Source organism: Paroedura picta, chromosome 7 (genome assembly GCF_049243985.1).
Source record: "Paroedura picta isolate Pp20150507F chromosome 7, Ppicta_v3.0, whole genome shotgun sequence".
Taxonomy (NCBI): domain Eukaryota; kingdom Metazoa; phylum Chordata; class Lepidosauria; order Squamata; family Gekkonidae; genus Paroedura; species Paroedura picta.
The window spans coordinates 108,771,710-108,843,798 of NC_135375.1; positions in this window are offsets into that span (position 1 = coordinate 108,771,710).

A 72,089-nucleotide genomic window follows, 5' to 3' on the forward strand; every position below is an offset into this window, starting at 1 on the left:
TTGTAAAAACAGGTAAATCAATAGGGATTTTCGTACGGATAAGTGCCCAGTGAACGGTTCGTTTAGCTTTATATATTGTTCCGGTTGGGCGTTGTATTGGTTCTTCGGAAGTGTTAGACCTGTAAGAGAAAAATTTAAATGGTTGGGAAAGGCCATGGGATGTAGAAATATTTTTTTCACATTTTATTTCCTTGTAAAAACAAGTAAATCAATAGGGATTTTCGTACGGATAAGTGCCCAGTGAACGGTTCGTTTAGCTTTATATATTGTGCCGGTTGGGCATTGTATTGGTTTTTCGGAAGTGTTAGACCTGTAAGAGAAAAATTTAAATGGTTGGGAAAGGCCATGGGATGTAGAAATATTTTTTTCACATTTTACTTCCTTGTAAAAAAAGGTAAATCATCAGGGATTTTCGTACGGATAAGTACCCAGTGAACGGTTCGTTTAGCTTTATATATTGTTCCGGGTGGGAGTTGTATTGGTTTTTCGGAAGTGTTAGACCTGTAAAATTAAAATTTAAATGGTTGGGAAAGGCCATGGGATGTAGAAATATTTTTTTCACATTTTACTTCCTTGTAAAAAAAGGTAAAATAATAGGGATTTTCGTAGGGATAAGTACCCAGTTAACGGTTCGTTTAGCTTTATATATTGTTCCGGGTGGGCGTTGTATTGGTTTTTCGGAAGTGTTAGACCTGTAAGAGAAAAATTTAAATGGTTGGGAAAGGCCATGGGATGTAGAAATATTTTTTTCACATTTTATTTCCTTGTAAAAATAAGTAAATCAATACGGATTTTCGTACGGATAAGTGCCCAGTGAACGGTTCGTTTAGCTTTATATATTGTTCCGGTTGGGCGTTGTATTGGTTTTTCGGAAGTGTTAGACCTCTAAGAGAAAAATTTAAATGGTTGGGAAAGGCCATGGGATGTAGAAATATTTTTTTCACATTTTATTTCCTTGTAAAAACAGGTAAATCAATAGCGATTTTTGTACGCATAAGTACCCAGTGAACGGTTCGTTTAGCGTTATATATTGTTCTGGGTGGCCGTTGTATTGGTTTTTCGGAAGTGTTAGACCTGTAAGAGAAAAATTTAAATGGTTGGGAAAGGCCATGGGATGTAGAAATATTTTTTTCACATTTTATTTCCTTGTAAAAACAGGTAAATCAATAGGGATTTTCGTACGGATAAGTGCCCAGTGAACTGTTCGTTTAGCTTTATATATTGTTCCGGTTGGGCGTTGTATTGGTTCTTCGGAAGTGTTAGACCTGTAAGAGAAAAATTTAAATGGTTGGGAAAGGCCATGGGATGTAGAAATATTTTTTTCACATTTTATTTCCTTGTAAAAACAAGTAAACCAATAGGGATTTTCGTATGGATAAGTGCCCAGTGAACGGTTCGTTTAGCTTTATATATTGTTCCGGTTGGGCGTTGCATTGGTTTTTCAGAAGTGTTAGACCTGTAAGAGAAAAATTTAAATGGTTGGGAAAGGCCATGGGATGTACAAATATTTTTTTCACATTTTACTTCCTTGTAAAAAAAGGTAAATCAATAGGAATTTTCGTACGGATAAGTACCCAGTGAACGGTTCGTTTAGCTTTATATATTGTTCCGGGTGGGCGTTGTATTGGATTTTCGGAAGTGTTAGACCTGTAAGAGAAAAATTTAAATGGTTGGGAAAGGCCATGGGATGTTGAAATATTTTTTTCACATTTTACTTCTTTGTAAAAAAAGGTAAAACAATAGGGATTTTCGTACGGATAAGTACCCAGTGAACGGTTCGTTCAGCTTTATATATTGTTCCGGGTGGGCGTTGTATTGGTTTTTCGGAAGTGTTAGACCTGTAAGAGAAAAATTTAAATGGTTGGGAAAGGCCATGGGATGTAGAAATATTTTTTTCACATTTTACTTCCTTGTAAAAACAGTTAAATCAATAGGGATTTTCGTACGGATAAGTACCCAGTGAACGGTTCGTTTAGCTTTATATATTGTTCCGGGTGGGCGTTGTATTGGTTTTTCGCTAGTGTTAGACCTGTAAGAGAAAAATTTAAAGGGTTGGGATAGGCCATGGGATGTAGAAATATTTTTTTCACATTTTATTTCCTTGTAAAAAAAGGTAAATCAATTGGGATTTTCGTACGCATAAGTACCCAGTGAACAGTTCGTTTAGCTTTATATATTGTTCCGGTTGGGCGTTGTATTGGTTTTTCGGAAGTGTTAGACCTGTAAGAGAAAAATTTAAATGGTTGGGAAAGGCCATGGGATGTAGAAATATTTTTTTCACATTTTACTTCCTTGTAAAAAAAGGTAAATCAATAGGGATTTTCGTACGGATAAGTACCCAGTGAACGGTTCGTTTAGCTTTATATATTGTTCCGGGTGGGCGTTGTATTGGTTTTTCGGAAGTGTTAGACCTGTAAGAGAAAAATTTAAATGGTTGGGAAAGGCCATGGGATGTAGAAATATTTTTTTCACATTTTACTTCCTTGTAAAAAAAGGTAAATCATCAGGGATTTTCGTACGGATAAGTACCCAGTGAACGGTTCGTTTAGCTTTATATATTGTTCCGGGTGGGAGTTGTATTGGTTTTTCGGAAGTGTTAGACCTGTAGGAGAAAAATTTAAATGGTTGGGAAAGGCCATGGGATGTAGAAATATTTTTTTCACATTTTACTTCCTTGTAAAAAAAGGTAAAATAATAGGGATTTTCGTAGGGATAAGTACCCAGTTAACGGTTCGTTTAGCTTTATATATTGTTCCGGGTGGGCGTTGTATTGGTTTTTCGGAAGTGATAGACCTGTAAGAGAAAAATTTAAATGGTTGGGAAAGGCCATGGGATGTAGAAATATTTTCTTCACATTTTATTTCCTTGTAAAAATAAGTAAATCAATACGGATTTTCTTACGGATAAGTGCCCAGTGAACGGTTCGTTTAGCTTTATATATTGTTCCGGTTGGGCGTTGTATTGGTTTTTCGGAAGTGTTAGACCTCTAAGAGAAAAATTTAAATGGTTGGGAAAGGCCATGGGATGTAGAAATATTTTTTTCACATTTTATTTCCTTGTAAAAACAGGTAAATCAATAGCGATTTTTGTACGCATAAGTACCCAGTGAACGGTTCGTTTAGCGTTATATATTGTTCTGGGTGGCCGTTGTATTGGTTTTTCGGAAGTGTTAGACCTGTAAGAGAAAAATTTAAATGGTTGGGAAAGGCCATGGGATGTAGAAATATTTTTTTCACATTTTATTTCCTTGTAAAAACAGGTAAATCAATAGGGATTTTCGTACGGATAAGTGCCCAGTGAACTTTTCGTTTAGCTTTATATATTGTTCCGGTTGGGCGTTGTATTGGTTCTTCGGAAGTGTTAGACCTGTAAGAGAAAAATTTAAATGGTTGGGAAAGGCCATGGGATGTAGAAATATTTATTTCACATTTTATTTCCTTGTAAAAACAAGTAAACCAATAGGGATTTTCGTATGGATAAGTGCCCAGTGAACGGTTCGTTTAGCTTTATATATTGTTCCGGTTGGGCGTTGTATTGGTTTTTCAGAAGTGTTAGACCTGTAAGAGAAAAATTTAAATGGTTGGGAAAGGCCATGGGATGTAGAAATATTTTTTTCACATTTTACTTCCTTGTAAAAAAAGGTAAAACAATAGGGATTTTCGTACGGATAAGTACCCAGTGAACGGTTCGTTTAGCTTTATATATTGTTCCGGGTGGGCGTTGTATTGGTTTTTCGGAAGTGTTAGACCTGTAAGAGAAAAATTTAAATGGTTGGGAAAGGCCATGGGATGTAGAAATATTTTTTTCACATTTTACTTCCTTGTAAAAAAAGGTAAATCAATAGGGATTTTCGTAGGGATAAGTACCCAGTTAACGGTTCGTTTAGCTTTATATATTGTTCCGGGTGGGCGTTGTATTGGTTTTTCGGAAGTGTTAGACCTGTAAGAGAAAAATTTAAATGGTTGGGAAAGGCCATGGGATGTAGAAATATTTTTTTCACATTTTATTTCCTTGTAAAAACAGGTAAATCAATAGGGATTTTCGTACGGATAAGTGCCCAGTGAACAGTTCGTTTAGCTTTATATATTGTTCCGGTTGGGCGTTGTATTGGTTTTTCGGAAGTGTTAGACCTGTAAGAGAAAAATTTAAATGGTTGGGAAAGGCCATGGGATGTAGAAATATTTTTTTCACATTTTATTTCCTTGTAAAAACAGGTAAATCAATAGGGATTTTCGTACGGATAAGTGCCCAGTGAACTGTTCGTTTAGCTTTATATATTGTTCCGGTTGGGCGTTGTATTGGTTCTTCGGAAGTGTTAGACCTGTAAGAGAAAAATTTAAATGGTTGGGAAAGGCCATGGGATGTAGAAATATTTTTTTTCACATTTTATTTCCTTGTAAAAACAAGTAAATCAATAGGGATTTTCGTACGGATAAGTGCCCAGTGAACGGTTCGTTTAGCTTTATATATTGTGCCGGTTGGGCGTTGTATTGGTTTTTCAGAAGTGTTAGACCTGTAAGAGAAAAATTTAAATGGTTGAGAAAGGGCATGGGATGTAGAAATATTTTTTTCACATTTTACTTCCTTGTAAAAACAGGTAAATCAACAGGGATTTTCGTACGGATAAGTACCCAGTGAACGGTTCGTTTAGCTTTATATATTGTTCCGGGTGGGCGTTGTATTGGTTTTTCGGAAGTGTTAGACCTGTAAGAGAAAAATTTAAATGGTTGGGAAAGGCCATGGGATGTAGAAATATTTTTTTCACATTTTACTTCCTTGTAAAAAAAGGTAAAATAATAGGGATTTTCGTACGGATAAGTACCCAGTGAACGGTTCGTTTAGCTTTATATATTGTTCCGGGTGGGCGTTGTATTGGTTTTTCGGAAGTGTTAGACCTGTAAGAGAAAAATTTAAATGGTTGGGAAAGGCCATGGGATGTAGAAATATTTTTTTCACATTTTATTTCCTTGTAAAAAAAGGTAAATCAACAGGGATTTTCGTACGGATAAGTACCCAGTGAACGGTTCGTTTAGCTTTATATATTGTTCCGGGTGGGCGTTGTATTGGTTTTTCGGAAGTGTTAGACCTCTAAGAGAAAAATTTAAATGGTTGGGAAAGGCCATGGGATGTAGAAATATTTTTTTCACATTTTACTTCCTTGTAAAAAAAGGTAAAACAATAGGGATTTTCGTAGGGATAAGTACCCAGTTAACGGTTCGTTTAGCTTTATATATTGTTCCGGGTGGGCGTTGTATTGGTTTTTCGGAAGTGTTAGACCTGTAAGAGAAAAATTTAAATGGTTGGGAAAGGCCATGGGATGTAGAAATATTTTTTTCACATTTTATTTCCTTGTAAAAACAGGTAAATCAATAGGGATTTTCGTACGGATAAGTGCCCAGTGAACGGTTCGTTTAGCTTTATATATTGTTCCGGTTGGGCGTTGTATTGGTTCTTCGGAAGTGTTAGACCTGTAAGAGAAAAATTTAAATGGTTGGGAAAGGCCATGGGATGTAGAAATATTTTTTTCACATTTTATTTCCTTGTAAAAACAAGTAAATCAATAGGGATTTTCGTACGGATAAGTGCCCAGTGAACGGTTCGTTTAGCTTTATATATTGTGCCGGTTGGGCATTGTATTGGTTTTTCGGAAGTGTTAGACCTGTAAGAGAAAAATTTAAATGGTTGGGAAAGGCCATGGGATGTAGAAATATTTTTTTCACATTTTACTTCCTTGTAAAAAAAGGTAAATCATCAGGGATTTTCGTACGGATAAGTACCCAGTGAACGGTTCGTTTAGCTTTATATATTGTTCCGGGTGGGAGTTGTATTGGTTTTTCGGAAGTGTTAGACCTGTAAAAGAAAAATTTAAATGGTTGGGAAAGGCCATGGGATGTAGAAATATTTTTTTCACATTTTACTTCCTTGTAAAAAAAGGTAAAATAATAGGGATTTTCGTAGCGATAAGTACCCAGTTAACGGTTCGTTTAGCTTTATATATTGTTCCGGGTGGGCGTTGTATTGGTTTTTCGGAAGTGTTAGACCTGTAAGAGAAAAATTTAAATGGTTGGGAAAGGCCATGGGATGTAGAAATATTTTTTTCACATTTTATTTCCTTGTAAAAATAAGTAAATCAATACGGATTTTCGTACGGATAAGTGCCCAGTGAACGGTTCGTTTAGCTTTATATATTGTTCCGGTTGGGCGTTGTATTGGTTTTTCGGAAGTGTTAGACCTCTAAGAGAAAAATTTAAATGGTTGGGAAAGGCCATGGGATGTAGAAATATTTTTTTCACATTTTATTTCCTTGTAAAAACAGGTAAATCAATAGCGATTTTTGTACGCATAAGTACCCAGTGAACGGTTCGTTTAGCGTTATATATTGTTCTGGGTGGCCGTTGTATTGGTTTTTCGGAAGTGTTAGACCTGTAAGAGAAAAATTTAAATGGTTGGGAAAGGCCATGGGATGTAGAAATATTTTTTTCACATTTTATTTCCTTGTAAAAACAGGTAAATCAATAGGGATTTTCGTACGGATAAGTGCCCAGTGAACTGTTCGTTTAGCTTTATATATTGTTCCGGTTGGGCGTTGTATTGGTTCTTCGGAAGTGTTAGACCTGTAAGAGAAAAATTTAAATGGTTGGGAAAGGCCATGGGATGTAGAAATATTTTTTTCACATTTTATTTCCTTGTAAAAACAAGTAAACCAATAGGGATTTTCGTATGGATAAGTGCCCAGTGAACGGTTCGTTTAGCTTTATATATTGTTCCGGTTGGGCGTTGTATTGGTTTTTCAGAAGTGTTAGACCTGTAAGAGAAAAATTTAAATGGTTGGGAAAGGCCATGGGATGTAGAAATATTTTTTCACATTTTACTTCCTTGTAAAAAAAGGTAAATCAATAGGAATTTTCGTACGGATAAGTACCCAGTGAACGGTTCGTTTAGCTTTATATATTGTTCCGGGTGGGCGTTGTATTGGTTTTTCGGAAGTGTTAGACCTGTAAGAGAAAAATTTAAATGGTTGGGAAAGGCCATGGGATGTAGAAATATTTTTTTCACATTTTACTTCCTTGTAAAAACAGTTAAATCAATAGGGATTTTCGTACGGATAAGTACCCAGTGAACGGTTCGTTTAGCTTTATATATTGTTCCGGGTGGGCGTTGTATTGGTTTTTCGCTAGTGTTAGACCTGTAAGAGAAAAATTTAAAGGGTTGGGATAGGCCATGGGATGTAGAAATATTTTTTTCACATTTTATTTCCTTGTAAAAAAAGGTAAATCAATTGCGATTTTCGTACGCATAAGTACCCAGTGAACAGTTCGTTTAGCTTTATATATTGTTCCGGTTGGGCGTTGTATTGGTTTTTCGGAAGTGTTAGACCTGTAAGAGAAAAATTTAAATGGTTGGGAAAGGCCATGGGATGTAGAAATATTTTTTTCACATTTTACTTCCTTGTAAAAAAAGGTAAATCAATAGGGATTTTCGTACGGATAAGTACCCAGTGAACGGTTCGTTTAGCTTTATATATTGTTCCGGGTGGGCGTTGTATTGGTTTTTCGGAAGTGTTAGACCTGTAAGAGAAAAATTTAAATGGTTGGGAAAGGCCATGGGATGTAGAAATATTTTTTTCACATTTTACTTCCTTGTAAAAAAAGGTAAATCATCAGGGATTTTCGTACGGATAAGTACCCAGTGAACGGTTCGTTTAGCTTTATATATTGTTCCGGGTGGGAGTTGTATTGGTTTTTCGGAAGTGTTAGACCTGTAAGAGAAAAATTTAAATGGTTGGGAAAGGCCATGGGATGTAGAAATATTTTTTTCACATTTTACTTCCTTGTAAAAAAAGGTAAAATAATAGGGATTTTCGTAGGGATAAGTACCCAGTTAACGGTTCGTTTAGCTTTATATATTGTTCCGGGTGGGCGTTGTATTGGTTTTTCGGAAGTGATAGACCTGTAAGAGAAAAATTTAAATGGTTGGGAAAGGCCATGGGATGTAGAAATATTTTCTTCACATTTTATTTCCTTGTAAAAATAAGTAAATCAATACGGATTTTCGTACGGATAAGTGCCCAGTGAACGGTTCGTTTAGCTTTATATATTGTTCCGGTTGGGCGTTGTATTGGTTTTTCGGAAGTGTTAGACCTCTAAGAGAAAAATTTAAATGGTTGGGAAAGGCCATGGGATGTAGAAATATTTTTTTCACATTTTATTTCCTTGTAAAAACAGGTAAATCAATAGCGATTTTTGTACGCATAAGTACCCAGTGAACGGTTCGTTTAGCGTTATATATTGTTCTGGGTGGCCGTTGTATTGGTTTTTCGGAAGTGTTAGACCTGTAAGAGAAAAATTTAAATGGTTGGGAAAGGCCATGGGATGTAGAAATATTTTTTTCACATTTTATTTCCTTGTAAAAACAGGTAAATCAATAGGGATTTTCGTACGGATAAGTGCCCAGTGAACTGTTCGTTTAGCTTTATATATTGTTCCGGTTGGGCGTTGTATTGGTTCTTCGGAAGTGTTAGACCTGTAAGAGAAAAATTTAAATGGTTGGGAAAGGCCATGGGATGTAGAAATATTTATTTCACATTTTATTTCCTTGTAAAAACAAGTAAACCAATAGGGATTTTCGTATGGATAAGTGCCCAGTGAACGGTTCGTTTAGCTTTATATATTGTTCCGGTTGGGCGTTGTATTGGTTTTTCAGAAGTGTTAGACCTGTAAGAGAAAAATTTAAATGGTTGGGAAAGGCCATGGGATGTAGAAATATTTTTTTCACATTTTACTTCCTTGTAAAAAAAGGTAAAACAATAGGGATTTTCGTACGGATAAGTACCCAGTGAACGGTTCGTTTAGCTTTATATATTGTTCCGGGTGGGCGTTGTATTGGTTTTTCGGAAGTGTTAGACCTGTAAGAGAAAAATTTAAATGGTTGGGAAAGGCCATGGGATGTAGAAATATTTTTTTCACATTTTACTTCCTTGTAAAAAAAGGTAAATCAATAGGGATTTTCGTAGGGATAAGTACCCAGTTAACGGTTCGTTTAGCTTTATATATTGTTCCGGGTGGGCGTTGTATTGGTTTTTCGGAAGTGTTAGACCTGTAAGAGAAAAATTTAAATGGTTGGGAAAGGCCATGGGATGTAGAAATATTTTTTTCACATTTTATTTCCTTGTAAAAACAGGTAAATCAATAGGGATTTTCGTACGGATAAGTGCCCAGTGAACAGTTCGTTTAGCTTTATATATTGTTCCGGTTGGGCGTTGTATTGGTTTTTCGGAAGTGTTAGACCTGTAAGAGAAAAATTTAAATGGTTGGGAAAGGCCATGGGATGTAGAAATATTTTTTTCACATTTTATTTCCTTGTAAAAACAGGTAAATCAATAGGGATTTTCGTACGGATAAGTGCCCAGTGAACTGTTCGTTTAGCTTTATATATTGTTCCGGTTGGGCGTTGTATTGGTTCTTCGGAAGTGTTAGACCTGTAAGAGAAAAATTTAAATGGTTGGGAAAGGCCATGGGATGTAGAAATATTTTTTTTCACATTTTATTTCCTTGTAAAAACAAGTAAATCAATAGGGATTTTCGTACGGATAAGTGCCCAGTGAACGGTTCGTTTAGCTTTATATATTGTGCCGGTTGGGCGTTGTATTGGTTTTTCAGAAGTGTTAGACCTGTAAGAGAAAAATTTAAATGGTTGAGAAAGGGCATGGGATGTAGAAATATTTTTTTCACATTTTGCTTCCTTGTAAAAACAGGTAAATCAACAGGGATTTTCGTACGGATAAGTACCCAGTGAACGGTTCGTTTAGCTTTATATATTGTTCCGGGTGGGCGTTGTATTGGTTTTTCGGAAGTGTTAGACCTGTAAGAGAAAAATTTAAATGGTTGGGAAAGGCCATGGGATGTAGAAATATTTTTTTCACATTTTACTTCCTTGTAAAAAAAGGTAAAATAATAGGGATTTTCGTAGGGATAAGTACCCAGTTAACGGTTCGTTTAGCTTTATATATTGTTCTGGGTGGGCGTTGTATTGGTTTTTCGGAAGTGTTAGACCTGTAAGAGAAAAATTTAAATGGTTGGGAAAGGCCATGGGATGTAGAAATATTTTTTTCACATTTTATTTCCTTGTAAAAAAAGGTAAATCAACAGGGATTTTCGTACGGATAAGTACCCAGTGAACGGTTCGTTTAGCTTTATATATTGTTCCGGGTGGGCGTTGTATTGGTTTTTCGGAAGTGTTAGACCTCTAAGAGAAAAATTTAAATGGTTGGGAAAGGCCATGGGATGTAGAAATATTTTTTTCACATTTTACTTCCTTGTAAAAAAAGGTAAAACAATAGGGATTTTCGTAGGGATAAGTACCCAGTTAACGGTTCGTTTAGCTTTATATATTGTTCCGGGTGGGCGTTGTATTGGTTTTTCGGAAGTGTTAGACCTGTAAGAGAAAAATTTAAATGGTTGGGAAAGGCCATGGGATGTAGAAATATTTTTTTCACATTTTATTTCCTTGTAAAAACAGGTAAATCAATAGGGATTTTCGTACGGATAAGTGCCCAGTGAACTGTTCGTTTAGCTTTATATATTGTTCCGGTTGGGCGTTGTATTGGTTCTTCGGAAGTGTTAGACCTGTAAGAGAAAAATTTAAATGTTTGGGAAAGGCCATGGGATGTAGAAATATTTTTTTCACATTTTATTTCCTTGTAAAAACAAGTAAACCAATAGGGATTTTCGTATGGATAAGTGCCCAGTGAACGGTTCGTTTAGCTTTATATATTGTTCCGGTTGGGCGTTGTATTGGTTTTTCAGAAGTGTTAGACCTGTAAGAGAAAAATTTAAATGGTTGGGAAAGGCCATGGGATGTAGAAATATTTTTTTCACATTTTACTTCCTTGTAAAAAAAGGTAAATCAATAGGAATTTTCGTACGGATAAGTACCCAGTGAACAGTTCGTTTAGCTTTATATATTGTTCCGGGTGGGCGTTGTATTGGTTTTTCGGAAGTGTTAGACCTGTAAGAAAAAAATTTAAATGGTTGGGAAAGGCCATGGGATGTAGAAATATTTTTTTCACATTTTACTTCTTTGTAAAAAAAGGTAAAACAATAGGGATTTTCGTACGGATAAGTACCCAGTGAACGGTTCGTTTAGCTTTATATATTGTTCCGGGTGGGCGTTGTATTGGTTTTTCGGAAGTGTTAGACCTGTAAGAGAAGAATTTAAATGGTTGGGAAAGGCCATGGGATGTAGAAATATTTTTTTCACATTTTACTTCCTTGTAAAAACAGTTAAATCAATAGGGATTTTCGTACGGATAAGTACCCAGTGAACGGTTCGTTTAGCTTTATATATTGTTCCGGGTGGGCGTTGTATTGGTTTTTCGCTAGTGTTAGACCTGTAAGAGAAAAATTTAAAGGGTTGGGATAGGCCATGGGATGTAGAAATATTTTTTTCACATTTTATTTCCTTGTAAAAACAGGTAAATCAATAGGGATTTTCGTACGGAAAAGTACCCAGTGAACAGTTCGTTTAGCTTTATATATTGTTCCGGTTGGGCGTTGTATTGGTTTTTCGGAAGTGTTAGACCTGTAAGAGAAAAATTTAAATGGTTGGGAAAGGCCATGGGATGTAGAAATATTTTTTTCACATTTTATTTCCTTGTAAAAACAGGTAAATCAATAGGGATTTTCGTACGGATAAGTGCCCAGTGAACTGTTCGTTTAGCTTTATATATTGTTCCGGTTGGGCGTTGTATTGGTTCTTCGGAAGTGTTAGACCTGTAAGAGAAAAATTTAAATGGTTGGGAAAGGCCATGGGATGTAGAAATATTTTTTTCACATTTTACTTCCTTGTAAAAAAAGGTAAATCATCAGGGATTTTCGTACGGATAAGTACCCAGTGAACGGTTCGTTTAGCTTTATATATTGTTCCGGGTGGGAGTTGTATTGGTTTTTCGGAAGTGTTAGACCTGTAAGAGAAAAATTTAAATGGTTGGGAAAGGCCATGGGATGTAGAAATATTTTTTTCACATTTTACTTCCTTGTAAAAAAAGGTAAAATAATAGGGATTTTCGTAGGGATAAGTACCCAGTTAACGGTTCGTTTAGCTTTATATATTGTTCCGGGTGGGCGTTGTATTGGTTTTTCGGAAGTGATAGACCTGTAAGAGAAAAATTTAAATGGTTGGGAAAGGCCATGGGATGTAGAAATATTTTCTTCACATTTTATTTCCTTGTAAAAATAAGTAAATCAATACGGATTTTCGTACGGATAAGTGCCCAGTGAACGGTTCGTTTAGCTTTATATATTGTTCCGGTTGGGCGTTGTATTGGTTTTTCGGAAGTGTTAGACCTCTAAGAGAAAAATTTAAATGGTTGGGAAAGGCCATGGGATGTAGAAATATTTTTTTCACATTTTATTTCCTTGTAAAAACAGGTAAATCAATAGCGATTTTTGTACGCATAAGTACCCAGTGAACGGTTCGTTTAGCGTTATATATTGTTCTGGGTGGCCGTTGTATTGGTTTTTCGGAAGTGTTAGACCTGTAAGAGAAAAATTTAAATGGTTGGGAAAGGCCATGGGATGTAGAAATATTTTTTTCACATTTTATTTCCTTGTAAAAACAGGTAAATCAATAGGGATTTTCGTACGGATAAGTGCCCAGTGAACTGTTCGTTTAGCTTTATATATTGTTCCGGTTGGGCGTTGTATTGGTTCTTCGGAAGTGTTAGACCTGTAAGAGAAAAATTTAAATGGTTGGGAAAGGCCATGGGATGTAGAAATATTTATTTCACATTTTATTTCCTTGTAAAAACAAGTAAACCAATAGGGATTTTCGTATGGATAAGTGCCCAGTGAACGGTTCGTTTAGCTTTATATATTGTTCCGGTTGGGCGTTGTATTGGTTTTTCAGAAGTGTTAGACCTGTAAGAGAAAAATTTAAATGGTTGGGAAAGGCCATGGGATGTAGAAATATTTTTTTCACATTTTACTTCCTTGTAAAAAAAGGTAAAACAATAGGGATTTTCGTACGGATAAGTACCCAGTGAACGGTTCGTTTAGCTTTATATATTGTTCCGGGTGGGCGTTGTATTGGTTTTTCGGAAGTGTTAGACCTGTAAGAGAAAAATTTAAATGGTTGGGAAAGGCCATGGGATGTAGAAATATTTTTTTCACATTTTACTTCCTTGTAAAAAAAGGTAAATCAATAGGGATTTTCGTAGGGATAAGTACCCAGTTAACGGTTCGTTTAGCTTTATATATTGTTCCGGGTGGGCGTTGTATTGGTTTTTCGGAAGTGTTAGACCTGTAAGAGAAAAATTTAAATGGTTGGGAAAGGCCATGGGATGTAGAAATATTTTTTTCACATTTTATTTCCTTGTAAAAACAGGTAAATCAATAGGGATTTTCGTACGGATAAGTGCCCAGTGAACAGTTCGTTTAGCTTTATATATTGTTCCGGTTGGGCGTTGTATTGGTTTTTCGGAAGTGTTAGACCTGTAAGAGAAAAATTTAAATGGTTGGGAAAGGCCATGGGATGTAGAAATATTTTTTTCACATTTTATTTCCTTGTAAAAACAGGTAAATCAATAGGGATTTTCGTACGGATAAGTGCCCAGTGAACTGTTCGTTTAGCTTTATATATTGTTCCGGTTGGGCGTTGTATTGGTTCTTCGGAAGTGTTAGACCTGTAAGAGAAAAATTTAAATGGTTGGGAAAGGCCATGGGATGTAGAAATATTTTTTTTCACATTTTATTTCCTTGTAAAAACAAGTAAATCAATAGGGATTTTCGTACGGATAAGTGCCCAGTGAACGGTTCGTTTAGCTTTATATATTGTGCCGGTTGGGCGTTGTATTGGTTTTTCAGAAGTGTTAGACCTGTAAGAGAAAAATTTAAATGGTTGAGAAAGGGCATGGGATGTAGAAATATTTTTTTCACATTTTGCTTCCTTGTAAAAACAGGTAAATCAACAGGGATTTTCGTACGGATAAGTACCCAGTGAACGGTTCGTTTAGCTTTATATATTGTTCCGGGTGGGCGTTGTATTGGTTTTTCGGAAGTGTTAGACCTGTAAGAGAAAAATTTAAATGGTTGGGAAAGGCCATGGGATGTAGAAATATTTTTTTCACATTTTACTTCCTTGTAAAAAAAGGTAAAATAATAGGGATTTTCGTAGGGATAAGTACCCAGTTAACGGTTCGTTTAGCTTTATATATTGTTCCGGGTGGGCGTTGTATTGGTTTTTCGGAAGTGTTAGACCTGTAAGAGAAAAATTTAAATGGTTGGGAAAGGCCATGGGATGTAGAAATATTTTTTTCACATTTTATTTCCTTGTAAAAAAAGGTAAATCAACAGGGATTTTCGTACGGATAAGTACCCAGTGAACGGTTCGTTTAGCTTTATATATTGTTCCGGGTGGGCGTTGTATTGGTTTTTCGGAAGTGTTAGACCTCTAAGAGAAAAATTTAAATGGTTGGGAAAGGCCATGGGATGTAGAAATATTTTTTTCACATTTTACTTCCTTGTAAAAAAAGGTAAAACAATAGGGATTTTCGTAGGGATAAGTACCCAGTTAACGGTTCGTTTAGCTTTATATATTGTTCCGGGTGGGCGTTGTATTGGTTTTTCGGAAGTGTTAGACCTGTAAGAGAAAAATTTAAATGGTTGGGAAAGGCCATGGGATGTAGAAATATTTTTTTCACATTTTATTTCCTTGTAAAAACAGGTAAATCAATAGGGATTTTCGTACGGATAAGTGCCCAGTGAACTGTTCGTTTAGCTTTATATATTGTTCCGGTTGGGCGTTGTATTGGTTCTTCGGAAGTGTTAGACCTGTAAGAGAAAAATTTAAATGTTTGGGAAAGGCCATGGGATGTAGAAATATTTTTTTCACATTTTATTTCCTTGTAAAAACAAGTAAACCAATAGGGATTTTCGTATGGATAAGTGCCCAGTGAACGGTTCGTTTAGCTTTATATATTGTTCCGGTTGGGCGTTGTATTGGTTTTTCAGAAGTGTTAGACCTGTAAGAGAAAAATTTAAATGGTTGGGAAAGGCCATGGGATGTAGAAATATTTTTTTCACATTTTACTTCCTTGTAAAAAAAGGTAAATCAATAGGAATTTTCGTACGGATAAGTACCCAGTGAACGGTTCGTTTAGCTTTATATATTGTTCCGGGTGGGCGTTGTATTGGTTTTTCGGAAGTGTTAGACCTGTAAGAAAAAAATTTAAATGGTTGGGAAAGGCCATGGGATGTAGAAATATTTTTTTCACATTTTACTTCTTTGTAAAAAAAGGTAAAACAATAGGGATTTTCGTACGGATAAGTACCCAGTGAACGGTTCGTTTAGCTTTATATATTGTTCCGGGTGGGCGTTGTATTGGTTTTTCGGAAGTGTTAGACCTGTAAGAGAAAAATTTAAATGGTTGGGAAAGGCCATGGGATGTAGAAATATTTTTTTCACATTTTACTTCCTTGTAAAAACAGTTAAATCAATAGGGATTTTCGTACGGATAAGTACCCAGTGAACGGTTCGTTTAGCTTTATATATTGTTCCGGGTGGGCGTTGTATTGGTTTTTCGCTAGTGTTAGACCTGTAAGAGAAAAATTTAAAGGGTTGGGATAGGCCATGGGATGTAGAAATATTTTTTTCACATTTTATTTCCTTGTAAAAACAGGTAAATCAATAGGGATTTTCGTACGGAAAAGTACCCAGTGAACAGTTCGTTTAGCTTTATATATTGTTCCGGTTGGGCGTTGTATTGGTTTTTCGGAAGTGTTAGACCTGTAAGAGAAAAATTTAAATGGTTGGGAAAGGCCATGGGATGTAGAAATATTTTTTTCACATTTTATTTCCTTGTAAAAACAGGTAAATCAATAGGGATTTTCGTACGGATAAGTGCCCAGTGAACTGTTCGTTTAGCTTTATATATTGTTCCGGTTGGGCGTTGTATTGGTTCTTCGGAAGTGTTAGACCTGTAAGAGAAAAATTTAAATGTTTGGGAAAGGCCATGGGATGTAGAAATATTTTTTTCACATTTTATTTCCTTGTAAAAACAAGTAAACCAATAGGGATTTTCGTATGGATAAGTGCCCAGTGAACGGTTCGTTTAGCTTTATATATTGTTCCGGTTGGGCGTTGTATTGGTTTTTCAGAAGTGTTAGACCTGTAAGAGAAAAATTTAAATGGTTGGGAAAGGCCATGGGATGTAGAAATATTTTTTTCACATTTTACTTCCTTGTAAAAAAAGGTAAATCAATAGGAATTTTCGTACGGATAAGTACCCAGTGAACGGTTCGTTTAGCTTTATATATTGTTCCGGGTGGGCGTTGTATTGGTTTTTCGGAAGTGTTAGACCTGTAAGAAAAAAATTTAAATGGTTGGGAAAGGCCATGGGATGTAGAAATATTTTTTTCACATTTTACTTCTTTGTAAAAAAAGGTAAAACAATAGGGATTTTCGTACGGATAAGTACCCAGTGAACGGTTCGTTTAGCTTTATATATTGTTCCGGGTGGGCGTTGTATTGGTTTTTCGGAAGTGTTAGACCTGTAAGAGAAAAATTTAAATGGTTGGGAAAGGCCATGGGATGTAGAAATATTTTTTTCACATTTTACTTCCTTGTAAAAACAGTTAAATCAATAGGGATTTTCGTACGGATAAGTACCCAGTGAACGGTTCGTTTAGCTTTATATATTGTTCCGGGTGGGCGTTGTATTGGTTTTTCGCTAGTGTTAGACCTGTAAGAGAAAAATTTAAAGGGTTGGGATAGGCCATGGGATGTAGAAATATTTTTTTCACATTTTATTTCCTTGTAAAAAAAGGTAAATCAATTGCGATTTTCGTACGCATAAGTACCCAGTGAACAGTTCGTTTAGCTTTATATATTGTTCCGGTTGGGCGTTGTATTGGTTTTTCGGAAGTGTTAGACCTGTAAGAGAAAAATTTAAATGGTTGGGAAAGGCCATGGGATGTAGAAATATTTTTTTCACATTTTACTTCCTTGTAAAAAAAGGTAAATCAATAGGGATTTTCGTACGGATAAGTACCCAGTGAACGGTTCGTTTAGCTTTATATATTGTTCCGGGTGGGCGTTGTATTGGTTTATCGGAAGTGTTAGACCTGTAAGAGAAAAATTTAAATGGTTGGGAAAGGCCATGGGATGTAGAAATATTTTTTTCACATTTTACTTCCTTGTAAAAAAAGGTAAATCAATAGGGATTTTCGTACGGATCAGTACCCTGTGAATGGTTCGTTTAGCTTTATATATTGTTCCGGTTGGGCGTTGTATTGGTTTTTCGGAAGTGTTAGACCTGTAAGAGAAAAATTTAAATGGTTGGGAAAGGCCATGGGATGTAGAAATATTTTTTTCACATTTTATTTCCTTGTAAAAACAGGTAAATCAATAGGGATTTTCGTACGGATAAGTGCCCAGTGAACAGTTCGTTTAGCTTTATATATTGTTCCGGTTGGGCGTTGTATTGGTTCTTCGGAAGTGTTAGACCTGTAAGAGAAAAATTTAAATGGTTGGGAAAGGCCATGGGATGTAGAAATATTTTTTTTCACATTTTATTTCCTTGTAAAAACAAGTAAATCAATAGGGATTTTCGTACGGATAAGTGCCCAGTGAACGGTTCGTTTAGCTTTATATATTGTGCCGGTTGGGCGTTGTATTGGTTTTTCAGAAGTGTTAGACCTGTAAGAGAAAAATTTAAATGGTTGAGAAAGGGCATGGGATGTAGAAATATTTTTTTCACATTTTACTTCCTTGTAAAAAAAGGTAAATCAACAGGGATTTTCGTACGGATAAGTACCCAGTGAACGGTTCGTTTAGCTTTATATATTGTTCCGGGTGGGCGTTGTATTGGTTTTTCGGAAGTGTTAGACCTGTAAGAGAAAAATTTAAATGGTTGGGAAAGGCCATGGGATGTAGAAATATTTTTTTCACATTTTACTTCCTTGTAAAAAAAGGTAAAATAATAGGGATTTTCGTAGGGATAAGTACCCAGTTAACGGTTCGTTTAGCTTTATATATTGTTCCGGGTGGGCGTTGTATTGGTTTTTCGGAAGTGTTAGACCTGTAAGAGAAAAATTTAAATGGTTGGGAAAGGCCATGGGATGTAGAAATATTTTTTTCACATTTTATTTCCTTGTAAAAAAAGGTAAATCAACAGGGATTTTCGTACGGATAAGTACCCAGTGAACGGTTCGTTTAGCTTTATATATTGTTCCGGGTGGGCGTTGTATTGGTTTTTCGGAAGTGTTAGACCTCTAAGAGAAAAATTTAAATGGTTGGGAAAGGCCATGGGATGTAGAAATATTTTTTTCACATTTTACTTCCTTGTAAAAAAAGGTAAAACAATAGGGATTTTCGTAGGGATAAGTACCCAGTTAACGGTTCGTTTAGCTTTATATATTGTTCCGGGTGGGCGTTGTATTGGTTTTTCGGAAGTGTTAGACCTGTAAGAGAAAAATTTAAATGGTTGGGAAAGGCCATGGGATGTAGAAATATTTTTTTCACATTTTACTTCCTTGTAAAAACAGGTAAATCAATAGGGATTTTCGTTACGGATAAGTACCCAGTGAACGGTTCGTTTAGCTTTATATATTGTTCCGGGTGGGCGTTGTATTGGTTTTTCGGAAGTGTTAGACCTGTAAGAGAAAAATTTAAATGGTTGGGATAGGCCATGGGATGTAGAAATATTTTTTTCACATTTTATTTCCTTGTAAAAACAGGTAAATCAATAGCGATTTTCGTACGCATAAGTACCCAGTGAACAGTTCGTTTAGCTTTATATATTGTTCCGGTTGGGCGTTGTATTGGTTTTTCGGAAGTGTTAGACCTGTAAGAGAAAAATTTAAATGGTTGGGAAAGGCCATGGGATGTAGAAATATTTTTTTCACATTTTATTTCCTTGTAAAAACAAGTAAATCAATAGGGATTTTCGTACGGATAAGTACCCAGTGAACGGTTCGTTTAGCTTTATATATTGTTCCGGGTGGGCGTTGTATTGGTTTTTCGGAAGTGTTAGACCTGTAAGATAAAAATTTAAATGGTTGGGAAAGGCCATGGGATGTAGAAATATTTTTTTCACATTTTACTTCCTTGTAAAAAAAGGTAAAACAATAGGGATTTTCGTAGGGATAAGTACCCAGTTAACGGTTCGTTTAGCTTTATATATTGTTCCGGGTGGGCGTTGTATTGGTTTTTCGGAAGTGTTAGACCTGTAAGAGAAAAATTTAAATGGTTGGGAAAGGCCATGGGATGTAGAAATATTTTTTTCACATTTTACTTCCTTGTAAAAATAGGTAAATCAATAGGGATTTTCGTACGGATAAGTACCCAGTGAACGGTTCGTTTAGCTTTATATATTGTTCCGGGTGGGCGTTGTATTGGTTTTTCGGAAGTGTTAGACCTGTAAGAGAAAAATTTAAATGGTTGGGAAAGGCCATGGGATGTAGAAATATTTTTTTCACATTTTACATCCTTGTAAAAACAGGTAAATCAATAGGGATTTTCGTACGGATAAGTACCCAGTGAACGGTTCGTTTAGCTTTATATATTGTTCCGAGTGGGCGTTGAATTGGTTTTTCGGAAGTGTTAGACCTGTAAGAGAAAAATTTAAATGGTTGGGAAAGGCCATGGGATGTAGAAATATTTTTTTCACATTTTACTTCCTTGTAAAAACAGGTAAATCAATAGGGATTTTCGTACGGATAAGTACCCAGTGAACGGTTCGTTTAGCTTTATATATTGTTCCGGGTGGGAGTTGTATTGGTTTTTCGGAAGTGTTAGACTTGTAAGCGAAAGATTTAAATGGTTGGGATAGGCCATGGGATGTAGAAATATTTTTTTCACATTTTATTTCCTTGTAAAAACAGGTAAATCAATAGCTATTTTCGTACGCATAAGTACCCAGTGAACAGTTCGTTTAGCTTTATATATTGTTCCGGTTGGGCGTTGTATTGGTTTTTCGGAAGTGTTAGACCTGTAAGAGAAAAATTTAAATGGTTGGGAAAGGCCATGGGATGTAGAAATATTTTTTTCACATTTTATTTCCTTGTAAAAACAGGTAAATCAATAGGGATTTTCGTACGGATAAGTGCCCAGTGAACTGTTCGTTTAGCTTTATATATTGTTCCGGTTGGGCGTTGTATTGGTTCTTCGGAAGTGTTAGACCTGTAAGAGAAAAATTTAAATGGTTGGGAAAGGCCATGGGATGTAGAAATATTTTTTTCACATTTTATTTCCTTGTAAAAACAAGTAAATCAATAGGGATTTTCGTACGGATAAGTACCCAGTGAACGGTTCGTTTAGCTTTATATATTGTTCCGGGTGGGCGTTGTATTGGTTTTTCGGAAGTGTTAGACCTGTAAGAGAAAAATTTAAATGGTTGGGAAAGGCCATGGGATGTAGAAATATTTTTTTCACATTTTACTTCCTTGTAAAAAAAGGTAAAATAATAGGGATTTTCGTAGGGATATGTACCCAGTTAACGGTTCGTTTAGCTTTATATATTGTTCCGGGTGGGCGTTGTATTGGTTTTTCGGAAGTGTTAGACCTGTAAGAGAAAAATTTAAATGGTTGGGAAAGGCCATGGGATGTAGAAATATTTTTTTCACATTTTATTTCCTTGTAAAAATGAGTAAATCAATAGGGATTTTCGTACGGTAAGTGCCCAGTGAACGGTTCGTTTAGCTTTATATATTGTTCCGGTTGGGCGTTGTATTGGTTTTTCGGAAGTGTTAGACCTCTAAGAGAAAAATTTAAATGGTTGGGAAAGGCCATGGGATGTAGAAATATTTTTTTCACATTTTATTTCCTTGTAAAAACAGGTAAATCAATAGCGATTTTTGTACGCATAAGTACCCAGTGAACGGTTCGTTTAGCGTTATATATTGTTCTGGGTGGCCGTTGTATTGGTTTTTCGGAAGTGTTAGACCTGTAAGAGAAAAATTTAAATGGTTGGGAAAGGCCATGGGATGTAGAAATATTTTTTTCACATTTTATTTCCTTGTAAAAACAGGTAAATCAATAGGGATTTTCGTACGGATAAGTGCCCAGTGAACTGTTCGTTTAGCTTTATATATTGTTCCGGTTGGGCGTTGTATTGGTTCTTCGGAAGTGTTAGACCTATAAGAGAAAAATTTAAATGGTTGGGAAAGGCCATGGGATGTAGAAATATTTTTTTCACATTTTATTTCCTTGTAAAAACAAGTAAATCAATAGGGATTTTCGTACGGATAAGTGCCCAGTGAACGGTTCGTTTAGCTTTATATATTGTGCCGGTTGGGCGTTGTATTGGTTTTTCAGAAGTGTTAGACCTGTAAGAGAAAAATTTAAATGGTTGAGAAAGGCCATGGGATGTAGAAATATTTTTTTCACATTTTACTTCCTTGTAAAAAAAGGTAAATCAACAGGGATTTTCGTACGGATAAGTACCCAGTGAACGGTTCGTTTAGCTTTATATATTGTTCCGGGTGGGCGTTGTATTGGTTTTTCGGAAGTGTTAGACCTGTAAGAGAAAAATTTAAATGGTTGGGAAAGGCCATGGGATGTAGAAATATTTTTTTCACATTTTACTTCCTTGTAAAAAAAGGTAAAATAATAGGGATTTTCGTAGGGATAAGTACCCAGTTAACGGTTCGTTTAGCTTTATATATTGTTCCGGGTGGGCGTTGTATTGGTTTTTCGGAAGTGTTAGACCTGTAAGAGAAAAATTTAAATGGTTGGGAAAGGCCATGGGATGTAGAAATATTTTTTTCACATTTTATTTCCTTGTAAAAATAAGTAAATCAATAGGGATTTTCGTACGGATAAGTGCCCAGTGAACGGTTCGTTTAGCTTTATATATTGTTCCGGTTGGGCGTTGTATTGGTTTTTCGGAAGTGTTAGACCTCTAAGAGAAAAATTTAAATGGTTGGGAAAGGCCATGGGATGTAGAAATATTTTTTTCACATTTTATTTCCTTGTAAAAACAGGTAAATCAATAGCGATTTTTGTACGCATAAGTACCCAGTGAACGGTTCGTTTAGCGTTATATATTGTTCTGGGTGGCCGTTGTATTGGTTTTTCGGAAGTGTTAGACCTGTAAGAGAAAAATTTAAATGGTTGGGAAAGGCCATGGGATGTAGAAATATTTTTTCACATTTTATTTCCTTGTAAAAACAGGTAAATCAATAGGGATTTTCGTACGGATAAGTGCCCAGTGAACTGTTCGTTTAGCTTTATATATTGTTCCGGTTGGGCGTTGTATTGGTTCTTCGGAAGTGTTAGACCTGTAAGAGAAAAATTTAAATGGTTGGGAAAGGCCATGGGATGTAGAAATATTTTTTTCACATTTTATTTCCTTGTAAAAACAAGTAAATCAATAGGGATTTTCGTACGGATAAGTGCCCAGTGAACGGTTCGTTTAGCTTTATATATTGTTCCGGTTGGGCGTTGTATTGGTTTTTCGGAAGTGTTAGACCTGTAAGAGAAAAATTTAAATGGTTGGGAAAGGCCATGGGATGTAGAAATATTTTTTTCACATTTTACTTCCTTGTAAAAAAGGTAAATCAACAGGGATTTTCGTACGGATAAGTACCCAGTGAACGGTTCGTTTAGCTTTATATATTGTTCCGGGTGGGCGTTGTATTGGTTTTTCGGAAGTGTTAGACCTGTAAGAGAAAAATTTAAATGGTTGGGAAAGGCCATGGGATGTAGAAATATTTTTTTCACATTTTACTTCCTTGTAAAAAAAGGTAAAACAATAGGGATTTTCGTAGGGATAAGTACCCAGTTAACGGTACGTTTAGCTTTATATATTGTTCCGGTTGGGCGTTGTATTGGTTTTTCGGAAGTGTTAGACCTCTAAGAGAAAAATTTAAATGGTTGGGAAAGGCCATGGGATGTAGAAATATTTTTTTCACATTTTATTTCCATGTAAAAACAGGTAAATCAATAGCGATTCTTGTACGCATAAGTACCCAGTGAACGGTTCGTTTAGCGTTATATATTGTTCTGGGTGGCCGTTGTATTGGTTTTTCGGAAGTGTTAGACCTGTAAGAGAAAAATTTAAATGGTTGGGAAAGGCCATGGGATGTAGAAATATTTTTTTCACATTTTATTTCCTTGTAAAAACAGGTAAATCAATAGGGATTTTCGTACGGATAAGTGCCCAGTGAACTGTTCGTTTAGCTTTATATATTGTTCCGGTTGGGCGTTGTATTGGTTCTTCGGAAGTGTTAGACCTGTAAGAGAAAAATTTAAATGGTTGGGAAAGGCCATGGGATGTAGAAATATTTTTTTCACATTTTATTTCCTTGTAAAAACAAGTAAATCAATAGGGATTTTCGTACGGATAAGTGCCCAGTGAACGGTTCGTTTAGCTTTATATATTGTTCCGGTTGGGCGTTGTATTGGTTTTTCGGAAGTGTTAGACCTGTAAGAGAAAAATTTAAATGGTTGGGAAAGGCCATGGGATGTAGAAATATTTTTTTCACATTTTACTTCCTTGTAAAAAAGGTAAATCAACAGGGATTTTCGTACGGATAAGTACCCAGTGAACGGTTCGTTTAGCTTTATATATTGTTCCGGGTGGGCGTTGTATTGGTTTTTCGGAAGTGTTAGACCTGTAAGAGAAAAATTTAAATGGTTGGGAAAGGCCATGGGATGTAGAAATATTTTTTTCACATTTTACTTCCTTGTAAAAAAAGGTAAAACAATAGGGATTTTCGTAGGGATAAGTACCCAGTAAACGGTACGTTTAGCTTTATATATTGTTCCGGGTGGGCGTTGTATTGGTTTTTCGGAAGTGTTAGACCTGTAAGAGAAAAATTTAAATGGTTGGGAAAGGCCATGGGATGTAGAAATATTTTTTTCACATTTTACTTCCTTGTAAAAACAGGTAAATCAATAGGGATTTTCGTACGGATAAGTACCCAGTGAACGGTTCGTTTAGCTTTATATATTGTTCCGGGTGGGCGTTGTATTGGTTTTTCGGAAGTGTTAGACCTGTAAGAGAAAAATTTACATGGTTGGGAAAGGCCATGGGATGTAGAAATATTTTTTTCACATTTTATTTCCTTGTAAAAACAAGTAAATCAATAGGGATTTTCGTACGGATAAGTGCCCAGTGAACGGTTCGTTTAGCTTTATATATTGTTCCGGTTGGGCGTTGTATTGGTTTTTCGGAAGTGTTAGACCTCTAAGAGAAAAATTTAAATGGTTGGGAAAGGCCATGGGATGTAGAAATATTTTTTTCACATTTTATTTCCTTGTAAAAACAGGTAAATCAATAGGGATTTTTGTACGCATAAGTGCCCAGTGAACGGTTCATTTAGCTTTATATATTGTTCTGGGTGGCCGTTGTATTGGTTTTTCGGAAGTGTTAGACCTGTAAGAGAAAAATTTAAATGGTTGGGAAAGGCCATGGGATGTAGAAATATTTTTTTCACATTTTATTTCCTTGTAAAAACAGGTAAATCTATAGGGATTTTCGTACGGATAAGTGCCCAGAGAACGGTTCGTTTAGCTTTATATATTGTTCCGGTTGGGCGTTGTATTGGTTTTTCGGAAGTGTTAGACCTGTAAGAGAAAAATTTAAATGGTTGGGAAAGGCCATGGGATGTAGAAATATTTTTTTCACATTTTACTTCCTTGTAAAAACAGGTAAATCAATAGGGATTTTCGTACGGATAAGTACCCAGTGAACGGTTCGTTTAGCTTTATATATTGTTCCGGGTGGGAGTTGTATTGGTTTTTCGGAAGTGTTAGACCTGTAAGAGAAAAATTTAAATGGTTGGGATAGGCCACGGGATGTAGAAATATTTTTTTCACATTTTATTTCCTTGTAAAAACAGGTAAATCAATAGCGATTTTCATACGCATAAGTACCCAGTGAACAGTTCGTTTAGCTTTATATATTGTTCCGGTTGGGCGTTGTATTGGTTTTTCGGAAGTGTTAGACCTGTAAGAGAAAAATTTAAATGGTTGGGAAAGGCCATGGGATGTAGAAATATTTTTTTCACATTTTACTTCCTTGTAAAAAAAGGTAAATCAATAGGGATTTTCGTACGGATAAGTGCCCAGTGAACGGTTCGTTTAGCTTTATATATTGTTCCGGTTGGGCGTTGTATTGGTTTTTCGGAAGTGTTAGACCTCTAAGAGAAAAATTTAAATGGTTGGGAAAGGCCATGGGATGTAGAAATATTTTTTTCACATTTTATTTCCTTGTAAAAACAGGTAAATCAATAGCGATTTTTGTACGCATAAGTACCCAGTGAACGGTTCGTTTAGCGTTATATATTGTTCTGGGTGGCCGTTGTATTGGTTTTTCGGAAGTGTTAGACCTGTAAGAGAAAAATTTAAATGGTTGGGAAAGGCCATGGGATGTAGAAATATTTTTTTCACATTTTATTTCCTTGTAAAAACAGGTAAATCAATAGGGATTTTCGTACGGATAAGTGCCCAGTGAACTGTTCGTTTAGCTTTATATATTGTTCCGGTTGGGCGTTGTATTGGTTCTTCGGAAGTGTTAGACCTGTAAGAGAAAAATTTAAATGGTTGGGAAAGGCCATGGGATGTAGAAATATTTTTTTCACATTTTATTTCCTTGTAAAAACAAGTAAATCAATAGGGATTTTCGTACGGATAAGTGCCCAGTGAACGGTTCGTTTAGCTTTATATATTGTTCCGGTTGGGCGTTGTATTGGTTTTTCGGAAGTGTTAGACCTGTAAGAGAAAAATTTAAATGGTTGGGAAAGGCCATGGGATGTAGAAATATTTTTTTCACATTTTACTTCCTTGTAAAAAAGGTAAATCAACAGGGATTTTCGTACGGATAAGTACCCAGTGAACGGTTCGTTTAGCTTTATATATTGTTCCGGGTGGGCGTTGTATTGGTTTTTCGGAAGTGTTAGACCTGTAAGAGAAAAATTTAAATGGTTGGGAAAGGCCATGGGATGTAGAAATATTTTTTTCACATTTTACTTCCTTGTAAAAAAAGGTAAAACAATAGGGATTTTCGTAGGGATAAGTACCCAGTTAACGGTACGTTTAGCTTTATATATTGTTCCGGTTGGGCGTTGTATTGGTTTTTCGGAAGTGTTAGACCTCTAAGAGAAAAATTTACATGGTTGGGAAAGGCCATGGGATGTAGAAATATTTTTTTCACATTTTATTTCCTTGTAAAAACAGGTAAATCAATAGCGATTTTTGTACGCATAAGTACCCAGTGAACGGTTCGTTTAGCGTTATATATTGTTCTGGGTGGCCGTTGTATTGGTTTTTCGGAAGTGTTAGACCTGTAAGAGAAAAATTTAAATGGTTGGGAAAGGCCATGGGATGTAGAAATATTTTTTTCACATTTTATTTCCTTGTAAAAACAGGTAAATCAATAGGGATTTTCGTACGGATAAGTGCCCAGTGAACTGTTCGTTTAGCTTTATATATTGTTCCGGTTGGGCGTTGTATTGGTTCTTCGGAAGTGTTAGACCTGTAAGAGAAAAATTTAAATGGTTGGGAAAGGCCATGGGATGTAGAAATATTTTTTTCACATTTTATTTCCTTGTAAAAACAAGTAAATCAATAGGGATTTTCGTACGGATAAGTGCCCAGTGAACGGTTCGTTTAGCTTTATATATTGTTCCGGTTGGGCGTTGTATTGGTTCTTCGGAAGTGTTAGACCTGTAAGAGAAAAATTTAAATGGTTGGGAAAGGCCATGGGATGTAGAAATATTTTTTTCACATTTTATTTCCTTGTAAAAACAAGTAAATCAATAGGGATTTTCGTACGGATAAGTGCCCAGTGAACGGTTCGTTTAGCTTTATATATTGTTCCGGTTGGGCGTTGTATTGGTTTTTCGGAAGTGTTAGACCTGTAAGAGAAAAATTTAAATGGTTGGGAAAGGCCATGGGATGTAGAAATATTTTTTTCACATTTTACTTCCTTGTAAAAAAGGTAAATCAACAGGGATTTTCGTACGGATAAGTACCCAGTGAACGGTTCGTTTAGCTTTATATATTGTTCCGGGTGGGCGTTGTATTGGTTTTTCGGAAGTGTTAGACCTGTAAGAGAAAAATTTAAATGGTTGGGAAAGGCCATGGGATGTAGAAATATTTTTTTCACATTTTACTTCCTTGTAAAAAAAGGTAAAACAATAGGGATTTTCGTAGGGATAAGTACCCAGTTAACGGTACGTTTAGCTTTATATATTGTTCCGGTTGGGCGTTGTATTGGTTTTTCGGAAGTGTTAGACCTCTAAGAGAAAAATTTACATGGTTGGGAAAGGCCATGGGATGTAGAAATATTTTTTTCACATTTTATTTCCTTGTAAAAACAGGTAAATCAATAGCGATTTTTGTACGCATAAGTACCCAGTGAACGGTTCGTTTAGCGTTATATATTGTTCTGGGTGGCCGTTGTATTGGTTTTTCGGAAGTGTTAGACCTGTAAGAGAAAAATTTAAATGGTTGGGAAAGGCCATGGGATGTAGAAATATTTTTTTCACATTTTATTTCCTTGTAAAAACAGGTAAATCAATAGGGATTTTCGTACGGATAAGTGCCCAGTGAACTGTTCGTTTAGCTTTATATATTGTTCCGGTTGGGCGTTGTATTGGTTCTTCGGAAGTGTTAGACCTGTAAGAGAAAAATTTAAATGGTTGGGAAAGGCCATGGGATGTAGAAATATTTTTTTCACATTTTATTTCCTTGTAAAAACAAGTAAATCAATAGGGATTTTCGTACGGATAAGTGCCCAGTGAACGGTTCGTTTAGCTTTATATATTGTTCCGGTTGGGCGTTGTATTGGTTTTTCGGAAGTGTTAGACCTGTAAGAGAAAAATTTAAATGGTTGGGAAAGGCCATGGGATGTAGAAATATTTTTTTCACATTTTACTTCCTTGTAAAAAAGGTAAATCAACAGGGATTTTCGTACGGATAAGTACCCAGTGAACGGTTCGTTTAGCTTTATATATTGTTCCGGGTGGGCGTTGTATTGGTTTTTCGGAAGTGTTAGACCTGTAAGAGAAAAATTTAAATGGTTGGGAAAGGCCATGGGATGTAGAAATATTTTTTTCACATTTTACTTCCTTGTAAAAAAAGGTAAAACAATAGGGATTTTCGTAGGGATAAGTACCCAGTAAACGGTACGTTTAGCTCTATATATTGTTCCGGGTGGGAGTTGTATTGGTTTTTCGGAAGTGTTAGACCTGTAAGAGAAAAATTTAAACGGTTGGGATAGGCCATGGGATGTAGAAATATTTTTTTCACATTTTACTTCCTTGTAAAAAAAGGTAAAATAATAGGGATTTTCGTAGGGATAAGTACCCAGTTAACGGTTCGTTTAGCTTTATATATTGTTCCGGGTGGGCGTTGTATTGGTTTTTCGGAAGTGTTAGACCTGTAAGAGAAAAATTTAAATGGTTGGGAAAGGCCATGGGATGTAGAAATATTTTTTTCACATTTTATTTCCTTGTAAAAATAAGTAAATCAATAGGGATTTTCGTACGGATAAGTGCCCAGTGAACGGTTCGTTTAGCTTTATATATTGTTCCGGTTGGGCGTTGTATTGGTTTTTCGGAAGTGTTAGACCTCTAAGAGAAAAATTTAAATGGTTGGGAAAGGCCATGGGATGTAGAAATATTTTTTTCACATTTTATTTCCTTGTAAAAACAGGTAAATCAATAGCGATTTTTGTACGCATAAGTACCCAGTGAACGGTTCGTTTAGCGTTATATATTGTTCTGGGTGGCCGTTGTATTGGTTTTTCGGAAGTGTTAGACCTGTAAGAGAAAAATTTAAATGGTTGGGAAAGGCCATGGGATGTAGAAATATTTTTTTCACATTTTATTTCCTTGTAAAAACAGGTAAATCAATAGGGATTTTCGTACGGATAAGTGCCCAGTGAACTGTTCGTTTAGCTTTATATATTGTTCCGGTTGGGCGTTGTATTGGTTCTTCGGAAGTGTTAGACCTGTAAGAGAAAAATTTAAATGGTTGGGAAAGGCCATGGGATGTAGAAATATTTTTTTCACATTTTATTTCCTTGTAAAAACAAGTAAATCAATAGGGATTTTCGTACGGATAAGTGCCCAGTGAACGGTTCGTTTAGCTTTATATATTGTTCCGGTTGGGCGTTGTATTGGTTTTTCGGAAGTGTTAGACCTGTAAGAGAAAAATTTAAATGGTTGGGAAAGGCCATGGGATGTAGAAATATTTTTTTCACATTTTACTTCCTTGTAAAAAAGGTAAATCAACAGGGATTTTCGTACGGATAAGTACCCAGTGAACGGTTCGTTTAGCTTTATATATTGTTCCGGGTGGGCGTTGTATTGGTTTTTCGGAAGTGTTAGACCTGTAAGAGAAAAATTTAAATGGTTGGGAAAGGCCATGGGATGTAGAAATATTTTTTTCACATTTTACTTCCTTGTAAAAAAAGTTAAAACAATAGGGATTTTCGTAGGGATAAGTACCCAGTTAACGGTACGTTTAGCTTTATATATTGTTCCGGTTGGGCGTTGTATTGGTTTTTCGGAAGTGTTAGACCTCTAAGAGAAAAATTTACATGGTTGGGAAAGGCCATGGGATGTAGAAATATTTTTTTCACATTTTATTTCCTTGTAAAAACAGGTAAATCAATAGCGATTTTTGTACGCATAAGTACCCAGTGAACGGTTCGTTTAGCGTTATATATTGTTCTGGGTGGCCGTTGTATTGGTTTTTCGGAAGTGTTAGACCTGTAAGAGAAAAATTTAAATGGTTGGGAAAGGCCATGGGATGTAGAAATATTTTTTTCACATTTTATTTCCTTGTAAAAACAGGTAAATCAATAGGGATTTTCGTACGGATAAGTGCCCAGTGAACTGTTCGTTTAGCTTTATATATTGTTCCGGTTGGGCGTTGTATTGGTTCTTCGGAAGTGTTAGACCTGTAAGAGAAAAATTTAAATGGTTGGGAAAGGCCATGGGATGTAGAAATATTTTTTTCACATTTTACTTCCTTGTAAAAACAGGTAAATCAATAGGGATTTTCGTACGGATAAGTACCCAGTGAACGGTTCGTTTAGCTCTATATATTGTTCCGGGTGGGAGTTGTATTGGTTTTTCGGAAGTGTTAGACCTGTAAGAGAAAAATTTAAACGGTTGGGATAGGCCATGGGATGTAGAAATATTTTTTTCACATTTTACTTCCTTGTAAAAAAAGGTAAAATAATAGGGATTTTCGTAGGGATAAGTACCCAGTTAACGGTTCGTTTAGCTTTATATATTGTTCCGGGTGGGCGTTGTATTGGTTTTTCGGAAGTGTTAGACCTGTAAGAGAAAAATTTAAATGGTTGGGAAAGGCCATGGGATGTAGAAATATTTTTTTCACATTTTATTTCCTTGTAAAAATAAGTAAATCAATAGGGATTTTCGTACGGATAAGTGCCCAGTGAACGGTTCGTTTAGCTTTATATATTGTTCCGGTTGGGCGTTGTATTGGTTTTTCGGAAGTGTTAGACCTCTAAGAGAAAAATTTAAATGGTTGGGAAAGGCCATGGGATGTAGAAGTATTTTTTTCACATTTTATTTCCTTGTAAAAACAGGTAAATCAATAGCGATTTTTGTACGCATAAGTACCCAGTGAACGGTTCGTTTAGCGTTATATATTGTTCTGGGTGGCCGTTGTATTGGTTTTTCGGAAGTGTTAGACCTGTAAGAGAAAAATTTAAATGGTTGGGAAAGGCCATGGGATGTAGAAATATTTTTTTCACATTTTATTTCCTTGTAAAAACAGGTAAATCAATAGGGATTTTCGTACGGATAAGTGCCCAGTGAACTGTTCGTTTAGCTTTATATATTGTTCCGGTTGGGCGTTGTATTGGTTCTTCGGAAGTGTTAGACCTGTAAGAGAAAAATTTAAATGGTTGGGAAAGGCCATGGGATGTAGAAATATTTTTTTCACATTTTATTTCCTTGTAAAAACAGGTAAATCAATAGCGATTTTTGTACGCATAAGTACCCAGTGAACGGTTCGTTTAGCGTTATATATTGTTCTGGGTGGCCGTTGTATTGGTTTTTCGGAAGTGTTAGACCTGTAAGAGAAAAATTTAAATGGTTGGGAAAGGCCATGGGATGTAGAAATATTTTTTTCACATTTTATTTCCTTGTAAAAACAGGTAAATCAATAGGGATTTTCGTACGGATAAGTGCCCAGTGAACTGTTCGTTTAGCTTTATATATTGTTCCGGTTGGGCGTTGTATTGGTTCTTCGGAAGTGTTAGACCTGTAATAGAAAAATTTAAATGGTTGGGAAAGGCCATGGGATGTAGAAATATTTTTTTCACATTTTACTTCCTTGTAAAAACAGGTAAATCAATAGGGATTTTCGTACGGATAAGTACCCAGTGAACGGTTCGTTTAGCTCTATATATTGTTCCGGGTGGGAGTTGTATTGGTTTTTCGGAAGTGTTAGACCTGTAAGAGAAAAATTTAAACGGTTGGGATAGGCCATGGGATGTAGAAATATTTTTTTCACATTTTACTTCCTTGTAAAAAAAGGTAAAATAATAGGGATTTTCGTAGGGATAAGTACCCAGTTAACGGTTCGTTTAGCTTTATATATTGTTCCGGGTGGGCGTTGTATTGGTTTTTCGGAAGTGTTAGACCTGTAAGACAAAAATTTAAATGGTTGGGAAAGGCCATGGGATGTAGAAATATTTTTTTCACATTTTATTTCCTTGTAAAAATAAGTAAATCAATAGGGATTTTCGTACGGATAAGTGCCCAGTGAACGGTTCGTTTAGCTTTATATATTGTTCCGGTTGGGCGTTGTATTGGTTTTTCGGAAGTGTTAGACCTCTAAGAGAAAAATTTAAATGGTTGGGAAAGGCCATGGGATGTAGAAATATTTTTTTCACATTTTATTTCCTTGTAAAAACAGGTAAATCAATAGCGATTTTTGTACGCATAAGTACCCAGTGAACGGTTCGTTTAGCGTTATATATTGTTCTGGGTGGCCGTTGTATTGGTTTTTCGAAAGTGTTAGACCTGTAAGAGAAAAATTTAAATGGTTGGGAAAGGCCATGGGATGTAGAAATATTTTTTTCACATTTTATTTCCTTGTAAAAACAGGTAAATCAATAGGGATTTTCGTACGGATAAGTGCCCAGTGAACTGTTCGTTTAGCTTTATATATTGTTCCGGTTGGGCGTTGTATTGGTTCTTCGGAAGTGTTAGACCTGTAAGAGAAAAATTTAAATGGTTGGGAAAGGCCATGGGATGTAGAAATATTTTTTTCACATTTTATTTCCTTGTAAAAACAGGTAAATCAATAGCGATTTTTGTACGCATAAGTACCCAGTGAACGGTTCGTTTAGCGTTATATATTGTTCTGGGTGGCCGTTGTATTGGTTTTTCGGAAGTGTTAGACCTGTAAGAGAAAAATTTAAATGGTTGGGAAAGGCCATGGGATGTAGAAATATTTTTTTCACATTTTATTTCCTTGTAAAAACAGGTAAATCTATAGGGATTTTCGTACGGATAAGTGCCCAGAGAACGGTTCGTTTAGCTTTATATATTGTTCCGGTTGGGCGTTGTATTGGTTTTTCGGAAGTGTTAGACCTGTAAGAGAAAAATTTAAATGGTTGGGAAAGGCCATGGGATGTAGAAATATTTTTTTCACATTTTACTTCCTTGTAAAAACAGGTAAATCAATAGGGATTTTCGTACGGATAAGTACCCAGTGAACGGTTCGTTTAGCTTTATATATTGTTCCGGGTGGGAGTTGTATTGGTTTTTCGGAAGTGTTAGACCTGTAAGAGAAAAATTTAAATGGTTGGGATAGGCCACGGGATGTAGAAATATTTTTTTCACATTTTATTTCCTTGTAAAAACAGGTAAATCAATAGCGATTTACATACGCATAAGTACCCAGTGAACAGTTCGTTTAGCTTTATATATTGTTCCGGTTGGGCGTTGTATTGGTTTTTCGGAAGTGTTAGACCTGTAAGAGAAAAATTTAAATGGTTGGGAAAGGCCATGGGATGTAGAAATATTTTTTTCACATTTTACTTCCTTGTAAAAAAAGGTAAATCAATAGGGATTTTCGTACGGATAAGTACCCAGTGAACGGTTCGTTTAGCTTTATATATTGTTCCGGGTGGCGTTGTATTGGTTTTTCGGAAGTGTTAGACCTGTAAGAGAAAAATTTAAATGGTTGGGAAAGGCCATGGGATGTAGAAATATTTTTTTTCACATTTTACTTCCTTGTAAAAAAAGGTAAAACAATAGGGATTTTCGTAGGTATAAGTACCCAGTTAACGGTTCGTTTAGCTTTATATATTGTTCCGGGTGGGCGTTGTATTGGTTTTTCGGAAGTGTTAGACCTGTAAGAGAAAAATTGAAATGGTTGGGAAATGCCATGGGATGTAGAAATATTTTTTTCACATTTTATTTCCTTGTAAAAACAAGTAAATCAATAAGGATTTTCGTACGGATAAGTGCCCAGTGAACGGTTCGTTTAGCTTTATATATTGTTCCGGTTGGGCGTTGTATTGGTTTTTCGGAAGTGTTAGACCTCTAAAAGAAAAATTTAAATGGTTGGGAAAGGCCATGGGATGTAGAAATATTTTTTTCACATTTTATTTCCTTGTAAAAACAGGTAAATCAATAGCGATTTTTGTACGCATAAGTACCCAGTGAACGGTTCGTTTAGCTTTATATATTGTTCTGGGTGGCCGTTGTATTGGTTTTTCGGAAGTGTTAGAACTGTAAGAGAAAAATTTAAATGGTTGGGAAAGGCCATGGGATGTAGAAATATTTTTTTCACATTTTATTTCCTTGTAAAAACAAGTAAATCAATAGGGATTTTCGTACGGATAAGTGCCCAGTGAACGGTTCGTTTAGCTTTATATATTGTTCCGGTTGGGCGTTGTATTGGTTTTTCAGAAGTGTTAGACCTCTAAAAGAAAAATTTAAATGGTTGGGAAAGGCCATGGGATGTAGAAATATTTTTTCACATTTTATTTCCTTGTAAAAACAGGTAAATCAATAGCGATTTTTGTACGCATAAGTACCCAGTGAACGGTTCGTTTAGCTTTATATATTGTTCTGGGTGGCCGTTGTATTGGTTTTTCGGAAGTGTTAGACCTGTAAGAGAAAAATTTAAATGGTTGGGAAAGGCCATGGGATGTAGAAATATTTTTTTCACATTTTATTTCCTTGTAAAAACAGGTAAATCTATAGGGATTTTCGTACAGATAAGTGCCCAGTGAACGGTTCGTTTAGCTTTATATATTGTTCCGGTTGGGCGTTGTATTGGTTTTTCGGAAGTGTTAGACCTGTAATAGAAAAATTTAAATGGTTGGGAAAGGCCATGGGATGTAGAAATATTTTTTTCACATTTTACTTCCTTGTAAAAACAGGTAAATCAATAGGGATTTTCGTACGGATAAGTACCCAGTGAACGGTTCGTTTAGCTCTATATATTGTTCCGGGTGGGAGTTGTATTGGTTTTTCGGAAGTGTTAGACCTGTAAGAGAAAAATTTAAACGGTTGGGATAGGCCATGGGATGTAGAAATATTTTTTTCACATTTTATTTCCTTGTAAAAACAGGTAAATCAATAGCGATTTTCGTACGCATAAGTACCCAGTGAACAGTTCGTTTAGCTTTATATATTGTTCCGGTTGGGCGTTGTATTGGTTTTTCGGAAGTGTTAGACCTGTAAGAGAAAAATTTAAACGGTTGGGATAGGCCATGGGATGTAGAAATATTTTTTTCACATTTTATTTCCTTGTAAAAACAGGTAAATCAATAGCGATTTTCGTACGCATAAGTACCCAGTGAACAGTTCGTTTAGCTTTATATATTGTTCCGGTTGGGCGTTGTATTGGTTTTTCGGAAGTGTTAGACCTGTAAGAGAAAAATTTAAATGGTTGGGAAAGGCCATGGGATGTAGAAATATTTTTTTCACATTTTATTTCCTTGTAAAAACAGGTAAATCAATAGGGATTTTCGTACGGATAAGTACCCAGTGAACGGTTCGTTTTGCTTTATATATTTTTCCGGGTGGGAGTTGTATTGGTTTTTCGGAAGTGTTAGACCTGTAAGAGAAAAATGTAAATGGTTGGGATAGGCCATGGGATGTAGAAATATTTTTTTCACATTTTATTTCCTTGTAAAAACAGGTAAATCAATAGCGATTTTCGTACGCATAAGTACCCAGTGAACAGTTCGTTTAGCTTTATATATTGTTCCGGTTGGGCGTTGTATTGGTTTTTCGGAAGTGTTAGACCTGTAAGAGAAAAATTTAAATGGTTGGGAAAGGCCATGGGATGTAGAAATATTTTTTTCACATTTTATTTCCTAGTAAAAACAGGTAAATCAATAGGGATTTTCGTACGGATAAGTGCCCAGTGAACTGTTCGTTTAGCTTTATATATTGTTCCGGTTGGGCGTTGTATTGGTTCTTCGGAAGTGTTAGACCTGTAAGAGAAAAATTTAAATGGTTGGGAAAGGCCATGGGATGTAGAAATATTTTTTTCACATTTTATTTCCTTGTAAAAACAAGTAAATCAATAGGGATTTTCGTACGGATAAGTGCCCAGTGAACGGTTCGTTTAGCTTTATATATTGTTCCGGGTGGGCGTTGTATTGGTTTTTCGGAAGTGTTAGACCTGTAAGAGAAAAATTTAAATGGTTGGGAAAGGCCATGGGATGTAGAAATATTTTTTTCACATTTTACTTCCTTGTAAAAAAAGGTAAATCAACAGGGATTTTCGTACGGATAAGTACCCAGTGAACGGTTCGTTTAGCTTTATATATTGTTCCGGGTGGGCGTTGTATTGGTTTTTCGGAAGTGTTAGACCTGTAAGAGAAAAATTTAAATGGTTGGGAAAGGCCATGGGATGTAGAAATATTTTTTTCACATTTTACTTCCTTGTAAAAACAGGTAAATCAATAGCGATTTTCGTACGGATAGGTACCCAGTGAACGGTTCGTTTAGCTTTATATATTGTTCCGGGTGGGCGTTGTATTGGTTTTTCGGAAGTGTTAGACCTGTAAGAGAAATATTTAAATGGTTGGGAAAGGCCATGGGATGTAGAAATATTTTTTTCACATTTTACTTCCTTGTAAAAACAGGTAAATCAACAGGGATTTTCGTACGGATAAGTACCCAGTGAACGGTTCGTTTAGCTTTATATATTGTTCCGGGTGGGAGTTGTATTGGTTTTTCGGAAGTGTTAGACCTGTAAGAGAAAAATTTAAATGGTTGGGATAGGCCATGGGTTGTAGAAATATTTTTTTCACATTTTATTTCCTTGTAAAAACAGGTAAATCAATAGCGATTTTCGTACGCATAAGTACCCAGTGAACAGTTCGTTTAGCTTTATATATTGTTCCAGTTGGGCGTTGTATTGGTTTTTCGGAAGTGTTAGACCTGTAAGAGAAAAATTTAAATGGTTGGGAAAGGCCATGGGATGTAGAAATATTTTTTTCACATTTTATTTCCTTGTAAAAACAGGTAAATCAATAGGGATTTTCGTACGGATAAGTGCCCAGTGAACTGTTCGTTTAGCTTTATATATTGTTCCGGTTGGGCGTTGTATTGGTTCTTCGGAAGTGTTAGACCTGTAAGAGAAAAATTTAAATGGTTGGGAAAGGCCATGGGATATAGATATATTTTTTTCACATTTTATTTCCTTGTAAAAACAAGTAAATCAATAGGGATTTTCGTACGGATAAGTGCCCAGTGAACGGTTCGTTTAGCTTTATATATTGTTCCGGTTGGGCGTTGTATTGGTTTTTCGGAAGTGTTAGACCTGTAAGAGAAAAATTTAAATGGTTGGGAAAGGCCATGGGATGTAGAAATATTTTTTTCACATTTTACTTCCTTGTAAAAACAGGTAAATCAACAGGGATTTTCGTACGGATAAGTACCCAGTGAACGGTTCGTTTAGCTTTATATATTGTTCCGGGTGGGAGTTGTATTGGTTTTTCGGAAGTGTTAGACCTGTAAGAGAAAAATTTAAATGGTTGGGATAGGCCATGGGTTGTAGAAATATTTTTTTCACATTTTATTTCCTTGTAAAAACAGGTAAATCAATAGCGATTTTCGTACGCATAAGTACCCAGTGAACAGTTCGTTTAGCTTTATATATTGTTCCAGTTGGGCGTTGTATTGGTTTTTCGGAAGTGTTAGACCTGTAAGAGAAAAATTTAAATGGTTGGGAAAGGCCATGGGATGTAGAAATATTTTTTTCACATTTTATTTCCTTGTAAAAACAGGTAAATCAATAGGGATTTTCGTACGGATACGTGCCCAGTGAACTGTTCGTTTAGCTTTATATATTGTTCCGGTTGGGCGTTGTATTGGTTCTTCGGAAGTGTTAGACCTGTAAGAGAAAAATTTAAATGGTTGGGAAAGGCCATGGGATATAGATATATTTTTTTCACATTTTATTTCCTTGTAAAAACAAGTAAATCAATAGGGATTTTCGTACGGATAAGTGCCCAGTGAACGGTTCGTTTAGCTTTATATATTGTTCCGGTTGGGCGTTGTATTGGTTTTTCGGAAGTGTTAGACCTGTAAGAGAAAAATTTAAATGGTTGGGAAAGGCCATGGGATGTAGAAATATTTTTTTCACATTTTATTTCCTTGTAAAAACAGGTAAATCAATAGGGATTTTCGTACGGATAAGTGCCCAGTGAACTGTTCGTTTAGCTTTATATATTGTTCCGGTTGAGCGTTGTATTGGTTCTTCGGAAGTGTTAGACCTGTAAGAGAAAAATTTAAATGGTTGGGAAAGGCCATGGGATATAGATATATTTTTTTCACATTTTATTTCCTTGTAAAAACAAGTAAATCAATAGGGATTTTCGTACGGATAAGTGCCCAGTGAACGGTTCGTTTAGCTTTATATATTGTTCCGGGTGGGCGTTGTATTGGTTTTTCTGAAGTGTTAGACCTGTAAGAGAAAAATTTAAATGGTTGGGAAAGGCCATGGGATGTAGAAATATTTTTTTCACATTTTACTTCCTTGTAAAAAAAGGTAAATCAACAGGGATTTTCGTACGGATAAGTACCCAGTGAACGGTTCGTTTAGCTTTATATATTGTTCCGGGTGGGAGTTGTATTGGTTTTTCGGAAGTGTTAGACCTGTAAGAGAAAAATTTAAATGGTTGGGATAGGCCATGGGATGTAGAAATATTTTTTTCACATTTTATTTCCTTGTAAAAACAGGTAAATCAATAGCGATTTTCGTACGCATAAGTACCCAGTGAACAGTTCGTTTAGCTTTATATATTGTTCCGGTTGGGCGTTGTATTGGTTTTTCGGAAGTGTTAGACCTGTAAGAGAAAAATTTAAATGGTTGGGAAAGGCCATGGGATGTAGAAATATTTTTTTCACATTTTATTTCCTTGTAAAAACAGGTAAATCAATAGGGATTTTCGTACGGATAAGTGCCCAGTGAACTGTTCGTTTAGCTTTATATATTGTTCCGGTTGGGCGTTGTATTGGTTCTTCGGAAGTGTTAGACCTGTAAGAGAAAAATTTAAATGGTTGGGAAAGGCCATGGGATGTAGAAATATTTTTTTCACATTTTATTTCCTTGTAAAAACAAGTAAATCAATAGGGATTTTCGTACGGATAAGTGCCCAGTGAACGGTTCGTTTAGCTTTATATATTGTTCCGGTTGGGCGTTGTATTGGTTTTTCGGAAGTGTTAGACCTGTAAGAGAAAAATTTAAATGGTTGGGAAAGGCCATGGGATGTAGAAATATTTTTTTCACATTTTACTTCCTTGTAAAAAAAGGTAAATCAACAGGGATTTTCGTACGGATAAGTACCCAGTGAACGGTTCGTTTAGCTTTATATATTGTTCCGGGTGGGCGTTGTATTGGTTTTTCGGAAGTGTTAGACCTGTAAGAGAAAAATTTAAGTGGTTGGGAAAGGCCATGGGATGTAGAAATATTTTTTTCACATTTTACTTCCTTGTAAAAACAGGTAAATCAATAGGGATTTTCGTACGGATAGGTACCCAGTGAACGGTTCGTTTAGCTTTATATATTGTTCCGGGTGGGCGTTGTATTGGTTTTTCGGAAGTGTTAGACCTGTAAGAGAAATATTTAAATGGTTGGGAAAGGCCATGGGATGTAGAAATATTTTTTTCACATTTTACTTCCTTGTAAAAACAGGTAAATCAATAGCGATTTTCGTACGCATAAGTACCCAGTGAACAGTTCGTTTAGCTTTATATATTGTTCCAGTTGGGCGTTGTATTGGTTTTTCGGAAGTGTTAGACCTGTAAGAGAAAAATTTAAATGGTTAGGATAGGCCATGGGTTGTAGAAATATTTTTTTCACATTTTATTTCCTTGTAAAAACAGGTAAATCAATAGCGATTTTCGTACGCATAAGTACCCAGTGAACAGTTCGTTTAGCTTTATATATTGTTCCAGTTGGGCGTTGTATTGGTTTTTCGGAAGTGTTAGACCTGTAAGAGAAAAATTTAAATGGTTGGGAAAGGCCATGGGATGTAGAAATATTTTTTTCACATTTTATTTCCTTGTAAAAACAGGTAAATCAATAGGGATTTTCGTACGGATAAGTGCCCAGTGAACTGTTCGTTTAGCTTTATATATTGTTCCGGTTGGGCGTTGTATTGGTTCTTCGGAAGTGTTAGACCTGTAAGAGAAAAATTTAAATGGTTGGGAAAGGCCATGGGATATAGATATATTTTTTTCACATTTTATTTCCTTGTAAAAACAACTAAATCAATAGGGATTTTCGTACGGATAAGTGCCCAGTGAACGGTTCGTTTAGCTTTATATATTGTTCCGGTTGGGCGTTGTATTGGTTTTTCGGAAGTGTTAGACCTGTAAGAGAAAAATTTAAATGGTTGGGAAAGGCCATGGGATGTAGAAATATTTTTTTCACATTTTATTTCCTTGTAAAAACAGGTAAATCAATAGGGATTTTCGTACGGATAAGTGCCCAGTGAACTGTTCGTTTAGCTTTATATATTGTTCCGGTTGGGCGTTGTATTGGTTCTTCGGAAGTGTTAGACCTGTAAGAGAAAAATTTAAATGGTTGGGAAAGGCCATGGGATATAGATATATTTTTTTCACATTTTATTTCCTTGTAAAAACAAGTAAATCAATAGGGATTTTCGTACGGATAAGTGCCCAGTGAACGGTTCGTTTAGCTTTATATATTGTTCCGGTTGGGCGTTGTATTGGTTTTTCGGAAGTGTTAGACCTGTAAGAGAAAAATTTAAATGGTTGGGAAAGGCCATGGGATGTAGAAATATTTTTTTCACATTTTATTTCCTTGTAAAAACAGGTAAATCAATAGGGATTTTCGTACGGATAAGTGCCCAGTGAACTGTTCGTTTAGCTTTATATATTGTTCCGGTTGGGCGTTGTATTGGTTCTTCGGAAGTGTTAGACCTGTAAGAGAAAAATTTAAATGGTTGGGAAAGGCCATGGGATGTAGAAATATTTTTTTCACATTTTATTTCCTTGTAAAAACAAGTAAATCAATAGGGATTTTCGTACGGATAAGTGCCCAGTGAACGGTTCGTTTAGCTTTATATATTGTTCCGGGTGGGCGTTGTATTGGTTTTTCGGAAGTGTTAGACCTGTAAGAGAAAAATTTAAATGGTTGGGAAAGGCCATGGGATGTAGAAATATTTTTTTCACATTTTACTTCCTTGTAAAAAAAGGCAAATCAACAGGGATTTTCGTACGGATAAGTACCCAGTGAACGGTTCGTTTAGCTTTATATATTGTTCCGGGTGGGCGTTGTATTGGTTTTTCGGAAGTGTTAGACCAGTAAGAGAAAAATTTAAATGGTTGGGAAAGGCCATGGGATGTAGAAATATTTTTTTCACATTTTACTTCCTTGTAAAAAAAGGTAAAACAATAGGGATTTTCGTAGGGATAAGTACCCTGTTAACGGTTCGTTTAGCTTTATATATTGTTCCGGGTGGGCGTTGTATTGGTTTTTCGGAAGTGTTAGACCTGTAAGAGAAAAATTTAAATGGTTGGGAAAGGCCATGGGATGTAGAAATATTTTTTTCACATTTTACTTCCTTGTAAAAACAGGTAAATCAATAGGGATTTTCGTACGGATAAGTACCCAGTGAACGGTTCGTTTAGCTTTATATATTGTTCCGGGTGGGCGTTGTATTGGTTTTTCGGAAGTGTTAGACCTGTAAGAGAAAAATTTAAATGGTTGGGAAAGGCCATGGGATGTAGAAATATTTTTTTCACATTTTACTTCCTTGTAAAAACAGGTAAATCAACAGGGATTTTCGTACGGATAAGTACCCAGTGAACGGTTCGTTTAGCTTTATATATTGTTCCGGGTGGGAGTTGTATTGGTTTTTCGGAAGTGTTAGACCTGTAAGAGAAAAATTTAAATGGTTGGGATAGGCCATGGGTTGTAGAAATATTTTTTTCACATTTTATTTCCTTGTAAAAACAGGTAAATCAATAGCGATTTTCGTACGCATAAGTACCCAGTGAACAGTTCGTTTAGCTTTATATATTGTTCCAGTTGGGCGTTGTATTGGTTTTTCGGAAGTGTTAGACCTGTAAGAGAAAAATTTAAATGGTTGGGAAAGGCCATGGGATGTAGAAATATTTTTTTCACATTTTATTTCCTTGTAAAAACAGGTAAATCAATAGGGATTTTCGTACGGATAAGTGCCCAGTGAACTGTTCGTTTAGCTTTATATATTGTTCCAGTTGGGCGTTGTATTGGTTCTTCGGAAGTGTTAGACCTGTAAGAGAAAAATTTAAATGGTTGGGAAAGGCCATGGGATGTAGATATATTTTTTTCACATTTTATTTCCTTTTAAAAATAAGTAAATCAATAGGGATTTTCGTACGGATAAGTGCCCAGTGAACGGTTCGTTTAGCTTTATATATTGTTCCGGTTGGGCGTTGTATTGGTTTTTCGGAAGTGTTAGACCTGTAAGAGAAAAATTTAAATGGTTGGGAAAGGCCATGGGATGTAGAAATATTTTTTTCACATTTTACTTCCTTGTAAAAAAAGGTAAATCAATAGGGATTTTCGTACGGATAAGTACCCAGTGAACGGTTCGTTTAGCTTTATATATTGTTCCGGGTGGGCGTTGTATTAGTTTTTCGGAAGTGTTAGACCTGTAAGAGAAAAATTTAAATGGTTGGGAAAGGCAATGTGATGTAGAAATATTTTTTTCACATTTTACTTCCTTGTAAAAACAGGTAAATCAATAGGGATTTTCGTACGGATAAGTACCCAGTGAACGGTTCGTTTAGCTTTATATATTGTTCCGGGTGGGCGTTGTATTGGTTTTTCGGAAGTGTTAGACCTGTAAGAGAAAAATTTAAATGGTTGGGAAAGGCCATGGGATGTAGAAATATTTTTTTCACATTTTACTTCCTTGTAAAAACAGGTAAATCAACAGGGATTTTCGTACGGATAAGTACCCAGTGAACGGTTCGTTTAGCTTTATATATTGTTCCGGGTGGGAGTTGTATTGGTTCTTCGGAAGTGTTAGACCTGTAAGAGAAAAATTTAAATGGTTGGGAAAGGCCATGGGATGTAGATATATTTTTTTTCACATTTTATTTCCTTTTAAAAATAAGTAAATCAATAGGGATTTTCGTACGGATAAGTGCCCAGTGAACGGTTCGTTTAGCTTTATATATTGTTCCGGTTGGGCGTTGTATTGGTTTTTCGGAAGTGTTAGACCTGTAAGAGAAAAATTTAAATGGTTGGGAAAGGCCATGGGATGTAGAAATATTTTTTTCACATTTTACTTCCTTGTAAAAAAAGGTAAATCAATAGGGATTTTCGTACGGATAAGTACCCAGTGAACGGTTCGTTTAGCTTTATATATTGTTCCAGGTGGGCGTTGTATTAGTTTTTCGGAAGTGTTAGACCTGTAAGAGAAAAATTTAAATGGTTGGGAAAGGCAATGTGATGTAGAAATATTTTTTTCACATTTTACTTCCTTGTAAAAACAGGTAAATCAATAGGGATTTTCGTACGGATAAGTACCCAGTGAACGGTTCGTTTAGCTTTATATATTGTTCCGGGTGGGCGTTGTATTGGTTTTTCGGAAGTGTTAGACCTGTAAGAGAAAAATTTAAATGGTTGGGAAAGGCCATGGGATGTAGAAATATTTTTTTCACATTTTACTTCCTTGTAAAAACAGGTAAATCAACAGGGATTTTCGTACGGATAAGTACCCAGTGAACGGTTCGTTTAGCTTTATATATTGTTCCGGGTGGGAGTTGTATTGGTTTTTCGGAAGTGTTAGACCTGTAAGAGAAAAATTTAAATGGTTGGGATAGGCCATGGCTTGTAGAAATATTTTTTTCACATTTTATTTCCTTGTAAAAACAGGTAAATCAATAGCGATTTTCGTACGCATAAGTACCCAGTGAACAGTTCGTTTAGCTTTATATATTGTTCCAGTTGGGCGTTGTATTGGTTTTTCGGAAGTGTTAGACCTGTAAGAGAAAAATTTAAATGGTTGGGAAAGGCCATGGGATGTAGAAATATTTTTTTCACATTTTATTTCCTTGTAAAAAAAGGTAAATCAATAGGGATTTTCGTACGGATAAGTGCCCAGTGAACTGTTCGTTTAGCTTTATATATTGTTCCGGTTGGGCGTTGTTTTGGTTCTTCGGAAGTGTTAGACCTGTAAGAGAAAAATTTAAATGGTTGGGAAAGGCCATGGGATGTAGAAATATTTTTTTCACATTTTACTTCCTTGTAAAAAAAGGTAAATCAATAGGGATTTTCGTACGGATAAGTACCCAGTGAACGGTTCGTTTAGCTTTATATATTGTTCCGGGTGGGCGTTGTATTGGTTTTTCGGAAGTGTTAGACCTGTAAGAGAAAAATTTAAATGGTTGGGAAAGGCCATGGGATGTAGAAATATTTTTTTCACATTTTACTTCCTTGTAAAAAAAGGTAAAACAATAGGGATTTTCGTAGGGATAAGTACCCAGTGAACAGTTCGTTTAGCTTTATATATTGTTCCAGTTGGGCGTTGTATTGGTTTTTCGGAAGTGTTAGACCTGTAAGAGAAAAATTTAAATGGTTGGGAAAGGCCATGGGATGTAGAAATATTTTTTTCACATTTTATTTCCTTGTAAAAACAGGTAAATCAATAGGGATTTTCGTACGGATAAGTGCCCAGTGAACTGTTCGTTTAGCTTTATATATTGTTCCGGTTGGGCGTTGTATTGGTTCTTCGGAAGTGTTAGACCTGTAAGAGAAAAATTTAAATGGTTGGGAAAGGCAATGTGATGTAGAAATATTTTTTTCACATTTTACTTCCTTGTAAAAACAGGTAAATCAATAGGGATTTTCGTACGGATAAGTGCCCAGTGAACGGTTCGTTTAGCTTTATATATTGTTCCGGGTGGGCGTTGTATTGGTTTTTCGGAAGTGTTAGACCTGTAAGAGAAAAATTTAAATGGTTGGGAAAGGCCATGGGATGTAGAAATATTTTTTTCACATTTTACTTCCTTGTAAAAACAGGTAAATCAACAGGGATTTTCGTACGGATAAGTACCCAGTGAACGGTTCGTTTAGCTTTATATATTGTTCCGGGTGGGAGTTGTATTGGTTTTTCGGAAGTGTTAGACCTGTAAGAGAAAAATTTAAATGGTTGGGATAGGCCATGGCTTGTAGAAATATTTTTTTCACATTTTATTTCCTTGTAAAAACAGGTAAATCAATAGCGATTTTCGTACGCATAAGTACCCAGTGAACAGTTCGTTTAGCTTTATATATTGTTCCAGTTGGGCGTTGTATTGGTTTTTCGGAAGTGTTAGACCTGTAAGAGAAAAATTTAAATGGTTGGGAAAGGCCATGGGATGTAGAAATATTTTTTTCACATTTTATTTCCTTGTAAAAACAGGTAAATCAATAGGGATTTTCGTACGGATAAGTGCCCAGTGAACTGTTCGTTTAGCTTTATATATTGTTCCGGTTGGGCGTTGTTTTGGTTCTTCGGAAGTGTTAGACCTGTAAGAGAAAAATTTAAATGGTTGGGAAAGGCCATGGGATGTAGATATATTTTTTTCACATTTTATTTCCTTGTAAAAATAAGTAAATCAATAGGGATTTTCGTACGGATAAGTGCCCAGTGAACGGTTCGTTTAGCTTTATATATTGTTCCGGTTGGGCGTTGTATTGGTTTTTCGGAAGTGTTAGACCTGTAAGAGAAAAATTTAAATGGTTGGGAAAGGCCATGGGATGTAGAAATATTTTTTTCACATTTTACTTCCTTGTAAAAAAAGGTAAATCAATAGGGATTTTCGTACGGATAAGTACCCAGTGAACGGTTCGTTTAGCTTTATATATTGTTCCGGGTGGGCGTTGTATTAGTTTTTCGGAAGTGTTAGACCTGTAAGAGAAAAATTTAAATGGTTGGGAAAGGCAATGTGATGTAGAAATATTTTTTTCACATTTTACTTCCTTGTAAAAACAGGTAAATCAATAGGGATTTTCGTACGGATAAGTACCCAGTGAACGGTTCGTTTAGCTTTATATATTGTTCCGGGTGGGCGTTGTATTGGTTTTTCGGAAGTGTTAGACCTGTAAGAGAAAAATTTAAATGGTTGGGAAAGGCCATGGGATGTAGAAATATTTTTTTCACATTTTACTTCCTTGTAAAAACAGGTAAATCAACAGGGATTTTCGTACGGATAAGTACCCAGTGAACGGTTCGTTTAGCTTTATATATTGTTCCGGGTGGGAGTTGTATTGGTTCTTCGGAAGTGTTAGACCTGTAAGAGAAAAATTTAAATGGTTGGGAAAGGCCATGGGATGTAGATATATTTTTTTTCACATTTTATTTCCTTTTAAAAATAAGTAAATCAATAGGGATTTTCGTACGGATAAGTGCCCAGTGAACGGTTCGTTTAGCTTTATATATTGTTCCGGTTGGGCGTTGTATTGGTTTTTCGGAAGTGTTAGACCTGTAAGAGAAAAATTTAAATGGTTGGGAAAGGCCATGGGATGTAGAAATATTTTTTTCACATTTTACTTCCTTGTAAAAAAAGGTAAATCAATAGGGATTTTCGTACGGATAAGTACCCAGTGAACGGTTCGTTTAGCTTTATATATTGTTCCGGGTGGGCGTTGTATTAGTTTTTCGGAAGTGTTAGACCTGTAAGAGAAAAATTTAAATGGTTGGGAAAGGCAATGTGATGTAGAAATATTTTTTTCACATTTTACTTCCTTGTAAAAACAGGTAAATCAATAGGGATTTTCGTACGGATAAGTACCCAGTGAACGGTTCGTTTAGCTTTATATATTGTTCCGGGTGGGCGTTGTATTGGTTTTTCGGAAGTGTTAGACCTGTAAGAGAAAAATTTAAATGGTTGGGAAAGGCCATGGGATGTAGAAATATTTTTTTCACATTTTACTTCCTTGTAAAAACAGGTAAATCAACAGGGATTTTCGTACGGATAAGTACCCAGTGAACGGTTCGTTTAGCTTTATATATTGTTCCGGGTGGGAGTTGTATTGGTTTTTCGGAAGTGTTAGACCTGTAAGAGAAAAATTTAAATGGTTGGGATAGGCCATGGCTTGTAGAAATATTTTTTTCACATTTTATTTCCTTGTAAAAACAGGTAAATCAATAGCGATTTTCGTACGCATAAGTACCCAGTGAACAGTTCGTTTAGCTTTATATATTGTTCCAGTTGGGCGTTGTATTGGTTTTTCGGAAGTGTTAGACCTGTAAGAGAAAAATTTAAATGGTTGGGAAAGGCCATGGGATGTAGAAATATTTTTTTCACATTTTATTTCCTTGTAAAAAAAGGTAAATCAATAGGGATTTTCGTACGGATAAGTGCCCAGTGAACTGTTCGTTTAGCTTTATATATTGTTCCGGTTGGGCGTTGTTTTGGTTCTTCGGAAGTGTTAGACCTGTAAGAGAAAAATTTAAATGGTTGGGAAAGGCCATGGGATGTAGAAATATTTTTTTCACATTTTACTTCCTTGTAAAAAAAGGTAAATCAATAGGGATTTTCGTACGGATAAGTACCCAGTGAACGGTTCGTTTAGCTTTATATATTGTTCCGGGTGGGCGTTGTATTGGTTTTTCGGAAGTGTTAGACCTGTAAGAGAAAAATTTAAATGGTTGGGAAAGGCCATGGGATGTAGAAATATTTTTTTCACATTTTACTTCCTTGTAAAAAAAGGTAAAACAATAGGGATTTTCGTAGGGATAAGTACCCAGTGAACAGTTCGTTTAGCTTTATATATTGTTCCAGTTGGGCGTTGTATTGGTTTTTCGGAAGTGTTAGACCTGTAAGAGAAAAATTTAAATGGTTGGGAAAGGCCATGGGATGTAGAAATATTTTTTTCACATTTTATTTCCTTGTAAAAACAGGTAAATCAATAGGGATTTTCGTACGGATAAGTGCCCAGTGAACTGTTCGTTTAGCTTTATATATTGTTCCGGTTGGGCGTTGTATTGGTTCTTCGGAAGTGTTAGACCTGTAAGAGAAAAATTTAAATGGTTGGGAAAGGCAATGTGATGTAGAAATATTTTTTTCACATTTTACTTCCTTGTAAAAACAGGTAAATCAATAGGGATTTTCGTACGGATAAGTGCCCAGTGAACGGTTCGTTTAGCTTTATATATTGTTCCGGGTGGGCGTTGTATTGGTTTTTCGGAAGTGTTAGACCTGTAAGAGAAAAATTTAAATGGTTGGGAAAGGCCATGGGATGTAGAAATATTTTTTTCACATTTTACTTCCTTGTAAAAACAGGTAAATCAACAGGGATTTTCGTACGGATAAGTACCCAGTGAACGGTTCGTTTAGCTTTATATATTGTTCCGGGTGGGAGTTGTATTGGTTTTTCGGAAGTGTTAGACCTGTAAGAGAAAAATTTAAATGGTTGGGATAGGCCATGGCTTGTAGAAATATTTTTTTCACATTTTATTTCCTTGTAAAAACAGGTAAATCAATAGCGATTTTCGTACGCATAAGTACCCAGTGAACAGTTCGTTTAGCTTTATATATTGTTCCAGTTGGGCGTTGTATTGGTTTTTCGGAAGTGTTAGACCTGTAAGAGAAAAATTTAAATGGTTGGGAAAGGCCATGGGATGTAGAAATATTTTTTTCACATTTTATTTCCTTGTAAAAACAGGTAAATCAATAGGGATTTTCGTACGGATAAGTGCCCAGTGAACTGTTCGTTTAGCTTTATATATTGTTCCGGTTGGGCGTTGTTTTGGTTCTTCGGAAGTGTTAGACCTGTAAGAGAAAAATTTAAATGGTTGGGAAAGGCCATGGGATGTAGATATATTTTTTTCACATTTTATTTCCTTGTAAAAATAAGTAAATCAATAGGGATTTTCGTACGGATAAGTGCCCAGTGAACGGTTCGTTTAGCTTTATATATTGTTCCGGTTGGGCGTTGTATTGGTTTTTCGGAAGTGTTAGACCTGTAAGAGAAAAATTTAAATGGTTGGGAAAGGCCATGGGATGTAGAAATATTTTTTTCACATTTTACTTCCTTGTAAAAAAAGGTAAATCAATAGGGATTTTCGTACGGATAAGTACCCAGTGAACGGTTCGTTTAGCTTTATATATTGTTCCGGGTGGGCGTTGTATTGGTTTTTCGGAAGTGTTAGACCTGTAAGAGAAAAATTTAAATGGTTGGGAAAGGCCATGGGATGTAGAAATATTTTTTTCACATTTTACTTCCTTGTAAAAAAAGGTAAAACAATAGGGATTTTCGTAGGGATAAGTACCCAGTTAACGGTTCGTTTAGCTTTATATATTGTTCCGGGTGGGCGTTGTATTGGTTTTTCGGAAGTGTTACACCTGTAAGAGAAAAATTTAAATGGTTGGGAAAGGCCATGGGATGTAGAAATATTTTTTTCACATTTTATTTCCTTGTAAAAACAAGTAAATCAATAGGGATTTTCGTACGGATAAGTGCCCAGTGAACGGTTCATTTAGCTTTATATATTGTTCCGGTTGGGCGTTGTATTGGTTTTTCGGAAGTGTTAGACCTCTAAGAGAAAAATTTAAATGGTTGGGAAAGGCCATGGGATGTAGAAATATTTTTTTCACATTTTATTTCCTTGTAAAAACAGGTAAATCAATAGCGATTTTTGTACGCATAAGTACCCAGTGAACGGTTCGTTTAGCTTTATATATTGTTCTGGGTGGCCGTTGTATTGGTTTTTCGGAAGTGTTAGACCTGTAAGAGAAAAATTTAAATGGTTGGGAAAGGCCATGGGATGTAGAAATATTTTTTTCACATTTTATTTCCTTGTAAAAACAGGTAAATCTATAGGGATTTTCGTACGGATAAGTGCCCAGTGAACGGTTCGTTTAGCTTTATATATTGTTCCGGTTGGGCGTTGTATTCGTTTTTCGGAAGTGTTAGACCTGTAAGAGAAAAATTTAAATGGTTGGGAAAGGCCATGGGATGTAGAAATATTTTTTTCACATGTTATTTCCTTGTAAAAACAGGTATATCGATAGCGATTTTTGTACGCATAAGTACCCAGTGAACGGTTCGTTTAGCTTTATATATTGTTCCGGTTGGGCGTTGTATTGGTTTTTCGGAAGTGTTAGACCTGTAAGAGAAAAATTTAAATGGTTGGGAAAGGCCATGGGATGTAGAAATATTTTTTTCACATTTTATTTCCTTGTAAAAACAGGTAAATCTAAAGGGATTTTCGTACGGATAAGTGCCCAGTGAACGGTTCGTTTAGCTTTATATATTGTTCCGGTTGGACGTTGTATTCGTTTTTCGGAAGTGTTAGACCTGTAAGAGAAAAATTTAAATGGTTGGGAAAGGCCATGGGATGTAGAAATATTTTTTTCACATGTTATTTCCTTGTAAAAACAGGTATATCGATAGCGATTTTTGTACGCATAAGTACCCAGTGAACGGTTCGTTTAGCTTTATATATTGTTCCGGTTGGGCGTTGTATTGGTTTTTCGGAAGTGTTAGACCTGTAAGAGAAAAATTTAAATGGTTTGGAAAGGCCATGGGATGTAGAAATATTTTTTTCACATTTTATTTCCTTGTAAAAACAGGTAAATCTAAAGGGATTTTCGTACGGCTAAGTACCCAGTGAACGGTTCGTTTAGCTTTATATATTGTTCCGGGTGGGCGTTGTATTGGTTTTTCGGAAGTGTTAGACCTGTAAGAGAAAAATTTAAATGGTTGGGAAAGGCCATGGGATGTAGAAATATTTTTTTCACATTTTACTTCCTTGTAAAAACAGGTAAATCAATAGGGATTTTCGTACGGATAAGTACCCAGTGAACGGTTCGTTTAGCTTTATATATTGTTCCGAGTGGGCGTTGTATTGGTTTTTCGGAAGTGTTAGACCTGTAAGAGAAATATTTAAATGGTTGGGAAAGGCCATGGGATGTAGAAATATTTTTTTCACATTTTACTTCCTTGTAAAAACAGGTAAATCAACAGGGATTTTCGTACGGATAAGTACCCAGTGAACGGTTCGTTTAGCTTTATATATTGTTCCGGGTGGGAGTTGTATTGGTTTTTCGGAAGTGTTAGACCTGTAAGAGAAAAATTTAAATGGTTGGGATAGGCCATGGGTTGTAGAAATATTTTTTTCACATTTTATTTCCTTGTAAAAACAGGTAAATCAATAGCGATTTTCGTACGCATAAGTACCCAGTGAACAGTTCGTTTAGCTTTATATATTGTTCCAGTTGGGCGTTGTATTGGTTTTTCGGAAGTGTTAGACCTGTAAGAGAAAAATTTAAATGGTTGGGAAAGGCCATGGGATGTAGAAATATTTTTTTCACATTTTATTTCCTTGTAAAAACAGGTAAATCAATAGGGATTTTCGTACGGATAAGTGCCCAGTGAACTGTTCGTTTAGCTTTATATATTGTTCCGGTTGGGCGTTGTATTGGTTCTTCGGAAGTGTTAGACCTGTAAGAGAAAAATTTAAATGGTTGGGAAAGGCCATGGGATATAGATATATTTTTTTCACATTTTATTTCCTTGTAAAAACAAGTAAATCAATAGGGATTTTCGTACGGATAAGTTCCCAGTGAACGGTTCGTTTAGCTTTATATATTGTTCCGGTTGGGCGTTGTATTGGTTTTTCGGAAGTGTTAGACCTGTAAGAGAAAAATTTAAATGGTTGGGAAAGGCCATGGGATGTAGAAATATTTTTTTCACATTTTATTTCCTTGTAAAAACAGGTAAATCAATAGGGATTTTCGTACGGATAAGTGCCCAGTGAACTGTTCGTTTAGCTTTATATATTGTTCCGGTTGGGCGTTGTATTGGTTCTTCGGAAGTGTTAGACCTGTAAGAGAAAAATTTAAATGGTTGGGAAAGGCCATGGGATATAGATATATTTTTTTCACATTTTATTTCCTTGTAAAAACAAGTAAATCAATAGGGATTTTCGTACGGATAAGTGCCCAGTGAACGGTTCGTTTAGCTTTATATATTGTTCCGGTTGGGCGTTGTATTGGTTTTTCGGAAGTGTTAGACCTGTAAGAGAAAAATTTAAATGGTTGGGAAAGGCCATGGGATGTAGAAATATTTTTTTCACATTTTATTTCCTTGTAAAAACAGGTAAATCAATAGGGATTTTCGTACGGATAAGTGCCCAGTGAACTGTTCGTTTAGCTTTATATATTGTTCCGGTTGGGCGTTGTATTGGTTCTTCGGAAGTGTTAGACCTGTAAGAGAAAAATTTAAATGGTTGGGAAAGGCCATGGGATGTAGAAATATTTTTTTCACATTTTATTTCCTTGTAAAAACAAGTAAATCAATAGGGATTTTCGTACGGATAAGTGCCCAGTGAACGGTTCGTTTAGCTTTATATATTGTTCCGGGTGGGCGTTGTATTGGTTTTTCGGAAGTGTTAGACCTGTAAGAGAAAAATTTAAATGGTTGGGAAAGGCCATGGGATGTAGAAATATTTTTTTCACATTTTACTTCCTTGTAAAAAAAGGCAAATCAACAGGGATTTTCGTACGGATAAGTACCCAGTGAACGGTTCGTTTAGCTTTATATATTGTTCCGGGTGGGCGTTGTATTGGTTTTTCGGAAGTGTTAGACCAGTAAGAGAAAAATTTAAATGGTTGGGAAAGGCCATGGGATGTAGAAATATTTTTTTCACATTTTACTTCCTTGTAAAAAAAGGTAAAACAATAGGGATTTTCGTAGGGATAAGTACCCTGTTAACGGTTCGTTTAGCTTTATATATTGTTCCGGGTGGGCGTTGTATTGGTTTTTCGGAAGTGTTAGACCTGTAAGAGAAAAATTTAAATGGTTGGGAAAGGCCATGGGATGTAGAAATATTTTTTTCACATTTTACTTCCTTGTAAAAACAGGTAAATCAATAGGGATTTTCGTACGGATAAGTACCCAGTGAACGGTTCGTTTAGCTTTATATATTGTTCCGGGTGGGCGTTGTATTGGTTTTTCGGAAGTGTTAGACCTGTAAGAGAAAAATTTAAATGGTTGGGAAAGGCCATGGGATGTAGAAATATTTTTTTCACATTTTACTTCCTTGTAAAAACAGGTAAATCAACAGGGATTTTCGTACGGATAAGTACCCAGTGAACGGTTCGTTTAGCTTTATATATTGTTCCGGGTGGGAGTTGTATTGGTTTTTCGGAAGTGTTAGACCTGTAAGAGAAAAATTTAAATGGTTGGGATAGGCCATGGGTTGTAGAAATATTTTTTTCACATTTTATTTCCTTTTAAAAACAGGTAAATCAATAGCGATTTTCGTACGCATAAGTACCCAGTGAACAGTTCGTTTAGCTTTATATATTGTTCCAGTTGGGCGTTGTATTGGTTTTTCGGAAGTGTTAGACCTGTAAGAGAAAAATTTAAATGGTTGGGAAAGGCCATGGGATGTAGAAATATTTTTTTCACATTTTATTTCCTTGTAAAAACAGGTAAATCAATAGGGATTTTCGTACGGATAAGTGCCCAGTGAACTGTTCGTTTAGCTTTATATATTGTTCCAGTTGGGCGTTGTATTGGTTCTTCGGAAGTGTTAGACCTGTAAGAGAAAAATTTAAATGGTTGGGAAAGGCCATGGGATGTAGATATTTTTTTTTCACATTTTATTTCCTTTTCAAAATAAGTAAATCAATAGGGATTTTCGTACGGATAAGTGCCCAGTGAACGGTTCGTTTAGCTTTATATATTGTTCCGGTTGGGCGTTGTATTGGTTTTTCGGAAGTGTTAGACCTGTAAGAGAAAAATTTAAATGGTTGGGAAAGGCCATGGGATGTAGAAATATTTTTTTCACATTTTACTTCCTTGTAAAAAAAGGTAAATCAATAGGGATTTTCGTACGGATAAGTACCCAGTGAACGGTTCGTTTAGCTTTATATATTGTTCCGGGTGGGCGTTGTATTAGTTTTTCGGAAGTGTTAGACCTGTAAGAGAAAAATTTAAATGGTTGGGAAAGGCAATGTGATGTAGAAATATTTTTTTCACATTTTACTTCCTTGTAAAAACAGGTAAATCAATAGGGATTTTCGTACGGATAAGTACCCAGTGAACGGTTCGTTTAGCTTTATATATTGTTCCGGGTGGGAGTTGTATTGGTTTTTCGGAAGTGTTAGACCTGTAAGAGAAAAATTTAAATGGTTGGGAAAGGCCATGGGATGTAGAAATATTTTTTTCACATTTTACTTCCTTGTAAAAACAGGTAAATCAACAGGGATTTTCGTACGGATAAGTACCCAGTGAACGGTTCGTTTAGCTTTATATATTGTTCCGGGTGGGAGTTGTATTGGTTTTTCGGAAGTGTTAGACCTGTAAGAGAAAAATTTAAATGGTTGGGATAGGCCATGGCTTGTAGAAATATTTTTTTCACATTTTATTTCCTTGTAAAAACAGGTAAATCAATAGCGATTTTCGTACGCATAAGTACCCAGTGAACAGTTCGTTTAGCTTTATATATTGTTCCAGTTGGGCGTTGTATTGGTTTTTCGGAAGTGTTAGACCTGTAAGAGAAAAATTTAAATGGTTGGGAAAGGCCATGGGATGTAGAAATATTTTTTTCACATTTTATTTCCTTGTAAAAACAGGTAAATCAATAGGGATTTTCGTACGGATAAGTGCCCAGTGAACTGTTCGTTTAGCTTTATATATTGTTCCGGTTGGGCGTTGTTTTGGTTCTTCGGAAGTGTTAGACCTGTAAGAGAAAAATTTAAATGGTTGGGAAAGGCCATGGGATGTAGAAATATTTTTTTCACATTTTACTTCCTTGTAAAAAAAGGTAAATCAATAGGGATTTTCGTACGGATAAGTACCCAGTGAACGGTTCGTTTAGCTTTATATATTGTTCCGGGTGGGCGTTGTATTGGTTTTTCGGAAGTGTTAGACCTGTAAGAGAAAAATTTAAATGGTTGGGAAAGGCCATGGGATGTAGAAATATTTTTTTCACATTTTACTTCCTTGTAAAAACAGGTAAATCAATAGGGATTTTCGTACGGATAAGTGCCCAGTGAACTGTTCGTTTAGCTTTATATATTGTTCCGGTTGGGCGTTGTATTGGTTCTTCGGAAGTGTTAGACCTGTAAGAGAAAAATTTAAATGGTTGGGAAAGGCCATGGGATATAGATATATTTTTTTCACATTTTATTTCCTTGTAAAAACAAGTAAATCAATAGGGATTTTCGTACGGATAAGTGCCCAGTGAACGGTTCGTTTAGCTTTATATATTGTTCCGGTTGGGCGTTGTATTGGTTTTTCGGAAGTGTTAGACCTGTAAGAGAAAAATTTAAATGGTTGGGAAAGGCCATGGGATGTAGAAATATTTTTTTCACATTTTATTTCCTTGTAAAAACAGGTAAATCAATAGGGATTTTCGTACGGATAAGTGCCCAGTGAACTGTTCGTTTAGCTTTATATATTGTTCCGGTTGGGCGTTGTATTGGTTCTTCGGAAGTGTTAGACCTGTAAGAGAAAAATTTAAATGGTTGGGAAAGGCCATGGGATATAGATATATTTTTTTCACATTTTATTTCCTTGTAAAAACAAGTAAATCAATAGGGATTTTCGTACGGATAAGTGCCCAGTGAACGGTTCGTTTAGCTTTATATATTGTTCCGGTTGGGCGTTGTATTGGTTTTTCGGAAGTGTTAGACCTGTAAGAGAAAAATTTAAATGGTTGGGAAAGGCCATGGGATGTAGAAATATTTTTTTCACATTTTACTTCCTTGTAAAAAAAGGTAAATCAATAGGGATTTTCGTACGGATAAGTACCCAGTGAACGGTTCGTTTAGCTTTATATATTGTTCCGGGTGGGCGTTGTATTAGTTTTTCGGAAGTGTTAGACCTGTAAGAGAAAAATTTAAATGGTTGGGAAAGGCAATGTGATGTAGAAATATTTTTTTCACATTTTACTTCCTTGTAAAAACAGGTAAATCAATAGGGATTTTCGTACGGATAAGTACCCAGTGAACGGTTCGTTTAGCTTTATATATTGTTCCGGGTGGGCGTTGTATTGGTTTTTCGGAAGTGTTAGACCTGTAAGAGAAAAATTTAAATGGTTGGGAAAGGCCATGGGATGTAGAAATATTTTTTTCACATTTTACTTCCTTGTAAAAACAGGTAAATCAACAGGGATTTTCGTACGGATAAGTACCCAGTGAACGGTTCGTTTAGCTTTATATATTGTTCCGGGTGGGAGTTGTATTGGTTTTTCGGAAGTGTTAGACCTGTAAGAGAAAAATTTAAATGGTTGGGATAGGCCATGGCTTGTAGAAATATTTTTTTCACATTTTATTTCCTTGTAAAAACAGGTAAATCAATAGCGATTTTCGTACGCATAAGTACCCAGTGAACAGTTCGTTTAGCTTTATATATTGTTCCAGTTGGGCGTTGTATTGGTTTTTCGGAAGTGTTAGACCTGTAAGAGAAAAATTTAAATGGTTGGGAAAGGCCATGGGATGTAGAAATATTTTTTTCACATTTTATTTCCTTGTAAAAACAGGTAAATCAATAGGGATTTTCGTACGGATAAGTGCCCAGTGAACTGTTCGTTTAGCTTTATATATTGTTCCGGTTGGGCGTTGTTTTGGTTCTTCGGAAGAGTTAGACCTGTAAGAGAAAAATTTAAATGGTTGGGAAAGGCCATGGGATGTAGAAATATTTTTTTCACATTTTACTTCCTTGTAAAAAAAGGTAAATCAATAGGGATTTTCGTACGGATAAGTACCCAGTGAACGGTTCGTTTAGCTTTATATATTGTTCCGGGTGGGCGTTGTATTGGTTTTTCGGAAGTGTTAGACCTGTAAGAGAAAAATTTAAATGGTTGGGAAAGGCCATGGGATGTAGAAATATTTTTTTCACATTTTACTTCCTTGTAAAAAAAGGTAAAACAATAGGGATTTTCGTAGGGATAAGTACCCAGTGAACAGTTCGTTTAGCTTTATATATTGTTCCAGTTGGGCGTTGTATTGGTTTTTCGGAAGTGTTAGACCTGTAAGAGAAAAATTTAAATGGTTGGGAAAGGCCATGGGATGTAGAAATATTTTTTTCACATTTTATTTCCTTGTAAAAACAGGTAAATCAATAGGGATTTTCGTACGGATAAGTGCCCAGTGAACTGTTCGTTTAGCTTTATATATTGTTCCGGTTGGGCGTTGTATTGGTTCTTCGGAAGTGTTAGACCTGTAAGAGAAAAATTTAAATGGTTGGGAAAGGCAATGTGATGTAGAAATATTTTTTTCACATTTTACTTCCTTGTAAAAACAGGTAAATCAATAGGGATTTTCGTACGGATAAGTACCCAGTGAACGGTTCGTTTAGCTTTATATATTGTTCCGGGTGGGCGTTGTATTGGTTTTTCGGAAGTGTTAGACCTGTAAGAGAAAAATTTAAATGGTTGGGAAAGGCCATGGGATGTAGAAATATTTTTTTCACATTTTACTTCCTTGTAAAAACAGGTAAATCAACAGGGATTTTCGTACGGATAAGTACCCAGTGAACGGTTCGTTTAGCTTTATATATTGTTCCGGGTGGGAGTTGTATTGGTTTTTCGGAAGTGTTAGACCTGTAAGAGAAAAATTTAAATGGTTGGGATAGGCCATGGCTTGTAGAAATATTTTTTTCACATTTTATTTCCTTGTAAAAACAGGTAAATCAATAGCGATTTTCGTACGCATAAGTACCCAGTGAACAGTTCGTTTAGCTTTATATATTGTTCCAGTTGGGCGTTGTATTGGTTTTTCGGAAGTGTTAGACCTGTAAGAGAAAAATTTAAATGGTTGGGAAAGGCCATGGGATGTAGAAATATTTTTTTCACATTTTATTTCCTTGTAAAAACAGGTAAATCAATAGGGATTTTCGTACGGATAAGTGCCCAGTGAACTGTTCGTTTAGCTTTATATATTGTTCCGGTTGGGCGTTGTTTTGGTTCTTCGGAAGTGTTAGACCTGTAAGAGAAAAATTTAAATGGTTGGGAAAGGCCATGGGATGTAGATATATTTTTTTCACATTTTATTTCCTTGTAAAAATAAGTAAATCAATAGGGATTTTCGTACGGATAAGTGCCCAGTGAACGGTTCGTTTAGCTTTATATATTGTTCCGGTTGGGCGTTGTATTGGTTTTTCGGAAGTGTTAGACCTGTAAGAGAAAAATTTAAATGGTTGGGAAAGGCCATGGGATGTAGAAATATTTTTTTCACATTTTACTTCCTTGTAAAAAAAGGTAAATCAATAGGGATTTTCGTACGGATAAGTACCCAGTGAACGGTTCGTTTAGCTTTATATATTGTTCCGGGTGGGCGTTGTATTGGTTTTTCGGAAGTGTTAGACCTGTAAGAGAAAAATTTAAATGGTTGGGAAAGGCCATGGGATGTAGAAATATTTTTTTCACATTTTACTTCCTTGTAAAAAAAGGTAAAACAATAGGGATTTTCGTAGGGATAAGTACCCAGTTAACGGTTCGTTTAGCTTTATATATTGTTCCGGGTGGGCGTTGTATTGGTTTTTCGGAAGTGTTACACCTGTAAGAGAAAAATTTAAATGGTTGGGAAAGGCCATGGGATGTAGAAATATTTTTTTCACATTTTATTTCCTTGTAAAAACAAGTAAATCAATAGGGATTTTCGTACGGATAAGTGCCCAGTGAACGGTTCATTTAGCTTTATATATTGTTCCGGTTGGGCGTTGTATTGGTTTTTCGGAAGTGTTAGACCTCTAAGAGAAAAATTTAAATGGTTGGGAAAGGCCATGGGATGTAGAAATATTTTTTTCACATTTTATTTCCTTGTAAAAACAGGTAAATCAATAGCGATTTTTGTACGCATAAGTACCCAGTGAACGGTTCGTTTAGCTTTATATATTGTTCTGGGTGGCCGTTGTATTGGTTTTTCGGAAGTGTTAGACCTGTAAGAGAAAAATTTAAATGGTTGGGAAAGGCCATGGGATGTAGAAATATTTTTTTCACATTTTATTTCCTTGTAAAAACAGGTAAATCAATAGCGATTTTCGTACGCATAAGTACCCAGTGAACAGTTCGTTTAGCTTTATATATTGTTCCAGTTGGGCGTTGTATTGGTTTTTCGGAAGTGTTAGACCTGTAAGAGAAAAATTTAAATGGTTGGGAAAGGCCATGGGATGTAGAAATATTTTTTTCACATTTTATTTCCTTGTAAAAACAGGTAAATCAATAGGGATTTTCGTACGGATAAGTGCCCAGTGAACTGTTCGTTTAGCTTTATATATTGTTCCGGTTGGGCGTTGTATTGGTTCTTCGGAAGTGTTAGACCTGTAAGAGAAAAATTTAAATGGTTGGGAAAGGCCATGGGATATAGATATATTTTTTTCACATTTTATTTCCTTGTAAAAACAAGTAAATCAATAGGGATTTTCGTACGGATAAGTGCCCAGTGAACGGTTCGTTTAGCTTTATATATTGTTCCGGTTGGGCGTTGTATTGGTTTTTCGGAAGTGTTAGACCTGTAAGAGAAAAATTTAAATGGTTGGGAAAGGCCATGGGATGTAGAAATATTTTTTTCACATTTTACTTCCTTGTAAAAAAAGGTAAATCAATAGGGATTTTCGTACGGATAAGTACCCAGTGAACGGTTCGTTTAGCTTTATATATTGTTCCGGGTGGGCGTTGTATTAGTTTTTCGGAAGTGTTAGACCTGTAAGAGAAAAATTTAAATGGTTGGGAAAGGCAATGTGATGTAGAAATATTTTTTTCACATTTTACTTCCTTGTAAAAACAGGTAAATCAATAGGGATTTTCGTACGGATAAGTACCCAGTGAACGGTTCGTTTAGCTTTATATATTGTTCCGGGTGGGCGTTGTATTGGTTTTTCGGAAGTGTTAGACCTGTAAGAGAAAAATTTAAATGGTTGGGAAAGGCCATGGGATGTAGAAATATTTTTTTCACATTTTACTTCCTTGTAAAAACAGGTAAATCAACAGGGATTTTCGTACGGATAAGTACCCAGTGAACGGTTCGTTTAGCTTTATATATTGTTCCGGGTGGGAGTTGTATTGGTTTTTCGGAAGTGTTAGACCTGTAAGAGAAAAATTTAAATGGTTGGGATAGGCCATGGCTTGTAGAAATATTTTTTTCACATTTTATTTCCTTGTAAAAACAGGTAAATCAATAGCGATTTTCGTACGCATAAGTACCCAGTGAACAGTTCGTTTAGCTTTATATATTGTTCCAGTTGGGCGTTGTATTGGTTTTTCGGAAGTGTTAGACCTGTAAGAGAAAAATTTAAATGGTTGGGAAAGGCCATGGGATGTAGAAATATTTTTTTCACATTTTATTTCCTTGTAAAAACAGGTAAATCAATAGGGATTTTCGTACGGATAAGTGCCCAGTGAACTGTTCGTTTAGCTTTATATATTGTTCCGGTTGGGCGTTGTTTTGGTTCTTCGGAAGAGTTAGACCTGTAAGAGAAAAATTTAAATGGTTGGGAAAGGCCATGGGATGTAGAAATATTTTTTTCACATTTTACTTCCTTGTAAAAAAAGGTAAATCAATAGGGATTTTCGTACGGATAAGTACCCAGTGAACGGTTCGTTTAGCTTTATATATTGTTCCGGGTGGGCGTTGTATTGGTTTTTCGGAAGTGTTAGACCTGTAAGAGAAAAATTTAAATGGTTGGGAAAGGCCATGGGATGTAGAAATATTTTTTTCACATTTTACTTCCTTGTAAAAAAAGGTAAAACAATAGGGATTTTCGTAGGGATAAGTACCCAGTGAACAGTTCGTTTAGCTTTATATATTGTTCCAGTTGGGCGTTGTATTGGTTTTTCGGAAGTGTTAGACCTGTAAGAGAAAAATTTAAATGGTTGGGAAAGGCCATGGGATGTAGAAATATTTTTTTCACATTTTATTTCCTTGTAAAAACAGGTAAATCAATAGGGATTTTCGTACGGATAAGTGCCCAGTGAACTGTTCGTTTAGCTTTATATATTGTTCCGGTTGGGCGTTGTATTGGTTCTTCGGAAGTGTTAGACCTGTAAGAGAAAAATTTAAATGGTTGGGAAAGGCAATGTGATGTAGAAATATTTTTTTCACATTTTACTTCCTTGTAAAAACAGGTAAATCAATAGGGATTTTCGTACGGATAAGTACCCAGTGAACGGTTCGTTTAGCTTTATATATTGTTCCGGGTGGGCGTTGTATTGGTTTTTCGGAAGTGTTAGACCTGTAAGAGAAAAATTTAAATGGTTGGGAAAGGCCATGGGATGTAGAAATATTTTTTTCACATTTTACTTCCTTGTAAAAACAGGTAAATCAACAGGGATTTTCGTACGGATAAGTACCCAGTGAACGGTTCGTTTAGCTTTATATATTGTTCCGGGTGGGAGTTGTATTGGTTTTTCGGAAGTGTTAGACCTGTAAGAGAAAAATTTAAATGGTTGGGATAGGCCATGGCTTGTAGAAATATTTTTTTCACATTTTATTTCCTTGTAAAAACAGGTAAATCAATAGCGATTTTCGTACGCATAAGTACCCAGTGAACAGTTCGTTTAGCTTTATATATTGTTCCAGTTGGGCGTTGTATTGGTTTTTCGGAAGTGTTAGACCTGTAAGAGAAAAATTTAAATGGTTGGGAAAGGCCATGGGATGTAGAAATATTTTTTTCACATTTTATTTCCTTGTAAAAACAGGTAAATCAATAGGGATTTTCGTACGGATAAGTGCCCAGTGAACTGTTCGTTTAGCTTTATATATTGTTCCGGTTGGGCGTTGTTTTGGTTCTTCGGAAGTGTTAGACCTGTAAGAGAAAAATTTAAATGGTTGGGAAAGGCCATGGGATGTAGATATATTTTTTTCACATTTTATTTCCTTGTAAAAATAAGTAAATCAATAGGGATTTTCGTACGGATAAGTGCCCAGTGAACGGTTCGTTTAGCTTTATATATTGTTCCGGTTGGGCGTTGTATTGGTTTTTCGGAAGTGTTAGACCTGTAAGAGAAAAATTTAAATGGTTGGGAAAGGCCATGGGATGTAGAAATATTTTTTTCACATTTTACTTCCTTGTAAAAAAAGGTAAATCAATAGGGATTTTCGTACGGATAAGTACCCAGTGAACGGTTCGTTTAGCTTTATATATTGTTCCGGGTGGGCGTTGTATTGGTTTTTCGGAAGTGTTAGACCTGTAAGAGAAAAATTTAAATGGTTGGGAAAGGCCATGGGATGTAGAAATATTTTTTTCACATTTTACTTCCTTGTAAAAAAAGGTAAAACAATAGGGATTTTCGTAGGGATAAGTACCCAGTTAACGGTTCGTTTAGCTTTATATATTGTTCCGGGTGGGCGTTGTATTGGTTTTTCGGAAGTGTTACACCTGTAAGAGAAAAATTTAAATGGTTGGGAAAGGCCATGGGATGTAGAAATATTTTTTTCACATTTTATTTCCTTGTAAAAACAAGTAAATCAATAGGGATTTTCGTACGGATAAGTGCCCAGTGAACGGTTCATTTAGCTTTATATATTGTTCCGGTTGGGCGTTGTATTGGTTTTTCGGAAGTGTTAGACCTCTAAGAGAAAAATTTAAATGGTTGGGAAAGGCCATGGGATGTAGAAATATTTTTTTCACATTTTATTTCCTTGTAAAAACAGGTAAATCAATAGCGATTTTTGTACGCATAAGTACCCAGTGAACGGTTCGTTTAGCTTTATATATTGTTCTGGGTGGCCGTTGTATTGGTTTTTCGGAAGTGTTAGACCTGTAAGAGAAAAATTTAAATGGTTGGGAAAGGCCATGGGATGTAGAAATATTTTTTTCACATTTTATTTCCTTGTAAAAACAGGTAAATCAATAGCGATTTTCGTACGCATAAGTACCCAGTGAACAGTTCGTTTAGCTTTATATATTGTTCCAGTTGGGCGTTGTATTGGTTTTTCGGAAGTGTTAGACCTGTAAGAGAAAAATTTAAATGGTTGGGAAAGGCCATGGGATGTAGAAATATTTTTTTCACATTTTATTTCCTTGTAAAAACAGGTAAATCAATAGGGATTTTCGTACGGATAAGTGCCCAGTGAACTGTTCGTTTAGCTTTATATATTGTTCCGGTTGGGCGTTGTTTTGGTTCTTCGGAAGTGTTAGACCTGTAAGAGAAAAATTTAAATGGTTGGGAAAGGCCATGGGATGTAGATATATTTTTTTCACATTTTATTTCCTTGTAAAAATAAGTAAATCAATAGGGATTTTCGTACGGATAAGTGCCCAGTGAACGGTTCGTTTAGCTTTATATATTGTTCCGGTTGGGCGTTGTATTGGTTTTTCGGAAGTGTTAGACCTGTAAGAGAAAAATTTAAATGGTTGGGAAAGGCCATGGGATGTAGAAATATTTTTTTCACATTTTACTTCCTTGTAAAAAAAGGTAAATCAATAGGGATTTTCGTACGGATAAGTACCCAGTGAACGGTTCGTTTAGCTTTATATATTGTTCCGGGTGGGCGTTGTATTGGTTTTTCGGAAGTGTTAGACCTGTAAGAGAAAAATTTAAATGGTTGGGAAAGGCCATGGGATGTAGAAATATTTTTTTCACATTTTACTTCCTTGTAAAAAAAGGTAAAACAATAGGGATTTTCGTAGGGATAAGTACCCAGTTAACGGTTCGTTTAGCTTTATATATTGTTCCGGGTGGGCGTTGTATTGGTTTTTCGGAAGTGTTACACCTGTAAGAGAAAAATTTAAATGGTTGGGAAAGGCCATGGGATGTAGAAATATTTTTTTCACATTTTATTTCCTTGTAAAAACAAGTAAATCAATAGGGATTTTCGTACGGATAAGTGCCCAGTGAACGGTTCATTTAGCTTTATATATTGTTCCGGTTGGGCGTTGTATTGGTTTTTCGGAAGTGTTAGACCTCTAAGAGAAAAATTTAAATGGTTGGGAAAGGCCATGGGATGTAGAAATATTTTTTTCACATTTTATTTCCTTGTAAAAACAGGTAAATCAATAGCGATTTTTGTACGCATAAGTACCCAGTGAACGGTTCGTTTAGCTTTATATATTGTTCTGGGAGGCCGTTGTATTGGTTTTTCGGAAGTGTTAGACCTGTAAGAGAAAAATTTAAATGGTTGGGAAAGGCCATGGGATGTAGAAATATTTTTTTCACATTTTATTTCCTTGTAAAAACAGGTAAATCTATAGGGATTTTCGTACGGATAAGTGCCCAGTGAACGGTTCGTTTAGCTTTATATATTGTTCCGGTTGGGCGTTGTATTCGTTTTTCGGAAGTGTTAGACCTGTAAGAGAAAAATTTAAATGGTTGGGAAAGGCCATGGGATGTAGAAATATTTTTTTCACATGTTATTTCCTTGTAAAAACAGGTATATCGATAGCGATTTTTGTACGCATAAGTACCCAGTGAACGGTTCGTTTAGCTTTATATATTGTTCCGGTTGGGCGTTGTATTGGTTTTTCGGAAGTGTTAGACCTGTAAGAGAAAAATTTAAATGGTTGGGAAAGGCCATGGGATGTAGAAATATTTTTTTCACATTTTATTTCCTTGTAAAAACAGGTAAATCTAAAGGGATTTTCGTACGGATAAGTGCCCAGTGAACGGTTCGTTTAGCTTTATATATTGTTCCGGTTAGACGTTGTATTCGTTTTTCGGAAGTGTTAGACCTGTAAGAGAAAAATTTAAATGGTTGTGAAAGGCCATGGGATGTAGAAATATTTTTTTCACATGTTATTTCCTTGTAAAAACAGGTATATCGATAGCGATTTTTGTACGCATAAGTACCCAGTGAACGGTTCGTTTAGCTTTATATATTGTTCCGGTTGGGCGTTGTATTGGTTTTTCGGAAGTGTTAGACCTGTAAGAGAAAAATTTAAATGGTTGGGAAAGGCCATGGGATGTAGAAATATTTTTTTCACATTTTATTTCCTTGTAAAAACAGGTAAATCTAAAGGGATTTTCGTACGGATAAGTGCCCAGTGAACGGTTCGTTTAGCTTTATATATTGTTCCGGTTGGGCGTTGTATTGGTTTTTCGGAAGTGTTAGACCTGTAAGTGAAAAATTTAAATGGTTGGGATAGGCCATGGGATGTAGAAATATTTTTTTCACATTTTACTTCCTTGTAAAAAAAGGTAAATCAATAGGGATTTTCGTACGGATAAGTACCCTGTGAACGGTTCGTTTAGCTTTATATATTGTTCCGGATGGGCGGTGTATTGGTTTTTCGGAAGTGTTAGACCTGTAAGAGAAAAATTTAAATGGTTGGGAAAGGCCATGGGATGTAGAAATATTTTTTTCACATTTTACTTCCTTGTAAAAACAGGTAAATCAATAGGGATTTTCGTACGGCTAAGTACCCAGTGAACGGTTCGTTTAGCTTTATATATTGTTCCGGGTGGGCGTTGTATTGGTTTTTCGGAAGTGTTAGACCTGTAAGAGAAAAATTTAAATGGTTGGGAAAGGCCATGGGATGTAGAAATATTTTTTTCACATTTTACTTCCTTGTAAAAACAGGTAAATCAATAGGGATTTTCGTACGGATAAGTACCCAGTGAACGGTTCGTTTAGCTTTATATATTGTTCCGAGTGGGCGTTGTATTGGTTTTTCGGAAGTGTTAGACCTGTAAGAGAAAATTTTAAATGGTTGGGATAGGCCATGGGATGAAGAAATATTATTTTCACATTTTATTTCCTTGTAAAAACAGGTAAATCAATAGGGATTTTCGTACGCATAAGTACCCAGTGAACAGTTCGTGTAGCTTTATATATTGTTCCGGTTGGGCGTTGTATTGGTTTTTCGGAAGTGTTAGACCTGTAAGAGAAAAATTTAAATGGTTGGGAAAGGCCATGGGATGTAGAAATATTTTTTTCACATTTTATTTCCTTGTAAAAACAGGTAAATCAATAGGGATTTTCGTACGGATAAGTGCCCAGTGAACTGTTCGTTTAGCTTTATATATTGTTCCGGTTGGGCGTTGTATTGGTTCTTCGGAAGTGTTAGACCTGTAAGAGAAAAATTTAAATGGTTGGGAAAGGCCATGGGATGTAGAAATATTTTTTTCACATTTTATTTCCTTGTAAAAACAAGTAAATCAATAGGGATTTTCGTACGGATAAGTGCCCAGTGAACGGTTCGTTTAGCTTTATATATTGTTCCGGTTGGGCGTTGTATTGGTTTTTCGGAAGTGTTAGACCTCTAAGAGAAAAATTTAAATGGTTGGGATAGGCCATGGGATGTAGAAATATTTTTTTCACATTTTATTTCCTTGTAAAAACAGGTAAATCAATAGCGATTTTTGTACGCATAAGTACCCAGTGAACGGTTCGTTTAGCTTTATATATTGTTCTGGGTGGCCGTTGTATTGGTTTTTCGGAAGTGTTAGACCTGTAAGAGAAAAATTTAAAAGGTTGGGAAAGGCCATGGGATGTAGAAATATTTTTTTCACATTTTATTTCCTTGTAAAAACAGGCAAATCAATAGGGATTTTCGTACGGATAAGTGCCCAGTGAACTGTTCCTTTAGCTTTATATATTGTTCTGGGTGGCCGTTGTATTGGTTTTTCGGAAGTGTTAGACCTGTAAGAGAAAAATTTAAATGGTTGGGAAAGGCCATGGGATGTAGAAATATTTTTTTCACATTTTATTTCCTTGTAAAAACAGGTAAATCTATAGGGATTTTCGTACGGATAAGTGCCCAGTGAACGGTTCGTTTAGCTTTATATATTGTTCCGGTTGGGCGTTGTATTGGTTTTTCGGAAGTGTTAGACCTGTAAGAGAAAAATTTAAATGGTTGGGAAAGGCCATGGGATGTAGAAATATTTTTTTCACATTTTATTTCCTTGTAAAAACAGGTAAATCAATAGGGATTTTCGTACGGATAAGTGCCCAGTGAACTGTTCGTTTAGCTTTATATATTGTTCCGGTTGGGCGTTGTTTTGGTTCTTCGGAAGTGTTAGACCTGTAAGAGAAAAATTTAAATGGTTGGGAAAGGCCATGGGATGTAGATATATTTTTTTCACATTTTATTTCCTTGTAAAAATAAGTAAATCAATAGGGATTTTCGTACGGATAAGTGCCCAGTGAACGGTTCGTTTAGCTTTATATATTGTTCCGGTTGGGCGTTGTATTGGTTTTTCGGAAGTGTTAGACCTGTAAGAGAAAAATTTAAATGGTTGGGAAAGGCCATGGGATGTAGAAATATTTTTTTCACATTTTACTTCCTTGTAAAAAAAGGTAAATCAATAGGGATTTTCGTACGGATAAGTACCCAGTGAACGGTTCGTTTAGCTTTATATATTGTTCCGGGTGGGCGTTGTATTGGTTTTTCGGAAGTGTTAGACCTGTAAGAGAAAAATTTAAATGGTTGGGAAAGGCCATGGGATGTAGAAATATTTTTTTCACATTTTACTTCCTTGTAAAAAAAGGTAAAACAATAGGGATTTTCGTAGGGATAAGTACCCAGTTAACGGTTCGTTTAGCTTTATATATTGTTCCGGGTGGGCGTTGTATTGGTTTTTCGGAAGTGTTACACCTGTAAGAGAAAAATTTAAATGGTTGGGAAAGGCCATGGGATGTAGAAATATTTTTTTCACATTTTATTTCCTTGTAAAAACAAGTAAATCAATAGGGATTTTCGTACGGATAAGTGCCCAGTGAACGGTTCATTTAGCTTTATATATTGTTCCGGTTGGGCGTTGTATTGGTTTTTCGGAAGTGTTAGACCTCTAAGAGAAAAATTTAAATGGTTGGGAAAGGCCATGGGATGTAGAAATATTTTTTTCACATTTTATTTCCTTGTAAAAACAGGTAAATCAATAGCGATTTTTGTACGCATAAGTACCCAGTGAACGGTTCGTTTAGCTTTATATATTGTTCTGGGAGGCCGTTGTATTGGTTTTTCGGAAGTGTTAGACCTGTAAGAGAAAAATTTAAATGGTTGGGAAAGGCCATGGGATGTAGAAATATTTTTTTCACATTTTATTTCCTTGTAAAAACAGGTAAATCTATAGGGATTTTCGTACGGATAAGTGCCCAGTGAACGGTTCGTTTAGCTTTATATATTGTTCCGGTTGGGCGTTGTATTCGTTTTTCGGAAGTGTTAGACCTGTAAGAGAAAAATTTAAATGGTTGGGAAAGGCCATGGGATGTAGAAATATTTTTTTCACATGTTATTTCCTTGTAAAAACAGGTATATCGATAGCGATTTTTGTACGCATAAGTACCCAGTGAACGGTTCGTTTAGCTTTATATATTGTTCCGGTTGGGCGTTGTATTGGTTTTTCGGAAGTGTTAGACCTGTAAGAGAAAAATTTAAATGGTTGGGAAAGGCCATGGGATGTAGAAATATTTTTTTCACATTTTATTTCCTTGTAAAAACAGGTAAATCTAAAGGGATTTTCGTACGGATAAGTGCCCAGTGAACGGTTCGTTTAGCTTTATATATTGTTCCGGTTGGACGTTGTATTCGTTTTTCGGAAGTGTTAGACCTGTAAGAGAAAAATTTAAATGGTTGTGAAAGGCCATGGGATGTAGAAATATTTTTTTCACATGTTATTTCCTTGTAAAAACAGGTATATCGATAGCGATTTTTGTACGCATAAGTACCCAGTGAACGGTTCGTTTAGCTTTATATATTGTTCCGGTTGGGCGTTGTATTGGTTTTTCGGAAGTGTTAGACCTGTAAGAGAAAAATTTAAATGGTTGGGAAAGGCCATGGGATGTAGAAATATTTTTTTCACATTTTATTTCCTTGTAAAAACAGGTAAATCTAAAGGGATTTTCGTACGGATAAGTGCCCAGTGAACGGTTCGTTTAGCTTTATATATTGTTCCGGTTGGGCGTTGTATTGGTTTTTCGGAAGTGTTAGACCTGTAAGTGAAAAATTTAAATGGTTGGGATAGGCCATGGGATGTAGAAATATTTTTTTCACATTTTACTTCCTTGTAAAAAAAGGTAAATCAATAGGGATTTTCGTACGGATAAGTACCCTGTGAACGGTTCGTTTAGCTTTATATATTGTTCCGGATGGGCGGTGTATTGGTTTTTCGGAAGTGTTAGACCTGTAAGAGAAAAATTTAAATGGTTGGGAAAGGCCATGGGATGTAGAAATATTTTTTTCACATTTTACTTCCTTGTAAAAACAGGTAAATCAATAGGGATTTTCGTACGGCTAAGTACCCAGTGAACGGTTCGTTTAGCTTTATATATTGTTCCGGGTGGGCGTTGTATTGGTTTTTCGGAAGTGTTAGACCTATAAGAGAAAAATTTAAATGGTTGGGAAAGGCCATGGGATGTAGAAATATTTTTTTCACATTTTACTTCCTTGTAAAAACAGGTAAATCAATAGGGATTTTCGTACGGATAAGTACCCAGTGAACGGTTCGTTTAGCTTTATATATTGTTCCGAGTGGGCGTTGTATTGGTTTTTCGGAAGTGTTAGACCTGTAAGAGAAAATTTTAAATGGTTGGGATAGGCCATGGGATGAAGAAATATTATTTTCACATTTTATTTCCTTGTAAAAACAGGTAAATCAATAGGGATTTTCGTACGCATAAGTACCCAGTGAACAGTTCGTGTAGCTTTATATATTGTTCCGGTTGGGCGTTGTATTGGTTTTTCGGAAGTGTTAGACCTGTAAGAGAAAAATTTAAATGGTTGGGAAAGGCCATGGGATGTAGAAATATTTTTTTCACATTTTATTTCCTTGTAAAAACAGGTAAATCAATAGGGATTTTCGTACGGATAAGTGCCCAGTGAACTGTTCGTTTAGCTTTATATATTGTTCCGGTTGGGCGTTGTATTGGTTCTTCGGAAGTGTTAGACCTGTAAGAGAAAAATTTAAATGGTTGGGAAAGGCCATGGGATGTAGAAATATTTTTTTCACATTTTATTTCCTTGTAAAAACAAGTAAATCAATAGGGATTTTCGTACGGATAAGTGCCCAGTGAACGGTTCGTTTAGCTTTATATATTGTTCCGGTTGGGCGTTGTATTGGTTTTTCGGAAGTGTTAGACCTCTAAGAGAAAAATTTAAATGGTTGGGATAGGCCATGGGATGTAGAAATATTTTTTTCACATTTTATTTCCTTGTAAAAACAGGTAAATCAATAGCGATTTTTGTACGCATAAGTACCCAGTGAACGGTTCGTTTAGCTTTATATATTGTTCTGGGTGGCCGTTGTATTGGTTTTTCGGAAGTGTTAGACCTGTAAGAGAAAAATTTAAAAGGTTGGGAAAGGCCATGGGATGTAGAAATATTTTTTTCACATTTTATTTCCTTGTAAAAACAGGCAAATCAATAGGGATTTTCGTACGGATAAGTGCCCAGTGAACTGTTCCTTTAGCTTTATATATTGTTCTGGGTGGCCGTTGTATTGGTTTTTCGGAAGTGTTAGACCTGTAAGAGAAAAATTTAAATGGTTGGGAAAGGCCATGGGATGTAGAAATATTTTTTTCACATTTTATTTCCTTGTAAAAACAGGTAAATCTATAGGGATTTTCGTACGGATAAGTGCCCAGTGAACGGTTCGTTTAGCTTTATATATTGTTCCGGTTGGGCGTTGTATTCGTTTTTCGGAAGTGTTAGACCTGTAAGAGAAAAATTTAAATGGTTGGGAAAGGCCATGGGATGTAGAAATATTTTTTTCACATGTTATTTCCTTGTAAAAACAGGTATATCGATAGCGATTTTTGTACGCATAAGTACCCAGTGAACGGTTCGTTTAGCTTTATATATTGTTCCGGTTGGGCGTTGTATTGGTTTTTCGGAAGTGTTAGACCTGTAAGAGAAAAATTTAAATGGTTGGGAAAGGCCATGGGATGTAGAAATATTTTTTTCACATTTTATTTCCTTGTAAAAACAGGTAAATCTAAAGGGATTTTCGTACGGATAAGTGCCCAGTGAACGGTTCGTTTAGCTTTATATATTGTTCCGGTTGGGCGTTGTATTCGTTTTTCGGAAGTGTTAGACCTGTAAGAGAAAAATTTAAATGGTTGGGAAAGGCCATGGGATGTAGAAATATTTTTTTCACATGTTATTTCCTTGTAAAAACAGGTATATCGATAGCGATTTTTGTACGCATCAGTACCCAGTGAACGGTTCGTTTAGCTTTATATATTGTTCCGGTTGGGCGTTGTATTGGTTTTTCGGAAGTGTTAGACCTGTAAGAGAAAAATTTAAATGGTTGGGAAAGGCCATGGGATGTAGAAATATTTTTTTCACATTTTATTTCCTTGTAAAAACAGGTAAATCTAAAGGGATTTTCGTACGGATAAGTGCCCAGTGAACGGTTCGTTTAGCTTTATATATTGTTCCGGTTGGGCGTTGTATTGGTTTTTCGGAAGTGTTAGACCTGTAAGTGAAAAATTTAAATGGTTGGGATAGGCCATGGGATGTCGAAATATTTTTTTCACATTTTATTTCCTTGTAAAAAAAGGTAAATCAATAGGGATTTTCGTACGGATAAGTACCCTGTGAACGGTTCGTTTAGCTTTATATATTGTTCCGGATGGGCGGTGTATTGGTTTTTCGGAAGTGTTAGACCTGTAAGAGAAAAATTTAAATGGTTGGGAAAGGCCATGGGATGTAGAAATATTTTTTTCACATATTACTTCCTTGTAAAAACAGGTAAATCAATAGGGATTTTCGTACGGCTAAGTACCCAGTGAACGGTTCGTTTAGCTTTATATATTGTTCCGGGTGGGCGTTGTATTGGTTTTTCGGAAGTGTTAGACCTGTAAGAGAAAAATTTAAATGGTTGGGAAAGGCCATGGGATGTAGAAATATTTATTTCACATTTTACTTCCTTGTAAAAACAGGTAAATCAATAGGGATTTTCGTACGGATAAGTACCCAGTGAACGGTTCGTTTAGCTTTATATATTGTTCCGAGTGGGCGTTGTATTGGTTTTTCGGAAGTGTTAGACCTGTAAGAGAAAAATTTAAATGGTTGGGATAGGCCATGGGATGTAGAAATATTATTTTCACATTTTATTTCCTTGTAAAAACAGGTAAATCAATAGGGATTTTCGTACGCATAAGTACCCAGTGAACAGTTCGTGTAGCTTTATATATTGTTCCGGTTGGGCGTTGTATTGGTTTTTCGGAAGTGTTAGACCTGTAAGAGAAAAATTTAAATGGTTGGGAAAGGCCATGGGATGTAGAAATATTTTTTTCACATTTTATTTCCTTGTAAAAACAGGTAAATCAATAGGGATTTTCGTACGGATAAGTGCCCAGTGAACTGTTCGTTTAGCTTTATATATTGTTCCGGTTGGGCGTTGTATTGGTTCTTCGGAAGTGTTAGACCTGTAAGAGAAAAATTTAAATGGTTGGGAAAGGCCATGGGATGTAGAAATATTTTTTTCACATTTTATTTCCTTGTAAAAACAAGTAAATCAATAGGGATTTTCGTACGGATAAGTGCCCAGTGAACGGTTCGTTTAGCTTTATATATTGTTCCGGTTGGGCGTTGTATTGGTTTTTCGGAAGTGTTAGACCTCTAAGAGAAAAATTTAAATGGTTGGGATAGGCCATGGGATGTAGAAATATTTTTTTCACATTTTATTTCCTTGTAAAAACAGGTAAATCAATAGCGATTTTTGTACGCATAAGTACCCAGTGAACGGTTCGTTTAGCTTTATATATTGTTCTGGG